Source organism: Nyctibius grandis, chromosome 13 (assembly GCF_013368605.1).
Source record: "Nyctibius grandis isolate bNycGra1 chromosome 13, bNycGra1.pri, whole genome shotgun sequence".
NCBI classification, from domain to species: domain Eukaryota; kingdom Metazoa; phylum Chordata; class Aves; order Nyctibiiformes; family Nyctibiidae; genus Nyctibius; species Nyctibius grandis.
In genome coordinates, this window is record NC_090670.1 from 10931411 (window position 1) to 10992358 (window position 60948).

Consider the following 60948-nt stretch of genomic DNA (forward strand, 5'->3'; position numbering starts at 1 on the left):
CCAGGCAGATGCTCAGCAAGTAGGCCTAACCAAAGATAATCGTATTGTGTGAGGCTATCAGTGAGAACTCAGAACCAAACCCCCCAAAAAACTGGTTTGGCTGGAGGCAGGGCTGAAAAGCAGCCGAAACTGCATTAACACAGCAGAAAATCTGGCTACAAATCAACCACTTTACGCTATAAATACCTATAGCCATCAGGGTCCATTGAGCTCTCCCTCCACAGCAGCTGGCTGTGTGGCAGCGATCTCCCCTTGAGTAGGGATGCCTCTCAAGGTTACCCCTCGAGGCTGAGAGATCCCTTACCTGCCACTAGACATCAATGGGTTGGTAAGTAATATATTTTGCATGCACGTAACATTTAAGATACATACAGTAAGCTTAAGCGATAACCTTTGTATCCCATACTAACTTTAAGTGTAGTGGAGTATTGACGGCCAGTCCATCTGTACCTATTAAATATTTTACATACCTAAATTTACTGATTAGAACTCAATTAACTACTAGCTCAGATGTGTCTGAGTGATCTCTGACTCTTCTCCTTCGATACTGTGGTTGGCATTCATTGAGTTGAAGATGCACTGTGGGACTTTAAGTCACCTTTTCTTCTGTTCTGCTCTGTTTTTTCCCTTGCTGGGAAATCATGCATCCTCTGTTGATTCAGCTCACAAGGAGCTTTCCAGCTTGCCATGAGTGGGATGGGGTGGATTTGTGTTCTGGGGTCAGTGTTAGCTCCCTAGTCCCATCCCAGCTGAGAGGGGACACTAAGAGGTTTCCAACACTAAACCAGTGCAGGAGCTGGCATAACACTTATTCTACCTGGTGTCTTCAAGGGCTGGAATAATAATAGGAGGTATGGGCTGTGAGATGGAGAGCCACTTACAGATGTAAGGTGATGGAGGTAGAGATGCTGTGGTTGCTGTGGCTTGCAGCTGGGTTAGGACATGTGCTGGTGGTGCAGAGCACAAAAAAGAGCCCAAATCCACCTGGGTGTCCCATCCCCACCCAGGGGTGGCCCAGGCAGACTGGGCCTGCTGCAGGAGGTCAGCGGTGCTTTAGTGCTGCTGCATCTATAACGTGGCTGTATCTGAACTTGTAAGAACTCTTTACAGAAGAACAAACCTGATCTCATTAAAATGAATAGGCTTTGATTCCCTTAATCCTTTTGGTGGCTTTGAAGACTTCTGCCTGTATGGTCAGTTCAAAGAAGTGCTGCTATACTGGGACTTGAAAGTGGCATCTAAGGGGCGGTCATGAAGTCTCTAGGGAGAAAGCTAGACTTCAAATAGCTGCAAAGATAACCAAGGGCTGGGAGCCGAGCCATGTTACCTCTACGTGTAGATCAGCATTGAATTAGACAGAGGCCTGGCTGTTTGCATAGAGCTGATCATACTAGCTGAATACTTGGCCCACTGCATCATCTCTTCCAGAATGGAGAAAAATAGCTGAACAAATGGAGATGTGCAGGGGATCTGCAGTTCAGGGATTTGTTTTCTGTCTTGTGGTTTTTGGCATTTTTTTGTTTTATTTTTTACTGCTGAACTCTGAAGGGATTTGAATGGTTGACTCTCCCCAACCTGCTGGCCTTGGCAAGAAGGCTTTAACTTCTCAGCCCTAAATAAGATAACTGTGCGAGTGTGAGTGTTTCAGCCAGCTTGGATGTAGAGCTGATTTATTACTCAATAGAGCCACTGAGGAGCTGGAAATTGGATGTGATTTGTACTCAGGGCCAGCGCTGGCTTGCTGGGATGAATTCTGTTCAAGGCGACACCTGTGACTGCAGCCTTCCCTCCCCTTCGCTTCCAGAGCCATAATACCCAAGGGTTTTACAGTGACCTCCCCCTCCCCATGGCGGGCCCAGCCAGATTCCCACTGCTGCCCCTCCATTTTCTTCTCCCTGCCCACACAGGATTAACCAGCCCAGATATAATCTCTTCATCCCTACTGAACTGCTGAGAGATCCTGCGCTGGCTGCTTTTGGGCAAAAAAAGCTCCTTGCTAATTCACAAAAATGAGAGGGGGTTTAATAAAAAAAAAAAAAAAAAAAAAAAGAAACTAGGGAGAATAATTGGCCAATTCCCAGCATCCTCGATGGCTGCTCTTAAGCAATTACGGGGACTCAGCAACACCCATATCACAGCACGTTCTCGGAGATTAACCGTCTGCTCAGCTGGCAATAAGAGCTGGTTAAATGGGAAGCTGCCACTTAGCTTTGTCTTTGTAGCGGCTGTTTTCACTTCTCCAAGTCAGGCTCCAGGCACTGAAGGGAGGGGTGTGAATATCTGTGGGGAGGATTAAGTGTGAGCTGCCTTTCCTGTGCTGGGAGAGAGACTTGTGGACAGGGTGGCTGGAAGGGAATTAAAGATATGCTCTCTTTTCTTTGTTAGTTCCCCCCTGCTTTTTCTGTCAACTTGGAAAGCACAGGCTGCTCCCTGGTCCCATGTTTCCTCCTGCTCTAACTTTCCCTCCTTCTTTGTTTGTGACCTTGGAAAATGACTTTGCTTGCTGATGCCATCTGTGAAAACACCAGTGCTGTGTGTCTATGTGCCGGCCTCATTTGCACAGGAAAAGTGCTGAGCTGAGAGACGCAGGTTCATCTCTCTGCCCAGGCCACGGACCTCCTGTGAGATCCTGTTCAGGTCAGTATGGTGCACTTCAGGGTTTCTTTGCTACCAAAGAGGCTTACGACTTTCCTGCCTCTTGCACTGCGGTGTGTCAGAGGACATAAATGATAAAAAATCCTTTAGCCTCAATTGCTTCAGTGACCGCTGCTGTATTGCTTCAGTGCTTCATGTAGACCCACTGGCCCAGCTGAGAAGGTGTCAAGCCCTCATCTCTGGCCTCCCCAGAGCTCTACGGGGTTTAGTACTGCACTAAGGCAGTACTAAGACTCTTGCCCAGGTCTTGTGGTGGAGTTGAGGGTCTCAGAGAATGCCAAGGAAAGGACTGTAGCACGGAGGCCAAGAGAAGTCCCTCCTGGTCCACTTCAGTCCTGTTTGCGTCCCACAGGCATGCAGAGGCTTGCTATGGCCTGGGTTGGTGAGCCTGTGCTGCAAGCATGGTGCACTGCAGATGGAACAGCTGCTCCTGTCCTGCAGAGCAGGTCCCCTGCTTGTGGGGAAAGCCGTGCAGCCACTTGCTTTTCCTTGGCTATAAACCATGCTGACGTGAAGGGCTCTGGCAGCTGCCCACTGCGGTACGCTTGGTGGCAAGGAGCTGGTGCTATGTGATGCCTCTCTCCTGTGGGCTCAGCAGGAACCTCACACTTTGGAATTAGCTTCAGTTTTTTTCTTGCCGATTTATCTCTTGAGTTTTCTAGGCCAGCTGTCCTCCTTTATTATCCTCATGCTACCTATTTATCTCATCTGCCCCCTCTTCTTCCCGCTTTCCTCCCTCTGGTTGCCTGTCCATTGCTGAGCTCTTGCCCGCCAGCAAAAACAAGCCACAGCAGCAGAGTGTGACGGACCCTGCTGAAGACACATCAGGCCCGACAGCCGAGGCCGAGTCAGCAAAGCCCGTCCCCACTCACTGTCCCCCAACATCCAGCCTGCACATGGGAGGAAACCCCTCAGGTGCCCCACCACCACGAGCACCTCAAACACATCTGCCATCCTGCCTGTGCTGTTTCTGATCTGCGAGGACAAGCGAGGTGCCCGAAAGATGCAGGTAGGAAGGCAGTTGCCATCTCCTCTACCTACATGGCATGCTCAGGCCAGCTCCTTCCCTACTCCCTCCTCTCGCCCATGCTCCCCCCGACAGCCCCAGGCTGACAGATTGAGGGGCAGATCCAGGGTGGCGCAAAGGAGGACTGTGGAATTAGATGTAGTAAACCCTACCCCAAAATATCCTGCGTTTAATTTTGCTCCCTCTTATCCCACATGCCAGCTCTATCCTGCAGCAGAGCTCTCATCTGAAATCAGAGATGCTGATCAGAAGTAGTCTGGTGCTTCAGAGATGTGCTTTCAGAGCCTGGAGAGGAAACCAACCCTTCATTGCCCACAGCTGTAGGATACAGATGTGCTGAGGCCTGGCCCTTCTCAGAGACACATTGTGCCTGTGTTAGAGCTGTGCTTTTGGTAAGCTTCAGGCTTGCATGTGTATTGACTGATGAGAGAAACCTCAGTGCATGCAGCATCCCAGAGGAGGGCCCAAGGGCTGACTCAGGTGAGACCTTGTAGTACAGCTGACTTACAAGCTCCAGCCCTCTGGGGCAAGGCTGTGCAAACCTGCAACTATGCCTCTAGATGTGCAGAACATCATCAACCCCTCTGGTAAGGGGAGCAGGAATGAAATTGAGATTGAACTTAACTTTCCCAGTCACACTCCCTCCTTCTTCATCTTTCTGGCACTATCAAACTTTGTCAAGAACTGCCTGACAAGGATTTGGGGTAAAGGCAAGAAAAAGCAAGTAGGCAAAATCCTTTTAACTTCTGGAAGAAACAGGAAGGCAGCAGAGCCTTCAATGTCTTGTTCAGCTCAGCAACCACAGCAGTTCCACATGGCTCTGACTCAGCACAGCTGGAGCCACATCTGTGGTGCTCAGTGTACCCCTTGATGGAAAGCACAAAGGGGTGTGTGCAGTGTCTCACCTGCCTGGAGTTTTACAGAAGCAGATGAGGCTTAATCAGCATGAATCCCATTGGAAAAAAAAAAAAAAGAACAAAAGCCGTGTGGCAAAGATCCTACCTGATGGTTTGAAAATGTATGTGCCTGCCTTGGATGGGCAGGGAGGGTGGGGAGAACTCTTGAAGCATGTGGAGATATGAATTGTCCATCAGGAAAAGGACAGACCAAGCCAAAAAGATCTGGAGGGGAAGCAGACATCATTCTGCTGTACTTAAATTTGCAGGGCTGCTAAAGGTAGAGAACATGGTAACTGTCTTCCTGCCTCCCAAACTCGACTTAAATTTGGGATCTGGAGGTTCCCCTGGGGAAGATTAGGGCTTGGGAAGGAGGATTTCCTGGCCCGTGTAGGCTGAGATCCACACCCCAAATCCAGCAGCCCTTGCTGTTCCAACACTGACCTCTTCTCAGGGGATCTTCTTTCCAGTGGTAGTGGTCAAACGTAGTTTTGTCAAAGTCATGATCAGCAAGTCCTTAGGTAAAACGGTGCAACCGCAGCATACTGTTCCACTGGGCAAACTATCTGGTGCTCTCGTGGGATCTGCTTTTATCCGGGATGCTAAACAGGACAGGCAAAACCTCAGGGGAAGAAAGTCAGTAAAAGGTGTCTTATGCAATACACAGGCAGGAGCCGGATCCTTTTGTTGATGGATGTAATGCCCCCATCTCTGTCCTCAGCGCCTAGTTCCATCACCAGAAAGTAAGCTGGGTGTGACAATGCAGACATCATTTTGCAGGCCACTTGCACATGATGGGCTGGAATATTTAAGTGTTACTTTTAAGACAGCCAAACGTTTGCAGAGAGAGAGGGCAGATTTTATTTTAGCAAGGGACTGCAGAAGCTGTGGGTAACTGCACTGCTTGATGCTGTTGTGCTGGGCTCGGAGTTAAAAGGGGCTAGTAACCTCTAGCAGGATTAGAGAGAACATGCAAAGGAGAACCCTGAGTTTGGATTAAAGATGTTTAAAAGTCTCTTGTATCAGCAAGCTCTTTTCTCTGGGAGAGATTAGGAGTGCGGCTTCTCTCGGCTGCTTTGTTAATCTGGTCTCCATGGAAACAGGATGATGTTAGTGGTGACGCGCTTCCCTACACGGCTGCTCAGCAGCTGCGTTGGAGGGGGGAGACTGCCTTTAGTTTGTCACCCAAATCTGGTTAGCTTGTCCCCTGTCAGTCCCTGACAGCTGCTGCTGGGGGAATTCTTGCTGCTCATTTTGTGCTGGTGGAACCTGCACCAGTCCCCCCATGCTGCAGATATTTTGCTGGAGAGTCCACAGACTCTTCACACCTCACTCAGCCAGCCCAGAAAAACCCACAGATGTCTACACAGTCATGATTTTACTGGTGCTCCTGAACAGGACAGGCTATGGCTCTCTTGCAAATGTGACAGAGCTCTATATATCTCCCACCATCCTTGCTGTCCGGCGTGACAGAGGTACCTCCTTATCATGAGACCATATTCAGGAGGTCTCCTGGGTCTGCTGCAGTGACCACTCTTGGATATTGCAATGCAGCCTATGGACAAGGCATTGAGCAAGAAGTCAGGAAACTTGCCTTGTCTTAAAGCAGATCCAGCCTTGCAACGTCCAGCTAACAGTGATCACTGATGCAGACCTTGTGCGGCTTTGCTCTGTGCCTGTCTGTGCTGGGGACAGGAGAAATGCCTGTTGCAGGGATTCATCCCAAATGACGGGCAGTCTGGCCTCTAAATGCAAACTGGAGATGCTAATGTGGCCATCCAAGCTCAGGGTGAAATGGTGGGTGGCTTGTAAATGTTCCCTGCATCTTTCTGAATCTCTTTTCATCCTGAGTCACATGCGGAAGGAGTGTGGGTGAGTGCGAGTAGGCAGAGAGAGAGGGATGGTAGGGCTGCATGAATTTGGATATGCACATCAGTTATCAAACATAGTGCAAAATTGCTGTGAAAGCAAGGAAAAAAGATAAATTTCATGACACAGTCTTCAGATGATGAGCTACTGCTGTTACTGTTTTCTGTGTTAGTGGAGTTAAAGTGAGAACTGTTTGTTGAGATGACCAAGGGGTCTTCTGCACCTTGTGTCTCCTCTTCCTAACTCTTTCCTCTTTTTTTCTCTCCACTGCTCCACAGTTGCATTTCCCAGTGGATCTCAGCCAGGTGTGTGGGACTGCTACTGCCTCCAGTCCTTTCAGATCAGCCAAGGGTTTGGCTAAAGAAAGTTGAAACAAAGCAGACAAAACATAGATGACCTGTCTGCCTATGTGACTCCAGCTCCTGCTTCAATAACATTTTATGCCATTAGCTAATTCCACCTAAATCTGGAACTGTATGCTTTCTTCTCCCAGGTAACAAGTGATAGGATGAGAGGAAACAGCCTCAAGTTGTGCCAGGGGAGGTTTAGATTGGGTATCAGGAAAAATTTCTTCACTGAAAGGGTTGTCAAGCATTGGAACAGGCTGCCCAGGGAAGTGGTGGAGTCACCATCCCTGGAGGTGTTTAAAAGACGTGTAGATGTGGTGCTGAGGGACATGGTTTACTGGTGGACTTGGCAGTGCTGGGTTAACAGTTGGACTCGATGATCTTAAAGGTCCTTTTCAACCAAAACGATTCTATGATTCTATCATGAAACTGAAGAGTCAGGGGAAAGACTTTATCAGTAGTCGTATCACCCTCACTATGAGCTCAGCCTTAAATCAGACCTTAAAGATTTTCAACCGGAGACAACTCCACAGGGTTCCAAGCTTCCCTCACAGAGCAGCTCACTGGCTTCCTGGGTCCCTCTGGAATTGCACTGGAACAAGTCCATGGGTGTTTCCTGTAAAACCCATTGCTTTTTCAGCCCATGTGAAAGTTTTCACAGAAAACGTGTTCAGTCCAAACAACCACTTCAGATTTCATACATGAGTGGTGACTTGAATAAAAAAACAGCTACAGCAGCACAGTGTCAGCCAACACCAGGAAGCCTATTAAGGAGAGGCCCAGCCCTGGTCTGCTGTGAGTGAGAGAGCGAGGTCTGCACATTCTGCCTGGGTGGCCCTTTCCCAGCTAGCGAGCCCCATAGAGGGGTCCTGCAGCCTCATGTATCATTTAAAGAGTCATTCTGCTCTGCAAAGCAGGCAGCAGCTCCCATGTGTGCTATACCGCAGCAATTGTAATTCATCCCAGTTTATAAACAAGATGTTTTTCCTTGACTGTCAGGTCCCAGAGACATCTACAAGGCAAGCTGCGATCTCTACGGCCTGTGAATCATCACTGATAATGGTGATCCTGCCGTCTGAGTCCTACTTTTGCCAGCTGTACAGCACCAGATTTTGTGGATGTACCCAGAGAGAGCTCTCTGGCACTACGGCGAGGGAGATGGCCTCTTCCTTCTGGAGCACAGCCCAGACGGAGATCACCTGGGAGGGATGCTCTTATGGACAGAAGGGTGGTACAGCTCACCTTTGCTGTCCCTGGAAGGTATTCCTTCCTCCCTGACGCAGTCTGGGGAAGGTTTGGCGTCTCCATTCCCCTCCCTTCATGTTCATGCCTTCTGCTAGCACCAAGGCCAGATTAAGTCTGAATTTTCTCCTCTCTTGCCCACTGAACTGGCCCACATGCAATAGTCTCCAGCAAGCAGGGGAAAACTTTGGCTCTTCTTTGGGTCTCAATATTTCCTCCCACTCCTCCCTCTGGAGCATCAGCATCTTGGCCTCCATCCCTGGGATGTTTCCCTGCTCAGTTCAGAACACAGGTAAGTCCTCTGCTTGCTCTGTGTGTCAGTGTCCTCTTTTCTGTGGTCATAAGAGCATTGTCCTTTGTTAGAATGAAGATAGCATCAAAAACTGTGGGGCTTAGTAATGCACACCAGCTACATCTTGTAGAGTGAGAGACTGGAACCTGTGCATTTGCTGGGAACAATGCTCAGCCGATGCTGGAGGTACTGGCTGGTTGGTGAAGTGTCTTGGGTTCTCTGCCTTCCTCCACTACATCTGTCTGGTGCAGCTGACGGTGTGTTAGTTGCTCTGCATCTCCCTTACAACCAGGATAACGATACCTTGTGGAGGCGAGGGTAGATGTTCATTGGCATTTGTCATCGGCTAGTCTGCGAGCACCCTGGGGAGGCCTATAAATAAGTGAGGGGCTGTGATTCAGCAGCCACTGGAGAAGCAGCAGCTGCCACTGTGTCCATTTCATGATCACTTCAAAAGCCTAAACTCTCTTTTTGATTTGAGTTTTTGCATTAAATTTGCAAAAGCCCTCTCCACAAGTGGAGCAGGGGAAGGCAATCTGCTGTGCCTCCAGGGAGGACAGTGTGGAAGTAACCACTGTGGTAATGATGCAGCCCATGAGATTGATCGCAAGCTCCACCACAGCACCCTCATTCCTTATTGATGTGCACCTGCTTTCATGTTTCTTTCTTCTTCTGTTTGCTAGGGTGGGTTTTCCTGATGCCTGTTATCGCTGGGCGGAGAGGTGCACTAAAAGAAATTGTTTAGGTCAGGCTTGTGGAGAAGCAATCAGGTATCTGGATGTGCTATTAAGGTAGCAGCGCTTTTGCATCTGCAAAGTCAGTGAAGGGACTAATATGAGACTGAGTGATCTGAGCAAAAAGCACAACTGTGTACACCTCGAGGCTCTGAGCAGCAAAATTGCAGCTTGGATTTAGGTTCAGATCACCAAGTTCAGCTTTGCTCATTTAATTCACCAGTCCTTCGGGACATTATTGATGGTCATGCTTTTGTAAGGTTGTGTGGGCCTGCATCTGCTAGGACATGCTGAAGTAAAGGTCCTTTTCTGTGTGCACATTGGGGAAAAAGTGTCTCTGTGTGTATGAACTTCTGTCAGCTACAGCATCGAAGCAGCTCTGCTCTTTGTGGCATTTTTATGGTCTGTCCTCTGCTAAGATAATCTTAGTAAAGGCCTTGGCTTTCTCTTCATTTGGGAGGGAGGATATATATCTGTCCCTTGTGTCAGGGTGTAAATGCCCCCCACAGTTTGATGGGGTAAAGCTTGCTGAGCAGAGTTTTGTCCATTTCCCCTCTGACGAAAGTGGGAAGATGTTTTGTGGGCACTGGGAAGGGGAATCAGTTGTGGCAGAGGAAGGTGAACAGTAACCATGGAACCACGTGTGAGACCTGCGATGCCCTAGGAGATCCTAGTGACTCCATGTGGACCCAACAGCAGCAGCACTGAGCTCCACTGCTGGCTCAAAACCGCCTGGACATCAGTCCCATGATGTGTTTGCAGCTTGGTGAATGAAGACACACTTTATGCCCTAGATGAGAACATGAGGAAACAGCCACAAAGGCATGACACAAGCTTCTTGGTGAAGGACAGCCAGAGGGAAGGGAAGATCTCTTGGCCAGGTCATCCTGCAGCTCTCACCCTTTCTAATGAAGCCTTGTTCCTGGTGGCCACTCAGCCCTTCTGCTTTCAAGTCAACGAATTACAAAAAAGGTAAAAAGCAAAGAGGAGGAGAAAAAGACAGAATGATATATTTTTGTGCACTCTCTCCCTCTCCCTTTTCATTTCTTTGAGCCATTTTTAACCCAAGCTAATTCAGCTGGAAATATTAATAGCCCTATAAGGACTCCACCTCCTTGTAATGAAGTGTAAAGGTCACTTCTGCTCAAATCACACAACTCTTTCATTTTGTTCTCTGCAAGGAACAGCTCCTCTCTTTAATTATTCAGTTTGCTTTTATACTGCAGTCGCTGCTCTCTTGTCTCTAATCTCTGACACTTGCCCATTACGCAAGCCCCCGGGAGGCTGGGCGATGTGGCCTGCTGGGTGGCACCGAGGACCGCGGATGCTGTGAGCAGCAGTCAGGGCTTGCCTGGAGGAGGAGGAGGGAGAGGCTGGATGTGGAGAAGGAGAGCTGATTCTTGGTTTTCAGAGTTATTTCTTTGATGGTGTGGGTCCGTCAGTGTTTCTTCAGGATGTGGGCATTGTAAAATATGTTAAGTTTTGATTGAGTTAAATCCTTTTGCATGAGGTGCCACTTCACGTGATAGGAAGGAGAGGGGCTGGAGGGAAGCTGGGGCATTCCTGTCCTCTGGGCTTACGTGATGGCTGGATGGAGGTGGGAGGCTGTGGGATGGGAAGCGATCTCTGGCTGTTGGCTGCTCACTGAGGAATGTAGCTGCTTATGAGGCCCTGAGATGAAGCAAAACCTCTGGTATCAGTGCAATGTCCTCAGTCCTCAGGTGTCTCTTAGCCCATGATGCCCACGGCCAGGGACAAAAGAGGGAGAAATCAGAGCAGCATGCTGCAAACGTAAGCACTCCTGTGACAGACCATGGGAGTCACCAGCACAAAAATGGGTGATGGATTTGGGGAAAGCCATTCTCTGGGGATGAATTTGGGGTCACATGCAAGTTGTTCTTGGACAGGTACCCAAGAGAGGGCTGGGGAACAGGGCCAGCAGGACCACGCCATAGGTCCCCATTGCCCCCAGAGAGGCTTTGGTTTAGCAGACCCTCAGTGTCCTTCCCCATTCCATGCTGGCACCCAGCGAGTCTTCCTAGGAAAGCCGCAGCATCCAAACTATGTGCTCCCTCCTACCCTCCCATGTGGGCACAGCTCCCATTGCCCTCAACCCCAGGCCCTTGTTCATGTATCCAGAGGGTGGTGAGGCCCTGGCTGGGATGGTCCTTTCTCCCTGCTGTGGGGCCACCAGCCTTTGCTTTCCCAAGGGTGTGGTAGGGAGTCTAAGACCACAGGCATCAAGGCAAGAGACTGCATGGGGATCTGTGAGGTCCTGTAAGATCTTCAGGGGCTGGAAGGGGCTATTTCAGTGGCGGAGATTATTATTGCACTAATTATTACTGTAGCAACCTAAATAATTAATAACCATAATTAATTGTATGGTCCCAAGAGAGGCAGAAACAACTTTTGTGGTGGCTGTAACCCCTCCCTCCCTTGAACATTGCTCCCTCCAGAACTTCTCTTCAGTGTTTTGTCTCCCTGAACGTTTAAATGACTCGAGCAATGTGGGGTTTCCTCCATTTCCCCATGGGACTCCTCATTCTCTGCTCTAATTATAACACCGCAGCAGCTATTAATGCTCACAAACAAACACAGGTCCTTGGTAGCTGGGATGGGTTAAGGTTTATATAATCATGTGAAGATTTGACAGCTGAAAAGCATTTCATTGTGCACTGCATTAATCATTTAAAAGGAGCCTGACTGATGGTTTTTGCATGTGTGTGGTGTTGTTTTCTTTTTTCCTCACTCCCCATGGAGTCCAGCTGTTGTTGGCTATACTTGGTGTGCTCAGCACCAGCCAAGGCGTTGCTAAAGCCAAAATGATTTCTGAGGACTCATGGTCCTCTTCCAAGCCGTGCTAGTACCAGGGGTTTGCCCTCTCATTGCCCCTTTTGGACATGCCGCAGGAGCAGTAGCATCATGGTTAAGTCAAACTACAATTTAAACTTCGAAGTTATTTTCTCTGATGTTGCCTGAACACTGGGCTTCAACAGCAGCCATCCTTGACACAACCAGCTGCAGAAGATAACTTGTCCATAGCATGAGTTGTGTACCAGCATCATCCCTCACTCCCTTCCTTCTATGATTGCTCCAGCAGACCATTAACAGCAGTGTAATATGCAGTAGCACCGACCAAATTGGGGCACAGTTTGCTCTGTGTGGAGCTACAAATGTAGGCTGATTCCAGCTGACAGGCTTATATGACCATATCTCTATAAAACCTGATCTTAAACATGCACCACTTGTTCATTCAAAACCTCACATGAACATAAAATCCAGAGTTCAAAAGCTGTAACTTTCCAGAGACAGGGGAGGTTAAAAATAGCTGTGAATTTTTAGGTGAAAATCCAGAAACATTTGACTGTAGTTTTGCAGATGTGATTTCTACGCTGCATTCAGGATGAACTTTGGAGGATACTGTGTGAGGTTCGACACCTCTGCTGCCACCATCCTCCTTCTAAACGCCTAAGCATGGCTCACGGTAATGAGATTTAAGGATATCAAAAAGTCCTAAAAGAGTAATCACTAAGGCAAATCCAGTCTTCTGGCTGAAGATGTGAACTATTTTAATAATGGAGACACTGCGATTAGAAAGAGAAGCTGAGAAAAAACGGGTCTTGCTCAGGCCTACAGGTAGTAATGCTCTGGGTAATTCATGTCCTAAACCTGTTTGTCTGAAAGCACTTCTGCTGAAATTGATACGGCAGGTAACCGTATGTTTTGATGCCTTCTGACCCCAGCCAAAGGCATTGCAATTAAGGAAACAAATGTCAGCTTTTTCTCCTGGTCTTGTTTAATACCCCAGATGTCTGCTGCGGTACTGTCTTACTCTTTGGTGGATGGTCTGTGTTGCACAGTGACAGCCCTCACCTGGGTGCAAAGGCTAAGCTCTGGCATGCAGGGGCTGGTGTAGCTGTCTGTAACTCGGGGGAACAGATGGCACTGCCTGACTAATGCAGACTGTCCCCCCTCGCCCTTCCCTGCTCCTTTCTGCTGCAAATTGAGGCCTTAAAAAGGATTGATGGGGCTAACAACAACCTCATCTAGGATGGCTCTTTGGGGGATTAATGACTAGTCGCTGGGGAAAGGTTTAATGGTCCAAAGAGATCAGCAGTCTCAAGCCAGTTTATTAATCAGCTGGGGCTAAGGCCATTATAGCTTAACAGCTCAGCTCGGGTGGGGTCAGAGGAGGCAAGGGGCAGCAGCGATCCATCTCTGCACAGAAACAAACCAAACAAAGCAAAGAGATCCCTGGAATCCAGTACAAAACCACACTGATTGTCAGGGACTAAGATTTAGCAAGGAAATACAAAGAGAAAAGGGAGTGACGGGCTTGTTTCATTTACGCCTGGTACACTGCAACTCACCTCACTCCTTCCCCGCTGCATCAGCTCCTGAACAAGCCCATGGGCTTCCAGCCAGCTTTGTCTCTAGCGATGGCTACTGGACACCACTAAACCTTGTGCTGTGGCCTGGACAGTTGGGGACTACTATTGGGAGAGGAAATTTCTTTCTAACACCTTGTTCAGAGATCAGAATTCTGCCCTGGAGTGTGAAAACTGAGGTTTTTACTATTTTTATCACAGCAAGTCAAAGCGCAGAAGCGATTCTTATTCATATAAATGTCTAATCCTACTCTGATTCCTCCTGAGCTGTTGCATTTGCTTTGATTACTTTTTCCAGTTATAGCTAAAATAAATTTTGCAGTGTAATAATCTGCCTTTACAATGCAGCAGTCCCCTGAGATGAGGAGAGGAGGCACTGAGCAGGTCCTGCTATGGACCCTGTCCCATCTCGGGGCTAGGGAAGGCTTGGCTGTGTCCTGGCTGCCCCAGAGAAGTTAGATGCCATTCGTATGGAGTAGGGGGCTAGTGTTATTCCTGGACTACCTAATGCAGTGTCTCAATGACTGAATCTAATCATTTATTTGCTCTCCAATTTAGACCCTTTGGGGGTAATCTATAGCAGGATGTCTGAATACAGCACAGGGATAAAAGTCCTTTCTGACGGGGTACAGTGTGGGCGAGCCGTAGGATCGCTGGGGAAGGAGACCTGCTCCCAGGTACCAGAGGTCTCTAGAGCAATTTTCAACTCCCTCCATGCAGTGGGACTGGGTAGGAGCCACTGACTTATTCCAGACAGCCTGGGGTCTGGGAAATATTACAGTATGCTGGTATGGGTGGCTTGGAGTCAGCAGGCTCTTGCTTGAAAGTGAGGCCTCTGGGCTTCATCCTCAGAGTCTGTTTTAAGCAGCCTGTTTTAAGCAGTCTGATCTTCTGAGGAGAGCTCTGGCTTTGTTCTAGAATCTGATCACAGTGAGAAATTGGTTTCCATTCTGATACATTTTTAGGTGGCCGAAATTTTATATTATTTTTGGAATTAATTTTTTTTTTTTGGCTGTGCTGGCCTCTTCCGAAGTCATGAACTACATGTGAGAGCAGGTGCCTTATATGCATTCATCAGCTGTCTTTTTGGATAAAACTTCTTCTAAACTCATATTCTGCTCTTCCTCTTTCTTCCTGTAAATGCATGTATCAGCCATGTGTGTTTCTGCTCCCTTGAGACCCTTGCTGATTGACTCTTTCTTCCCTCTGTAGAGCTTCTGGAGAGCCTGGACCTCTGGCTGACCTAAGATGGTGAAACCCAGCATGCCCCATACACTCCAGTGCCCCATCCTGAACAAGCATCATGTACAGCACTACAGGCCTCTCCTGACTTGGTGTTTTCAAGAGTCACTGAGACAACCTCTTCCCTGGAGAGGAGCCTGGACAATCAGCAGGTGAAAGCTGTTTCTGCAAGAGAGAGTTGTTGGCAAAAGGTGTGTATGGCTTATGGAACAAATAGGGTGAGCAAGCTCCTGTGTCTTTGGATGGTTTCTGCACATCACTCAATAAAGATTTCCAGTTTGCAAGGGCAGGAGCCTAAATTTAATGAATCACAGAGCAGAAAGAAGGTGGCAGGCACCAGGGACAAGCTGAATTCATGGAGTTCCCTTTCTGGAATGCTGTGCCTGGGCCTCACTGCTTTTTATCCACCTTTTCACCAGTGGGATGGCATATGCGGTCTCAATTTTCTATACTTTTGGATCCCAAGAGTTCCAAACTAGATGTTTCTATTGCTTTAGCTAATGAAGGATGGGGATCAATGTGTAGCGTGCTGTGAGCTGTGGTTCTATAAGATCAATCAAAACTTGGCTATGAGACTTTGTGTCATGTGACAGAACTTTATGCCACTAGATCAGCTTCAGAAGTGACAGTTCTTGGTGGTCTTGCTTTTTATGGCTATAGAGACTCATGCTGTTGAGTTTGATAATGATGTTGGCAAGCCAACACATGGACCTATCGCTGAAGTTAATCCAATATAAAATCTGCTGGGTTCTGATTCCTGAAGACTGAGGGCTGTAATAACTGTGGGAGCTGTAGGAGCCAAGAAGTAACTCCTTTACATGAGTCTGAAGTCTCTATGCACCAAGTGGAAGTGGAAGAGTAGAGCTTCCTCAGATGAGGTATGCTGGCCCTGCTTGGACCTCCCGTTAGACCAAATTCTGAGGTTCCCTGGGAGATGAAGAACGCATTGAGGAAACCACATTAGAAATATGCTGAACTATGTTTCAACCTGCCAAGTTTTCCCCTAATACAAATATATGTACTGGGGCTAAATTTAAATTCATGTCCTAAACACTGTAGAAATGTTGGCTACCTATAGTCCACATGGAATAGTGACCCTGTAACCCCTAAAGCTATCAACATGTATAAATGGCTTATCTAAAGTCTCTGTAGCAAACATTTCAGTCTCTTCAGCCAGGGAGAAGTGGGTTGCCTTGTGAATATCAATACAGATCAAATAAAACTTATCTCAAGGACAAATGTATTTGTTCTGAAAATTTGGCCAAAGAAATCAGAAATGGTTCTTTAAAATGTATCAGCCTGGAGCAAGTTTTTAATCTTCCTTTTTGAGCAGTGAAAGTTGATGATCAAGACATAATTTGAAATATGTGGTAGGATACAGTGAAATCAATGCCATTGAAAATGCCTTGCAGTTTGGACACATGGATCTGAAGATTTAACAAAACTATGTTCTTTGTTCTACAGACATTAGGCTGTTCTCCTTTCATTTGACTTCATATATAGGTAGCCACCATGGATTGTTTTGCACTGATCACAACTGCTTTAACGTTCTCTTTGATAAATCCACTTATTTGGTTTATTTTGTTTGTTTGGTTTGGGTTTTTTTTGGTGGTGGTGAAGTTTGATTTGTTTTTTTTTTTGGGGGGGGGTCATATTGGACATGATGGCTCGTGTTTTGGGAAGGGGTAGTTATTTTATTCCATGCATTTGGCATAACTAGGCCATCAGTCTCCGAAGAGCACGTACAAGGTGCCTAAGTAGAGAGATACAAAGATGCAATTGCTGTTTTCTTCCTTTACTTATGTAAAATGGAAGTAAAAGTCTTGCTGTGTTTAAAAATCCTCTTTTCTCCTCTGGAGTTAAGTAGTTTATGCCTGCAGCAGGAATATGTACCTTCTGGTTGCAGGCTGCATAGAAAAATCCTGGGGCTATCAGCAATGTTGGAAAGGGAGAAGGAAAGTAGGGAAGATGATGGCTCACAAGAAGTTTCCCTGTCTGTTATGATTTTGCTTTGTCGCTTTGTGCTCTCTGGATGGCTTAGGGAGAGATGCTTTTCCCTCATCTATAATTTGCTGCCAGATGAATATATTGCAAAGCAGAATATTGAGAAATCTTGGTAAACTAATGAGAAATGCCTGAATGAGCTTGAGCTTGACATGTTTCTCCACTCAGCTGTTAGGCTTTCATATCCCAGTGGTGTTGGGCAGAGGGGGCATGCAGGGACTTTGAGATGGTTCCACAAGAGTTGTGTGGTTCCTTTTGCTTTCTGGTTTAGTACCAAAATAGGAGAAGAGGTGATGGTTTTCAACTAAAATAGGGTAGATAGATTCAGACTAGATATAAGGAAGAAATTTTTTACGATGAGGGTGGTGAAACACTGGAACAGGTTGCCCAGGGAGGTGATAGATGCCCCATCTCTGGAAACATTCAAGGTCAGGTTGGACAGGGCTCTGAGCAACCTGATCTAGTTGAAGATGTCCCTGCTTAATGCAGGGGGGTTGAACTAGATGATCTTTAAAGGTCCCTTCCAACCCAACCTAATCTATGATTCTATGATTCTACCTGCTTGGCCAAAGCACCAACATATGGTGTTACTCACAGATTTAGTCACCTAGCATTGTACATATTCTTTTGAGGTGTGATAGTTCTAGCTTACTAAATTCTTCTGCAGCTTTTTCTTCTTACATGTTGTCTTGACTTTTTTTTCTGAGCTGTTGATCTCTGCTGGACACTGCTAGGGTCTGGCTGAAGCTCTGTGATAGAAAGGGTGGTTGGTGAAGGACATTTCCTGGAGAGAAGCAATAGAAGATCTCCATTATGGCAAGGACCACAGCAGTTACCTACTATTTTCAAGATGCTGCCTGTAAACTCTTGGGTAGGGATTTCTGTTTTTCTGGCCTGGTGAGTCTCTGCTGCCATACATATTCTTTGAGCCTACTGGGAGGTTCTGTGGCTAAAATGGGAGAAGAGTGTAGGCCCAGTCCTTCCTTCAAATTGATTTCAGATCTTTCTGAACGCGGTCCAGCTGTCAATATGGTACAAGACTTTTCCCTTTATGATGGACACAGCTGAAAGCATGGCTACCAGGAGCCCTGAACTGCGTGATCTTGAAAAACAGATTGCAATGTGAATGCCTGAATTGCTGCCACGGGTATTTCTTTGACCAGACCTAATGTATTTTTCCAGGAAGAGTGACGTATGCAAGGAAGCTAGCACTCCACTCCCAGATGGGAAGTTTTGCCTTCAGCTCGGCTCTGATTCAGGTAGTGTTTTACCCTGAGAAGATGAAAACATTGAGAGAAGCAGAATAATATGAGGGAGACATTTGTGTTTCACCTTGCATTTGGAAAGGGAAGGTGTCAGAAAAGATTGCCTTATGAAGTTTGTCAGGGTCAGTAACATGAGAGATGCAAATCAACCCAATGGCAGTCTGGCAATGGCTCAACTTTTCCCTACAGCCTGTTTTGCTCATGTGTGTGACAGAAGCTATTGCAAAGCCGGCTTTCTGTGTTACTGCTACACATGAGGCACTTACCACCTTCCTTGGGCCTTTCATTCTGCAGACTGATGAAGGGCAAGAAGTTTATGGCAATAGAATAAAAGTCATATCCTAGCAGCTGTGAAACACAAGTCACTACCTTATTTTTCCATGGAGTCTGTGGCTGGCCTTGAAAGAGCATGCTGACACCCATGGGTGCCATCTCTTGTCCACACTGGTTGCTTTCTCTTGGAGCCCTACAGACCTGTTATGGCATATGTATCATCCGGAAACCTCACCCAGGGGCACCCACCATATGCCCTGTGGATTTCACACCACATGCAACTTGTACTGATAAGATGGGTTTCTGCCTTCTCTCCTGCTCCTGTACAGCTGACTGGTGCATCTTGGACCTGCCAGCCATTCGAGTTCTGCAAAGGGCGATCTGATTGCAGGAGAGGTGCTGCAGTGCCATTCAGCAGCTGGGGTAGGAATCTTCTCTCACAGATGACCGGGTGTCTCTGCCTTCTGATTTCACACTTGTCTTCCTTGAAATGTGGTGTCCTGTGCCTTGGTTCAGAAGGCAGTCAAGAGGCCTGAGTTCTCTCAGATAAATGGCTCAGCTTGGAGCACTGTGGCTTGATGTTCCTGACGCTGCTAATCCTCATTAACAGCTTTTCTGAGTCCATTTTATACCACTCTAGCAGCCCAAGTGGGCTTTAAAGTGAATGGAAATGACCCCATGGAGAGCTCTCTCTGGAGATGTTGCTATGCCGACCTGCTTACAGCAACTATTCAGGCTTCAGTTGCTCTCTTCCATCCTGTGGTGCTGTTACTGCCATACGGGCTCAGATGGTGCCAGAAGTGTGGCTGGGATGGATGAGGCCTGGACTTGATTAGTTACTTTTTTGGAAGAGGTCAGGAGAAGGGGAAAAAACAAGGAGAGAGGGGTAAAATAATGCCAGGCAGCAATATAAAGAGTCAGCAACAGCAACAACAAAAAAAAAAACAACCTCAAAAACCTGAGATTCCTCTGGCAGAAAATTGAGTCAATTTTCTCTTGCATAATCCTTAAAAAAACACAAATCCAATTTTTTCCCAAACACACTTCTTTATTGAAGGTCTGCAGGCAATAGGGCATTTCCCCTGGGTACCTGCGTTTCCTCACCCAGTCCGATGGGAACACCGGGAGTCTAGCCATGTTATACCCCAACACTTCACTGCGGGTTCCTCCTGCCATTAATGGGCTGTCACAAGTTGTGCTGTGCTGCCAGGGTGATTGATGCCGTTTCTCCAAGAGGAGACAGACAACGAACAGGTGCAGTGTAGCAGTCACCCTGACACAGGCCTGGGGTGGCAGCTCCCATCCCAGCCACGCTGGGGTTGCGCAGGCAGAAGTGTTTATGTCTCCCCTCTTGCCCTGCGGTGCACAGCTTGAAACATTTTTGGCCATGCTTATTCTCCTTAAATTCAATCTTCCCAAAGCCTATAAATCTGAGGCATCAAGAGAAAGACAAATTATAATGAATGTATTTTAGGAATATAAAAAGTAACGACTTAATATAACTTTCTCTTCTCCCCCCGCCCCTCCCCTTCACCACCTCCTGTTTTTAACATCTTGGGAACTGTCAAAGCTTGAAGGAATATAATGTGTGCCAGAGAGAGGGAGGAGGTTTTCCCTTTCCAGGATGGTGTGAAGTGTGCCTGCAGGGAGCTCCTCCCCTGAGCCAAGGGGTGCTCTGCCCCAGGGCACACAGGCACCCTGGCCTTCCTCAGAAACCAGCACCCTCCCTCACTGAGCTTCAAATAAAAATAACAGCACCCAAAAGTGAGGGAAGAAAGGGAGGAAAAAAATCATGTTAGAAATATGATGAATTTTATAGTTCAAGCACCGGCGGCAGCACCGCGGCCTAATGGTTTCCATAGCTTCCAGGAGAAGCTGCCCCAGGCTGGGCATCGATTGGCGACATGTGCCTTAGTGTGTTGGGAAAACCCCGGGCAGCCCGGGACAGGGTGGGAGGTAGGACAAAACCCAGAAAGCAAGGCCCCAAAGAAAGATTAAGGAGAGGAAATAACATAAGGGAGCAGGAGGTGGCGTAGGCTGCAGCCTCTTGGAGATGGCTCAGCCCCGCTCCATGGGTGAGGTGAGACAATGGCGGGGGCACATCCCCCTACAAGTTAATGAAGCACATATGGGTTCTAGAGGAGAGGTGGAGGAGTCTTTCAGGACAGCAGGTCATCCTCAGGCCTCATGCACTGCTTTGCATGTTAGGATGATCTTGTGTTTGTAATGGTTGGGAGGGGGCTTTTTCAGTAGCATCAGTGCTCCCTTTCCTTCCTCCCTCTGTAAATTGGATGTTTAGGGGAGATTTTAGGGGAGTTTCAAGGCAGAGGGACTGGCGGCAGCATGGGAGGGCCACACAGGATTCGGGGAGGGAGACAGTGCTGAAGAAGGGAGAGAGCATTTGGCTGGGGGGATAGCGAGAGGCCAATTAATTTCTCTAGTGCATCAGGCATGACTAATGAATGCTTCTCCAAAGGAGCAAAGGGTAAGGTTTCATGTGTGTGGCTGAGTGGCCCTAGGGCTGGATTCAGCAGCCGCGCAGGCTCTGCTGGATCTTTGCTCCTCTGCATGGTTCAGGGACAGGAGGCTGGGTGGCTCTTGAGGGAGGCCTTGTTCGGAGCTGTGGTTGTCCTTTTCATTCTGATCACCCCAAAAGTCATCAGCATTATGATGGGGCGCAGAAAGGCCAAAATAAAGTCCACAAAATATTAATGCCAACCTCCCCCCACTAAAAATCCACTTGGGGAAACATTGGTATATTCTTTACAATGGCAACAGACTGAGGAGACCAAGCAAGGGTTTCTCTTGCATTAGAAACAATGATTTTAAATGGTAGAGACTGCTTCTGAGCAGTGTTGATTTGAAGCAACTTCTGTCTTCCTTAAAAAAAAAAATATCAGGAAAACCCCCTACCCACTCCAAAAATATCAGACCAACATTTTTCCCCGTTTTCCAAAAGGATATTTTTCTCTGAGGAAATAAGAACATTAACCAGCTCCAGTAACCCCATCAGAAGGGGAACAGGGGACAATTTTTAGCCTTCTTGCAAGGTGTGGCTAGACAGTAGTGTTGAAGATGGGTAGTCCATAGTGTTGTTTATTATCTATAATAAGTAGAATCCAGAAATCTCAGTTAAGGATCAAGCCGTAGTGTGCTAGTCCTTGTACAAACACACAATAAGAGAGTCCCTGCCCTGAAGAGCATACAGTCTAAAAATGGTCCCTTACACAGCATGATTTGGAGGGGAAGGATAGGAATTGGAGACAGAGAAATGAGAAATCAACCTTTTTTCTGACTTCCTTTAATCTTCCAAATAAAAGCCATAAAACATAAATGCTGAGATCATAATTTCCAGTCCCCATCATTAGCCAGATGTTAGAATCATAGAACCATAGACTCATTTAGATTGGAAAAGACACTTAAGATCATCAAGTCCAATCATAAACCTGACACTGCCAAGTCCACTGCTAAACCATGTCCCTAAAGGGGCCCTAAAAGGCAACAGTTGTCCTGGGCTGAGACTCTGATACCATAACCCACTCTAACATGATGGCAGAAACTACAGCATGCAGGGAAGGGCAGGTGGTTTATGCCGGTCTAGGAGGGGACCAGTGCTGCTCAGCTTCCACTGCCTTGCTGAGCAGGGCTACACACGGCGACTGGATGTCTCTGTGCCCTGGATTCCCTGCTGATAGCACAGAAACCTTTTTTCAGGAAACTGGTGCTTTGCAAAGTAATTCCAAAAACCAGCAGATTTTTCTTTTTGTCTTTTCTTAGCTTTCCTTTTTTGAGATACTGTAGAAACTTAAAAACATGATTGAATTCATGCATGCCTTTATTTATTGAGCTATTTATCATGGGCACAGATTTCCCTAAGCCAAAAAGCCCCCCTCCCTCCTCCTTCCCCAGCCTTAGTAATCAGCTTCCTTGAGCTCCAGCCCACGCTAGGCTATTTTCCTCTGTCAAATCCTCCATCATTGGTTAAATTACCTAGGTGTGTGTTGGCTTTATCTTTTTTTTGGTGAAATCTTACAATCTTTCAGGAGTACTTTGCCCAAGTCCCTGTCATCCTCTTAGGTCTCCTGTGCACCTTGCTTTTCTCCTGGCTGATTCTGTAAAAGGTCTAATTTCAACAAGCTGCTGCTCTCAGGGCTGAAGTCTGTATTCCGGTGCCCGTGACGATCATCTGTGTCCATCAAGGCTCCCAAATGCTTCGAAGCTGCAGTGAATTGCAGATGTTTGGACTCCTTTGCACATGGATGTTAATTTTTCCCTTCCACCATCCCTTTCTCAGATGTTCCCTTTCCACATTTTGCTACCCATGTTTGCTGCAGCCTACATTGCCTGCACACCTCCTATGCCACCGTTCTCTTAATGAGCATATTTGGCACAGGCCCTGGCTTGCCACCATGGTGCCCCCTCCCACGCACACGCCAGCAGCTGCCTTCTGATATGTGAAGACATGCTTCACTCAAAGTCTGTCGTGTGAGCCAGTTTTAATACAGGATGCTCTTTCCTTTTGGCTCCCCACAGAGATCACAGGACAGCTGTTTAATCCAGCTCCCTGTTGGTGTACGGTTGAGTCATAGGAGGTTTTTCTGTTGCTACATCTAATAGCGCTTTGCTATCAGGAGTAGAACATCAACCTGCTTGGCTGGGAGTCGGCACTGTCACCCAGCAGCTCTCCTTGTCTGGAAGTTGTTTTGATTCTTTTCTTAGACTTCTCCCTCTCTGTGTCTTTCTCTCAAAAACATTAATTTCCTCTAATTAGAGCCTCCTTAATAATTCTTTTACCCCCTCTCCTCAGTTAATTTCCTCTAATTAGAAGCTCCTTAATAATTCTTTTGCTAAATCAATTTCCTCAGTTAGAACCACCCGCCATAATTTCTTTCCATCCTTTCAAAAGCTGTCGGAGTAGCTAAGCAAATTATGCTTCTGGGTAACCTTTATCTCTTACTTGGTATTTTAAAAGAAGAACTACAACAGGTTAGACAGGCACAATTTCCCCTTCCAGAGCTATGCTGGTCTGACCCCATTAGGTTATACTTAGCTGAGTGTTGTACTATTGTATACTTAATTAGGCGCTCTAGCTGTTCCTCTGGAACCAAGGTAAGGCTGTATTTATGAATGAATTAAACATGACACTTCATTATTCAAATCAGATTTAACAGTGTCAAAATCTGTCTTTAAACCAGATAAAATGGCTCTCTAAGAATACGTAAAACCTCCTGCCCCTGTTAGCTGTCCTGTGAGCCAGCCGTTCCTAACTTTTTCTCTGCAGCCATGCCAGCTTTCTTCTCATGACAAGCCTTTAAGTACTAATTGTTTCTAAAACATGCTGTTTTTAAAAATATTTTTTTGTTGATTGTAATTACACAGGTAAGTGACTATTAATGGCACATTGCTTTTCACAATCATGCTGTGGGCCACATCAGCAGTTGGTACAAATAGGGAGGCAGCTGATTTACACATTAGGGACCTTGGGCCTGAGTTTCCTCTTCTACATTATGCAGTTTCTTCCCAGTTGATACTGTATTATGCATTTCTCTAGGCCTTTAAGATGGACCATAAGGAACCATCTCACTATGTCTGACTTTCCTGAAATCTACCAAGAACAACTCGCTCAATTTCCTGATTTTGGGAAGAAAAGCGCCAAGTATTGGTGATAACGGTGAGGAACCATACAGTTTTAGTGAAGTCTGTTTTTTTAATGTAATTATTTAAAAAAAGAAGGAAGGAAAACACATTTGAGCTGCAGGAATGCTCTCTCCCCACCACTGCTAGGTGCAGCCACTGGTAGCTGATCGTGTTCACTTTTCTAGCACCCCTTTCTCAGGTTAGCACCTACTACCAAGCACAGATCTGATAGTTTCAACAAGTGTCGTTATGAAGGAGAGCACTGCCCTGCTATGATGCATGGTACAATAGGGCCCAGCCCACATGAGACAGGCCAAAGAAAGCTACCTCACAACTGGCTCATGAGACTGCTTCTGGTCTTCGTAACATAAGGACTTTCTCCATCTTTTGTCTATGCCCAACGTAAGCTGCATAGCCTGATCACAAAGCAGAACGTCACTGTGGGCCCTGAAGAGTCTGTTCCAGTAAGGCAGATGGGCCCTTCAAACTTGTGAAGTGCTTTTTACTACCATCTGATGAGAATCAGCAATGCCTCAGTGGGTGGATGCCTTGGGTGCTACTTGGTACAACAAGTGGAGTGATCCATGAGGAATGCTCCACAAACATTATACGGGGAGCTGGTAGAGGCTTGCAGCTACTCCATCCTTGTCAGTGCCACTGTCAGCTTTCTGGGTAGGTTCAAAAGATGTTAGCCAAGGCCAGCTACTGTTGGAAAGCTGTATTGCTACCCTCTTTCACACTTTTTTCCTCCTGACCTCTTCAAGCCTCCAGCATTCCACAAAGTCTGTTTTGGTGGAAGTGGTGCAGAAGTTGTAAGATCTACTTTATTTCCTTTGCAGTCTTAATAACTATTCAGAAAACTCCATTTGCCATCAATTCCCATGGAATTTTGGAGTAGGATAGGATGGAAAAATGAAATGCATTAAGGTTTCTGTTTTTGACAAAATCCCTAATGTTTGAGATGGGAATAGGATGTTTTTGAGCAATCTTACAAGAAGTAAAATGCTGGTGGTGCTGGGGAGGGGGTTGTTTGGGAAGGGTAGATTCTCTAAAAAGATATGTTAGAAGGCTAAAAAAAACCTGTCGGTTCTTCTCAGAAGAGATGAGAGAGCAGGAAGAGGGAATCAGTTGGATTGTTCAGATCAACAATTGACTACAATGGAAGAGATGCTGTTCTCTATGCTCCTTGACGAGCCCATCTTGCTGGTCTCCAGTCCAGCTGAGGACAAAGAACAACTAGAGATAGAGATAGGCAATCCAGTAGACAATGTTGAAGAGCAGGAAGGCGGTGGGGAAGAAGACACGAGAGTAGGAGTCCAGACGGGAGATATGAATGCGGACCCTCCCCTCCCGCCACATTCCTGTCTGACAGTCCTCAATGCAGCAGAAGAACCTCTCACATTCCTTTCCTTCCAGGCATGGGGAGCCAGGGTCTTCATCTTCATCCTCCTCTATCTCTGGGGGCCAGTGCATGATGTTGTTGATGTTGATGGTGGTAAAGGATGGCATCACCTGTGCACCTGCAGGCGGCTGTAACGAGGAGGGTAGGTGGATTAAAGGGAAGGAAATGGCAAGAAAACACGTTCTAGACTCCAAACCTCATCCAATTTGCAATAGATCCGTTCATACCATAGGTGCAGTTCAATGGAGAGGGATGACTGATCATCCCCCATCTCTGCACCTGGTTGTAAATCACCACCTTGGCGTACTGTGGGGACTGGCAGCTCCCTGCATGACTGTGAGTTTCCTCCCTGGCACCCTAGGGCATAGCCTTAGTCAGCAAAGATTTAATTCCCCTGATTCCCCATGTCTGCCACTAATAGTCAGTGCAGAAACAGGACCTGTTTGGTTTCAGCTGTGCTAGCCTCTTCCCTCATTCCCCTGAGCTCAGCTATCTCTGAAGACACAGCACACTTGTCCAGATGTGTCTTCTGGTTGCTGTCAGTTGCTAGAGAAAATCTGGGGAAAGGCTGTGTGTGACTCATAACCTCTTGGCCCAGAAGGGGCACATCATCAGCCTCATGAAAGAGCTCTCTCCACTCGTGCTGGGAAATGAGGCTGGCACAGAAGAGATCTGTCTTCTTTGGCTTCAGTTCTGTCTCAGTTCAGAGGCCTGTTTCAGCTGATGTGTCAGAAGTACCTGTCATGAGCTTGGGCGGATCTCAAGAGGATGATTTACCACTCTGGGCTTCACTATCCCCACACTCAGGAGGTCTTCTGATGGACAGACCACAAAAGAAAGTTGGTTTCTGCATCTCTGTGACCTAAGATACCTCTGTAATCCACAGAGATCAAATTGGTACAGGTGAAAGAACCTGGGTGTGGATCACCCTGTCTTAAAGTGGACATTTCCATTTGGTCATGTGAGTCATCCTAAACTGCACTGATAAGCTCTCCAGCAATTCTGAAGAGAGCACAGGGTCCCTGGCTCTGACAGAGACCTCCTGGTTTTAGGGGAGCCTCAGCTGCTTTTTCTGGTTGTGTCTCACATTTCAGGTGCTCAGACCCAGCACAGAGAGTGGTCTGAGGACTTTAGGAACACAGTATGGGTCAGGCACTAAACCACACCAGAAGTTTCCAATACAGGCTCAGGAGGGATATTTCTAAATAGCTTGGGGTTCTAACACCATCCACCTCTGCTGGCCCCTTTGACCTACCAGCCTGGCTTTCCTGTTGTTGTGCTCAAGTGGTTTCTTGTTTCCCACCAAGTAGTTGAGTGTAGCATACTCCATGAGAGCTGCAAAGACGAAGATGAAACACACAGAGACAAAGAGGTCCATGGCTGTGATATAGGAGACACGGGGAAGGTGCTTGCGGGAGATGGTACTCAGGGTGGTCATTGTTAGCACAGTTGTGATACCTAAGAGAGAAAAGAGCTGGTTTCAGTAATGAAGAGGAGCACTTCTGTCTTCTACATGCATCCAGCCCCCAAAACATCCTTGTTTCCCCTCTCCTGTGGGACAGAAATTCCTCTGGTTGTTGGGTCCCAGTTTTGCTCTGCTCAGTGAGACTCTGGTCTTGAGGAGTGGGTAACTTGGACTCTGCTTAAGGCTGTACACAGGAACAACTGCTTGGATGATGGGAGGAGAGTCCAAAGGAAGGACGTGCTAAGAGGCAATAACACTGGATGGATGGCTTTGGGCAGGCAATGGGTGAGTTGGGATTCAGTGAGTGACGTCTGGTTGAGTCAGCAATAAGCATGGCAATGTCTCAGATGGCACAGGACTGCTGTTTCTCTCTGATGTGAAGCAGAGCTGGAAGGCAAAGGCCTCTGTTCTTGTTCTCCCTTTGCCTTTGAGCATTTGCTCCCAGGATGAATTCAGCCCAATGCAAAGCTCATCGTAGAATCACAGAATATTTTGGGTTGGAAGGGACCTTTAAAGGTCATCTAGTCCAACCGCCCCTGCAAAAGCAGGGACATCTTCAACTAGATCAGGTTGCTCAGAGCCCCGTCCAACCTGACCTTGAAAGTTTCCAGGGATTGGGCATCTACCACCTCTCTTGGCAACCTGTTCCAGTGTTTCACGACCCTCATCATAAAAAAATTCTTCCTTGTATCTAGTCTGCATCTACCCTCTCTAGTTCAAAACCATCACCCCTTGTTCTATTGCTACAGGCTCTACTAAAAAGTTTGTCCCCATCTTTCTTATAAGCCTCTTTAAGTATTGAAATGCTGCAATAAAATATCCCCAGAGCCTTCTCTTCTCCAGGCTGAACAGCCCCAACTCTCTCAGCCTGTCCTCATAGGAGAGGTACTCCAGCCCTCTGATAATTTTTGTGGCCCTCCTCTGGACCTGCTCCAACAGGTCCATGTCTTTCCTGTACTGAGGTCTCCAGAGATGAATGCAGTACTCCAGGTGGAGTCTCACCAGAGTGGAGTTAGAGAGGCAGAATCACCTTCTTTGACCTGCTGGCCATGCTTCTCTTTATGCAGCCCAGGATATAGCTGGCTTTCTGGGCTGTGAGTGCCCATTACTGGCTCATGTCCAGCTTTTCATCCATCAGTACCCCCAAATTCCTCTCTGCAGGGCTGCTCTCAATCCCTTCATCCCTCAGCCTGTATTGACATCAGGAGTTGCCCTGACCCAGGTGCAGGACCTTGTACTTAGCCTTGTTGAACCCCATGAGGTTCACATGGGCCCAGTTCTCGAACTTGTCCAGGTTCCTCTGGATGGCATCCCATCCCTCAGGCATGTCAACCACACCACTCAGCTGGGCGTCATAGAATCACAGAATCACAGAATGGTTGGGGTTGGAAGGGACCTCTGGAGATCGTCTAGTCTCACTCCCTGCCAAAGCAGGTTCCCCTAGAGCATGTTGCACAGGGTCATGTCCAGGCGGGTTTTGAATATCTCCAGAGAAAGAGACTCCACAACCTCCCTGGGCAGCCTGTGCCAGTGCTCTGTCACCCTCAAAGTAAAGAAGTTTTTTTCTCATATTTAGATGGAACTTCCCATGTTTCAGTTTGTGCCTGTTGCCCCTTGTCCTGTCACTGGGTACCACTGAGAAGAGTCTGGCCCCATCCTCTTGACACTTGCCCCTAAGGTATTTGAAAGTATTGATAAGATCCGCCCTCAGTCTTCTCTTCTCCAGGCTAAACAGACCCAGCTCCCTCAGCCTCTCCTTGTAAGAGAGTCTCCTGGATTGCCTACAGCTTGCCATGCTACTTTTGCAGCAGATGTCGGGGTGGCTGAAGTCCCCCAGCAGGATGAGAGCCTGAGAGTGCGATGCCTCCTGTAGCTGGAGCAAGAAAGCTTTGTCAATAGGCGAAGTGGCCTGATTGGGTGGCCTGTAGTAGACACCAACCACAAGGTTCCCTTTGTTGCCTCGGTTTCTAATTCTTAAGCTTCAACCTGCTTGTGGCTATTCTTCAGAGACAGCTCTTCACAATCTATCAATTTCTTGATGTAGAGGGCAAGTGGGTAGGAGATGATAGAGAATCTCTTTTGACTTGAATGGGGCTTGGACTTGTTTTTGCAGCAGCAGTAATGCTCACAGACCTGTTTCCAGAGAGAAAGTATCAGGAGCCAACAAATGGTCAGCTGCAAGAGTTGGTATTGTGATCTCATCCACTGCTTTTTAGGATGTGGAGAAGAAGCAGGAACTCCACCTGTTCCTCCTTCTCTAGCATTCATCTAAATCCATCTGCCACCCTTTCCTGGGATCACCGCAGTGGCTCTGAGTGGGAGCATGGCAAGAGATTTTAATGTTTTCTTGCTGTATTTGCATTAGCAGATGTGATGTGGCTTCCCATATATTTGAAATGCCAATGGTTCTGGTCCAGTTTACATCTCCCTAATGTAGGCTGACGGGCTTGAAATTACTGGGGATCATTTGTATTAAGTAAACAGGGACTGTGGAGAGAATACATTACTCTAGATGTGCTGAGGTCCCTTCCCACAGAGAAGGGCCCCCCTCCTGGGGAAACTTGCCTTTGTTTTTTGAGACAGCCACCATAGTGGTGTCAGCTGTGCAGAACATTCTGCCTCTTGCTGTTCATTCCTTTCCCAGCCATGGACTATGGTGTACCCACACCTCCACTGGAAATGACACCCCACTCCCCCTCCTGCTCTCTCCATGGACACCAAATAAATTGATTTTGATAGGGAGGTGGAGAGAGATGGTCAGAATGGATGGGCTCTGAATAGTCCTGCCTGCTGCTGATGGCCCCTCACCTCTCCTCTCTCTCCCCCCAGAGGCCTGCAGGCAGGGCTGGGAATGCTACCTCCAATTAAAGGGAAAGCCAGCAGGGCTAATGCGAAGGACAGCGCTGGGAAGCAGAACTTGCTGCAAAATGCAGATACGGCCAAAGTCCATTAAAGATTTGTAAAGACCACTCTAGCACCTATGGGAGCAGGACTCAATCAACATAAGCTTTTTCCTGCCTCAAAGAGCAACTGCAGGTTGCTGAGAAAATCAGCAGAGCTGTTGCCATGTCCTTAACTCCCACTGTGGTGTGACTGACAGAGAAAGGCTGTACCTACACGGCTGCCACATCCTGCCAGAGCTTGGGACTCTGTGGATACAGCCAAGCAACTTTGCTCATTACCCTAAAACCTTCATGTCACCGGTCCTACACTGAGCCCTTGAAAAGTCATGAGGAAATGCAGAATACATGCATGTGACAGGAGCCCTTTGGCCAGCATTGCAATGCCACAGCTCACCCCTTCCCTCTCCCTTTTGGCGTATGAGAATACCACATTTTCAACTCAGAAAAGGCTGTGTTCAGGTCCCAGATCAAGATATGAGAGCGTTGTGCTACCCTGAAATAATCCAGCAGTCCAAGCCAGCACAGCTGGAGATTCGGTTGAGCTTGAGGATAGTGTTACAAACAGAAGGATGGAGGAGTGGACTATCTTCCAGTAAGCTGATTAATGCCAGAAAATGGCAAAGTGCTTTACGAGATTTTGTACTCCAACACAGCCAGTTTGCTAGCCTTGCAGAGTTTGACAAGCATCAAACATGCAACAACCTGTCTTACCCAGAGACGTCCTGGCTGGTGTAGAGTCTCTCTTGATCCAGAAGGAAACCCAAGAAAGAACAACAGTCAGGATGCAGGGAATGTAGGTCTGAATGGCAAAATAACCCATACGTCTACTTAGGTCAAAAGAAACTGTCATCACCATGTACTCCCCTAGGAAAAAGCAAGAGAGACATTGGAATCATAACATGTGGCTTCCTAAAACACAAAAATCAGCAAAGTTCCAGAATTTGGAGTGTTTCTGATGAGGTTTTCTTGTTGTTTTAAGTGCCTGGCCATCTGGTCTTGTGGCTGGCTTTGTGGCTGCCCAGATCATCTTCATGGACAGCTGTGTGGCTGGCTCAATAGGTTTAGTGACTCACTGGCATTGTGGCTGGTTTGCTGGTTTTGTGGCTAGTGGACTCTGTGACCACCTGGCTGGCTCTCTAGCTGTCTAACTTTATGTATTTGTGACTAATCTGAGAGCTGACTTCGTGGTTGCCCAACTGGCTATCTGCCTGGCTGGCTATGTGGCCACTAGGCTGCATTTTTACTGGCCTGCTGTGTGTCCAAGCACACTGAAAAGCACAATATCTGGAAAAGTATCAGGGAAGAAACTACAGAGAGTATTCATCTTCAGCTGATTGCTGCAAGGGTTTCTTTTCTATAGAAGCTACTTTGCTGTAACAGGCTACATGGCCTGGCTTGCCAACTAACTACCTGAGCTGTGACAAAGGAGGTGTCCTTCAAACACTTTCATTGTGACTCTGGTTCTGCCCCTGGAAAAGGCATGTGGTACTGTACACCCTAATTGCTCATTTGGCAACTTACAGCTGAGGTTCTTCCTCTTTTTCAGAGGCTCCTAGTGAGTATTGGAAGAAAGCCACCCGACGGCTCCAGGGTTAAGATGGAGCTTGCAAGCAATTACCAAAAAAGAGAATCAGAAACATCAGACAGCCACTGGTGCATTCAAGACACTTTCACGGCACCACTTGTCCCAGTTTGTGCTGCCTTTCTACCCAGTTAGAGGCTGGCTGCCGGTGTTGGCAACAGCAGCTTTCTGCAGAGTGGGAGAAGCACCACCTGAACTTGCTGCTTCAGAGGGCTTAAAAATAAGAGCTCACCTCACCTGCAGGAATCCAAAGAGGCTTCCCTCAGTTTTTTGTGGGAAGGAATGGGGATGTAAGCTATTATGAGGAGGAGGAGCTGAAGGGTCTCCGTTCTCTCGTTTCTTCACACATGCAGCCTTGTTCCTTGTTCTCTCAAAGCATAATTTAGGTGTTCATCAGCCCCACACAATTTTACAGAAGGATAGACTGAGACCTGCAAGTTCTGATTTCTCCACCCCTGTTCCAATTATAAGCATCAGCCAGGGATCACATAGCATGCACATACTGCAGCAAGAGGGGATCTGAGCTCCATCTCCTCTCCCTCCTGACCCTTCAATTAGGGATAGCTTCATTCACATCAGCATTGTCACCCCACAGTTCACAGATGTCAGTGGTTCTGGCCTACCCCTGCTTCGTCTTCCCCTCACCCTTCATCTCCATCACTTCCGCCCCTCTAGCAAAGATCCATCCCTTCATTCTTATGTTTCTCTAACTGTGCTGTTGTGTCCTTTCTTCCCCACCATCGTGGAGCTATCTGATGACTCCTTTGCCTCCCATAAGGTCTCCAACACACTAGTGTTTCTGTGGGCTGTCTCCCTTTGCCTCACCTGCTCCAGTCCTGAGAACTTCTGACGTGTTCCTCAGCCCCGTGAAGTCAAACTGGTAGAGCCTCCAGGTGCGCTGGTCAGAGACTTCAATGGAGTAGCGCCTCCAGCGATAGACAATCTCCTCGCGTGGGTAGCCATCTGGGAAAATGGGCAAGGACACCAATGAAAGAGTATGTCATGTGCCTCCATCTCATTCCCCACCCTGACTGCAAAAGCATTGGCATCTCACTCTAGCTGTTTTATAAACATGAAGCTTTCAGGCAGGTGTTTCTGATGCATTTTGTTTAGATTCCCTTAGGCATCCCCACATGCAATGGGAGTAGGGACAGCATCTCCCCTTGTGGGAGCTTCAAATCCTAGGGATGGGAAAAGCAATACTACAAACAGAGCCTTTCTAAGGACTGCGCTGGTGGCAATGCGACTTGGGCTGGTGTAAGAGGACTCCACCAGCCTGAAATCTTTAAGGGTTTTAGCTCCTTGGGGCAGCATGGGGCCTTCACCACTACTTATGACAGCCTTCCCTTGCCTGCCATGAGTACCTCAGGAATACAAAGCTGCCAACATGGGAGGTAGCATGGCTGTGGCTGCTCTGACTATCTCTGTACCCCGGGAGCTTATCTGTGTATGGAAAAGAAGGGGTGCATTCTCCATGGAGAAGACCTGGCTCCTGCAGGCTGGAGCATGGCTTCTCCTGGCTCTGGCTTTCTTGACAAAGAAACAAGCCTACTGTGAAGCAGGGACCTCGACGCCTACGGGAGTTCCTCAGAGAAGGGAAGGAGCAAGAGTTTGGCAGCTAACTAAAAGTGTGTTTCTAATTATCAAGCATGTATGGCACGTGCTGTTAATTAGCAAAGAATGAGGGATGGTAGGAGATGAGGGTATGGTATCTCCTCAGCACGATGCCTCCCTCTGAAGCACCTCAGAGCCACGTGAGCTGCATCTCTTCAGTAGCAGGGAAAGCGGAAGAGGCAAACCCGAGTTAAGATGACTAAATCAGATTTCCAGCCAAAGCATGAGGGCAGGAATCTTGGTGAAGAAAGGCTCCCTGCAAAATTACCAGTGGAGATGTGTCAACATCAGCAGCCCTGTCTGCTTATGAGAATGGACAAGTGGGGACTGAGAGGGGAGGTCTGAGTACTCCTCCTTTGCGATGGCCTTGGGTGCAGAAAGCGGGCCTGTCTCTGGGCTGAGGTCTGGAAAGCCAAGCTGTCCCCTCAGAGAGTGTGAGAAAAGGGAAGGTGCAAGGCAGGATGGGTGCCGTTTGTCTGCCAGTTGAAGGGATATATTCTGTCTAGTAGGTCAGAGTGACCAGAAGGTCAGTGAAATAATGACCTCCAACCATCCACTCAAATTAAGGAGAAACTCACAGGTGCTGTAAATCTGTCCCTGAAGATCTCTGCTAACCCAGGAGTGGGAGGATGCTTCAGGGCATGACAGGTAACAGCCCAGGAAAAGTGTCATGGAGATTAGGTGAAAAATGTAGCTAAAAGGGAGGATGGTCTCCCCAGAAGAATTTTACTCTACTGTGGTTTCTCTACTTGCCTTCTGAAACTATTTAAAAAATGTGTACTCACAACTGGAAAACACCAAAGGGCAGGAGTGAGTGTCCATTGGGAAATTCTGCAGCTGAAGCAGACATTCAGCCTCGATCGTCAGCCTGAGAGAGGAAGAGAGAAAGAGGGAGACTGAGATTTTGTGTTGGTGAAGGTGGTTTGATTCCAGCACCACAATGTGACAGAGGGATTCTCGCTTCCTTGAGAGAGGAACACTAATTTGTTGAAGATCAGTCTGTTTTCAGGAACATTTCAAAACAGCAGCAAAACAAAACATATGTTCGGATGTTTCCAAAGTGAGAAAAACATCTAATTTTCACATTCAAAAAGCCTTTTTGTTTAGTGAGCTTTTCACATTCATTTATGGGAGTGAGAATCTGTGGGAACAAAAGCCAAATTCTTATTACGAGAATGAAATAGCTGGACTGACTGCCATAAACTTTTAAAGGATTTTGGTTTAGGAAACCATTTATAGTTTTGGCTTCTTTCTAGGTATGATATGGAAAAACAGTTTGATTTTTTGGAAGCCTTCACCCTGGGAAGAGGAAGCCCATTCTGCAACTAGTATTGCATGTGTACTCCCATCAGCACTGGGAGACATTTCCACTACTCTGTCCCAGGGCACCTGGAAACCTCCTGGAAAACCTCCAACCAGCTCCTTGTTCCCTCACCTCAGCAGCCAGCTACAGTGCCTGCTGGATGTACCTGAGTGTGTAGAGCACTTTTCCGTCATTCCAGATGCGGAGGAGCTGATTAGGAGTGGTTATCCAGTGTGAGTCAGCACGCTTGGAGTTCCTAAAAAAGGTATCTGGGATCCAGATGCGGCTCACCATGTTGGTGTTCAATGTGAGGGCCTTCAAGGTGCTGTTGAAACGAAGACGCCGGTCATACCACGTCTGAGCAAAGAAGATGTCAATGGTGTATTCCTGTGAAAGAGAAGGAAGAACATGTCTTTCTGAGAGGGATTCAGGCAAAGCAGAGCCCTGTCCTCTGGTCTGTAGGCCACCATTTTGGAGTCACAGCCAGAACATTTGCTTTTTAAGTCTGGGAGCAGGTGCGGTGACCACTGACACCTTTCCAGGCTCATCTTTAGCTCGAGGTCAGGACATCCATAGCACACTTAGGAAGAGCCAAAGACTGTCTTGACTGGTGGGCTGAGCTGTAGTATGTTCGGCCTGACCTATGCCTAGAAAGCTAAAACCATATGAACAAGGGGTTGGGCTTCCTCCTGACGGACAACTCAAGACAACACTCCTTCTAAGCACAGGCATGAAGGGGCAGTGTGGATGTTGGCTGAATCCAGTCCTAAGTTCAGCTACACCTTTTGAACATGGGCAAAGAAAGCTGCTCATCAGCTTACCAGAGAAGGCAAGCAGACAGCTCTTTCTGTTATTTATTAGGGTACAGCCCAGCAGTGCTACACACACCTAATTTGTACACGAAGCAATAGTAGTGTTGTGCACAAACCTAGTGAGAATCCATTCCTTGCTGCAGGACTTATACTGTAAATGATTTATATGAAAAAACATGGCACTAGGGTTCCTGGGCAGATACCCCTTGCTGAAGATTATAAAAGGAAGCTGGGGCAGGGGCTGCTACGGACCCAGCTCTTGGTGCAACCAGTTCAAAATCTTGAGTCTTTTGCAGACAGAAAACAGAGCTCCCACCATAATGATGACCTTTGATTTTGGTGAGAGACAGGGTGTCCTAGCTCACCCATAGCTAGCACTTCTGGGAGGCAGCACCTGTCTGTATTGGACTGGCAGTAGTCCACATCATTAGCCCACTGGTCTGCTGCTTGCTGCTGCAAGACAATTTGCTCCTTACTCTCTTTTTCAACCTGCCTGAAAAGGTGCTAATTAGTGCCATGCAGGAGCATGGCTGGCACTCAGTGGCTGTCTGAGCCAGACCCCCAAATCCAGTTCCACCAGCTCATACTAAAGGCTGTCACCTGCTCCCGACAGCTCCTCTCTGACTTGGACTTTGCTCCGTTTCACTCCTGTTAAACTCCCATGACCACGGAGGCATCGTCTCCCTCTCTCCTGTGGGCAGAGACGAACAACATTCAACTTTTCCATCTCTCCCTCCCATTCTCCTCCTCCCTCTACTGATTTATCTTGGTGGAATTTTTATGACTGCAGCACATCCTCCCTCCGCTGCCCTCGCTGCTGGTTCGGAGCTGACTTCTTCAAACCATACTGTTAAAATAGATGTGGTGCTCTTAGTGCGCTTCCCTGGACAGCATATCCTGCGTGGGGAGGCAGAGCAGGGCAGCACACAACTCCCCTCTTCTTTTTCCTCACCCTCGCTCCACTGTCAGCCAACCGATGATAAGTCATTGGTACCAAAAACATCCCTTGCATAGGAATGAGATCATGAGAAAAGAGCATTTGCCATCAGGCGGTCGAATCACTCTCTGGGCTGATCCTTCACCCTGGTTAGACACAGGGATGAGCAAAGGTGACAGGGATGAGCTCCTAACATATCTCTAAATGGGGACAGATTCAGCATGTTCAAAGCGATGGTGTTGCCTCTACAGTTCATTCAAAACAGACGTGAGGAGACACAGAGCTAGGACAGCAGCAGCCCTCAAAGCCAAGCCCACAAGCATGGCCACTGCTTGAAAATGGGAGGTGGGGAGAGCCCATTCCATCATCTGAATGCTCTGAATCGCACTGGTTGGACATAGGGTATGTGGTGATGAAGGCACAGATAAGGTTGTGAAACAGTGAAATAGAGCCCACAGGCAAAGAAGCATTGGCACAGCAGGAACAAGACGGGGTAATGGCAGCCCAAGAAAATTACGTGTACGGAGAGGGCTGACTTTATTCTGCTCGGTGCCATTTTCTTTTCCTTGCCAGCTGTTAGGGCAAAAATAACGTAATATTTTACATATTCTCCCCAACCCTTGCAAATCCTGTTTGACCCAGCATGAGCTTACCTTGCTCCTCCTCAGCAATATCTCTGGTGTAGGAGAAAGCAACTAAAAATGCAATGATAAATCCATGTTAGACACCGCTACCAGTTTCTAACTCCTAACTGAAGTCACTTGTGGGATTTCATTTCTGGCTGGATGCTCAGGTCAGATGTCCTGCTGTAAAGTTCAGCATTCGGGTCTGGGATAACCAATGCTAACGTTTCTGGAGAGTGGAGGGTCAGCTATCCCAGGGGTTTAGTATTTGCTATTAAGCTCAGATTTTCAGAAGGGATCAGCATTAAAGAACTCCTATTGTGCCATTCATAGCCAGGCTTTGCAAAAGGTGTAGTGCACAAGTCATTCAGCTCTTCTGAAAAAACTGAGCTGTTATTGTCACTGTCCTGTGGTTTGATCTAATTTCAGTGGCTATTATAAGCACAGCTGTTCATGACGAAGAACTGACTAGCTGAGCTGGCTCTCTTGCCTCTAGGTGGGGAACCTATTGGGAAACGTTGGCATTTACAAATGTATTTTCATTCAGAATTATCTGAGGCAAGATTTATACAAAAATGCTCCAGCCTTTGGGAGCACTTTTACCCTTCCGATTCTCTCCCCCCATCCTGCTGTGGGGGAGTGAGCAGGTGGCTGTGTGGTGCTTAGTTGCCAGCTGGCGTTAAACCACAACAGTTCCTGAAGACTTTAGGACCTGTTCCCATCAGGTGTGGTTTGCATTGATGCTGGGGAACCTTGCACGACTGCAGCTCTGCACTGATCAGCTGTGGGACAGTGCTCAGACCTTTCTCTGAGCATTAATGAGATCCCATTTAGCTGTAGGCATCTGACTAAGGTGATTAAAATAGGAGGTGTTTGACCATGGGTTCCGTACAGTCATTGGAGAGGGGTAGGCACTTCTGGAGGGAGATCCCAATATGAAGTAGTCCAAGTTGTCTTCTGGAAATGCCTCACACTCTTACTGACCTTAGAAGAGTCCGGGCTGATCAAGGCTGAATAGCTGAAGCTTGGCAGGATGAGCTCAGCCCCTAAAACTTACGGCAATGCTGTTTCTTGAACTGCACCCCTGTAGTTTCTCTCTGCCCCTGATTCATTCTCAAGCATCAGAAAGAGACTTCTCAATACCTCAATTTCCTCATGTGGAAAAAGGGTACTGTAAAATATGTCTCCAACATTACTGTACCATCTGCTATGCAGCACATGGGGGTTGTTAACTTCTTGGTAAAAGCATGGGCTCTTTTAGTGTTTTCAACAGAAGGAGCTAGCGAAGTAGAATCACTCTAAGGTGGCATATTTGGATCACACGTCGGGTAGCACACACATGCTGGCATGTATGCAATATTACATCAAATCAGTCATAAAATAACAAATCAAACTACTTGTAAGGCAAACACTGAATACTGCCTACCCTAAATACTATCACGTGAGTTTATCCAATGCTGAGGAATGCGTTGCCACTGCTAATTGTGTGGGCTCATGTCCAACTCAGCCTTTCAGCGTGTCCCTGCTGGCCCTGGGTCCCTGTCATCACCTGGCACTGCCACACATCACTGATCAGCCCTCATTTTCCTCATGTGGTCAGCAGAGATACTGGTGGAAACACAATTCCAGAAAATGATAAAATCTGAAAATATTTAACAGAAAACAAACCTGTCCTGTAGAAGAGCATTTATGGGAAATAAGGGGATGTGGAGATGACAAGAATATTTCATCTTGGAAGAAAAAAATAAAACAACAACAAAAAGATTTTACTGCACTCTCAAACCCTTTCATTTTAAGAACATAGTTCAAGTGAAAAGCTATGGAATTTCCATGTGAAAAGTCATCTCAAAGAAAATCCCAAATTTTTCAATCCAAAAGAAGATGAACAGGTTCAGAAATCAGCCTGTCCCCAGCACAAGGGAGTAGGGAGCTGGCCACTCTTCTCATTGTGTGCTACCTTAAGCTCTGTTCCTTGGGTCATCCCAGCCCCAGCTGCTCTGCCCTAACCTTCATGGCCCTGGAGCACTTCCCTGCTCCCCATCCTGATCTCCTGATACAGCAAGGACACCCAGCCTGGCCCCAGTTAGCTCCTCCCTGTGCCTCCTCTCTCATCTCTGTGTGTATGTGCACACACATGGTGAATCAGCCTGGATTTCCAGTTGGATTTGGCCCCAGGAACTCTACTCTAGACTAAGTTCCACCCGGGGTTCAGAGCACATATGAGTTAGGGCCACCCAATTTCAGACTAACAGCTTAAACTCACAGGGTTAGCATGACACAACTTGAAATCAGCAGTTTGTGTTTTCAGGTTACCTTATACACCAAATAAACACAACTGTGCACTGCCAGAAGATCCCTTCCAAATAGCTCAAAGCAAGTTTGTAGGTACAGTTCAGCTGACCCCTCTCAAGGGTGCAATTAGTGGGATACAGAGGAGCTGGTACCCCATGGTTCCTCTGTATCCATCTAGGAGCTGCTTTCTCTGTGTTCTTTAAGAGCTCAACTTACTGACAAATACCAAAGAGAGGAGCAAAGCCATGAGATGAAGATGTCTTACATGTCTTCCTAAATTAGGATAGGATTAAGGATTTAAAGGTGTTTTTTTCAACTTCATTTGTATTCAACAGCAACAAGAAAACCTCCAAATAGCAGAGACAGAGACCTGGAAACAGGTTCCTCCATTTTCCTCTGCTGGAGAGATAGCTTGGAATCCTAAATAACAGTGGGGCTGAGAGATTAATATCGTAGCCAGTCTCATTCTAGCTTTTATTGTTCTGATATTTGTCTTTATTTGTAGAGCCCCCATCCCTCTGCACCTCCAAGCAAATCCCTTGCTGTAGTACGATAAAGCAGGCTGCTTTCCTGGGAAGCGTGGCCAGCATTTCAGGTGGGTTGATGTGAATCTGATAGGTCCATGCTGTCAATCACAGAGCTAAGCAAAGCAAGTATTACAGGCAAATTCTTTGGGGTGCTGCAATTCAGGAAAATCTCAGGAGTTATTGGAGGAGACCCAGGAATGGGGTGTATTTCTTTCAAGAGCTGCTACATTGTTCTGTGCAGCTCAAGGCAAGCCAGGAAGCCTCTCCTCCGGTCTCCCTCTTCTGCAAAACAGGGGTCAGCCCAAGCATCCCCCCTTCAGACAGAACTGTGTTCAGCAACTCCACATCCCCACAGCTCTGCACAGGAGAGCATTTTCCTCTCCACGACATCCCACGCATCCCTCCCAGCCTGCAAACATCTCTGACAAACCCTGGGCTGCTCCCAGTAGCCGGCTCCATGTCCCAGGGAACACACTCAGTAATAGCAAAAAGTCTGGAGACACTCTCCACAGTCAGATAATTAAATAAAATAACCTTATTTTAGAATAATCTTCAAATCTGATGCACAACTTCTTGTCCCCAGTGCTTGCAGGCAGGAACGTGCTTCTAGCATGACATGTGCAAGCACCCTCCAAAGGCAGCAAGCGGAGAGGACATGTACTAACAGCATATGCTAATGCCTGATGCTGACCACCTCAGTGAGTGGCTGGGCAGCGTCAGGCTTCTCTCAGTTCTCCCATTAGTAGTGTGAGACTCCTCGCTTGTGGATGCCTCCGTGTCCCTGCTCCAGGTGAGTTTTGTCTCCCCAACACAAAGAGCAAAAGAATGAGACTGTAAGTTTCATTATGTTTCCAAGGTCCTCTCTCCAGATTAGACTCCAGAGAGCTTTCTGGACATGATGCTGGAGTGACTAGGGGAGCTTGCAAGGACAAAAGGAGCAGAGCTCTGATGATCTGCGTTTTCAAGGTGACACACTGAACTCCCCATCTGTTTCACTTCTGCAGCAACACCGGCAGCGCTGTCCTTGTCTGAATGTCTTTTGCCTCTGCCCGGGGAATCTCAGTTGAGACAGCGTTCTTTTTATAATACAAACTCACTGTTAAAAACCATCACCACGTCCTGTGCTCATGCCAGGAGCCTTCAAACAAGACATGCTGTACATGCTGCTCTGTCAATAGCAAACTCCCCAATCATGGCTTGCTCACCCTTAGAGTCTCTGCAGACGGGAGCTGGACAGGGCTTTCGAAACCAAGTGCTGGCTTCTGAGATCTCTATCTGCCCGTTCCCACACACCTCTGCTCGTGCCTGCTCCCATACATATGCAAGCAGGGACATCTAAATAGCAGGCTTTTATACTCATGACAGCCAACCACACCAGAGTGTTTCTTTCCCCTCAAACCCTTTCTTCTGAGCTGCTCCCTCGTACCACCACTTCCTGTCCTTCAGTGATGTTATCTCCTCACATGCAACCCCAAGATGGCTGCTGATTGCCATGGTGCCCATTCTTCTTCTCATGGGAATGTAGCCTGGCACACAGTCTCTCCCTGTGAGCCCCAGGGGCATGTGACCTAGACTTGTGTGTTTTAGCATCTGATTAACAGTCATTACCTAAAAGATCAGGGAAAGTCCTTGAGTCGAGACATGACATCAGCCAGACTCTGGTTTATAGAAGCACGGTCTGTCTGCACTGTCCCTGACGAGGTTATTACTGAAAAGGCAGAGGCGTGGACACAGGATGCTATATGTAGATGGGGCAGAATTAATTAAAGGGGAAGATACTGAACGTGTCAATGAGGTATTATGCAAAGCACCACAGGGAAGGAGTCGCCTCCTTTTAATTTGTTTTTTCACCACTCTAAGGACAGGACATGGCCTGGGTGGAAAGGCACATGTAAGCACCTTCTGATGCAAACAAGGATGCAGCCCAGTTACCATGATCTCTAGAAAATGCCTGGACTGCTTGCAAAGCAAAGCCACACTTGACCAAAGTCTTGTTGGCGTGTCAAACCTTACTGCTAAATGCTTAAATGCTTCCCACGATGTTAGGCTTGAAGTAACTTTGTGCCGGAAGAAGAAAGCACGTGGGGGAAGAGAAGAGGTGAGGACAGATGCACATAGGATAACTGGAATAGAATACTTCGCACTTCAGGCAGGTGCTCTTGTTTATCTGTCCTTTAAGCTCATGGGGTGTTTGACGAGACAAAAAGAAATTTCCTTTGAAAGGGCTAGAAGACAAACCTTCTCACTGCATACAATTAACTCCCCAAGATTGCTCCTCCAGGACAGCTTGGCAAGACTCCGATGAGAAGCAGGAATTTCTTTAATTGCACTTCCCATTCCCATGCCACCCACTGTGATTAAAATGAAATACTGGGATGGGCAGCCTAATACTGCCCAGGACTGGGAAAGCAGCTGCTGCAGCTCCCCTGTACCAGGCAAAGGAAGGTAGGAGGTCCCACAAATCCCCCAAAGTGTCCAGTCCTAAGCACTCCTGGGGAGGGGTGTCTGGGATGGTCAGCTTGTCCCAATGGAGACATCTGCAAGTCTATCGTTGCCTGGGAACATGATCTGTTCCTCCAGCTCTTGCCCCATCTCTCTGTCCTTTCAAAACTCACTGTCCTGGGCTGCTGGATTCCCATGAGGCTGCCTGCAGGCTCCTGCTCAGTTCAGGAGCTGGACACTGCAGCCTCACTTCAGCAGAGACCAGAACCGGCGCTGAAGAAGCAATGCTCACCACCAGCCACGGGAGCTGCGCTGCGCCTGGGAGATGAATCACAGGCTGTGGTGGGCTAACGGGCTGCCCCACACAAGGAACCACAGCACAGCACAAAGTGTCATGAGGAAACTGTCCCTGGGTAGGTGGTATGGTTCAGCTCTCCAAGAATCGGTGAGCCAGGGTGGCACCTAAGAGAGAGGCCCACCTCTCAAACCCTGATGCTACTCTGTCCTCCTCCCACCAAAACGTCTGAGAAATCACAGGGCACCCACGTCCCTGGGATGCCATCCATTGTATGGAAATGCCTGTGCTGGTCAGGAGGAAAACCACTGTTTGCCTGTACAAATCCCTTTCTTATCCTCATCCTCAAGGAAAAAAAGCATGTTCAAAAAATCTGAGAAAGTTCTGCTTTCACAAAAGTGGAGGGTTTTGTGCCCTCAGCAGAAATCCTCACTCCTGACACTGTTCTCTCCTGGCCCCAGATTAAGAAGGAATTGGGGATGGTATACTCTGCCTCTCTGACTCTTTCAAGGAAACCTGTTTCACGTTGTCTCTCATGCCACCTTGCTGTGCTTGCCACCTTTCTCTTCCTGCCCTGCCAGTTCCTTGATTTAGCTCCTTCTTGCTGTTTCGTTTTGTTTTTCCATTTGTAGTTCTTCTTTTCAAGCCACCACAAAATCACAGCCCAGCCCTAATGAGATTTCGAGGGAGCACCAGGTTGAGGAAAGCAGCCGGGAGAAATGAATCAGGTTACAGAGAAAGAACAATTTCTTTCTGTCTCCCCTGTTGGGTATTCAAAGGGCAAAGCAAGCTGGACTGTAGTTACAGAAGGGACACCAGGCCAGCTGATTCTCCTTTCCAGGCATACATCCACACTTGAGGCCAAGTGTGGCTGTCATTTGGAAGCCAGGACACCAGCCACCGGGCAAGCAGGACCTGCAGAGCTCTGGTGCTCTCTGTTCCCATGGCACCTGGTGGCTGCGAAAGACTCTCCTCAGCTTTTCTTTTCAAGGAGCAAATGAAGAGAAGATCAGCCAGTTACCATCTTAACTTCACCCTTCTACCTCACTGTGGCTGTAGGAGCAACCAACTTAACTCCCACAAATTTTTCCCACTTCTCTACCCTGCTGCTCCACCTCCCCTCCTTATTCTCACTACAGTACTAAGGTGGCTTTGGGTGTCTTGTGGAGGAGAATGACAGACCAAGGGACACAGGTCTGGTGTGGGAGGTGTAACAGGTACACTGGCAAAGCTGGAGGGACAGAGAAGCAGATCAGGGGGGAACTGTCAGAAACAAGGCTTACATTTGCGAAGTCCCTGCTCTGACCTTCCCTGCTCCCCAGCCACATGGAGATAAGTTGTTCCCTCACCCACACTCCTAAGTGTTTTGGTTCACACATCCCATGTGTATCTGCCTGTGGGTGAGCCATTATCGCTGCCCGCAACTCTACTGTTGAGCAAAGCTGATCAGATGGTTAGAGTCATTCCCAGCTAACTGCAGGTCAGAGAACAACCACAGAAATCCTCACAGCAAAGCCCTCTGGATACGAAGATGGACAAGCAAGGCTTATACCAGGGTCCTCGGGTACCATCAGCTCCATGCTACCAGCACACACCAAGCCCAGAACACAGCAAGCCCAAGACCCCTGACCAGACTTATTCCCCCACCCCCAGTGCCCCATGCAGCCAGCATGATTTCCCTGGGGCTTTGAGGAGCTGTTGCATGGGGAATTGGTCAGGCCAGTCTCAGCAGTGCTGGTGTGAAATGGCTGCAGCATCAGCAAACCCGCAGCGGGGAAAGATGGGCTGCTGCCGACCAGCGTGAGGCATCGCGGTAGATGACTATGAAGATCTACTTGCCCAACCACTTGCTGACCCTAACACGCATCTCCTACCAGCACAAAAGACACAAAGCTGAAGACACCGAGGCAGTGCCTGGAGGTGGGGAGATGCGAGGGGTTGCAGGGAGGATAAGCAAAATGCTGCCTCAGCCCAGCCACCCCGGTGCCACTGGGAGGCTCAGGCTGGCAGCACCGCTCCACTGCTGCTCGCTTGCAATTTGTGTCATGGGCAATTAAACCCTTCCTGTGCACGGAGATACGATGTAATAGTGTGAATATTCAGCCTTTAACATCGAGGCATGAAGAGGTCCTTGAAGCATATTGCCTCTGGTCACCCACAACCACTGAATTCTGAGAAATGGTCTCCATTTCATAACACACTTAGAGCAGGCAGATTTCACTGCCTGAAACAGGCAGATTTCATCAGCCTTTTAGGGGAGATGGTAGAACTGCTTCATCTGGGGATGCAGGAAATAAATAGAACGGATTTCTATGGAAAAAAATGAAGTTTTGTTGAAAATAAATTAAAATTATCAAAATCTAACATGAATTACCTCAACCTCATAATTTCATTCAGAAACTTTTTCGTCTTCAGTAAGCTAACAAAATATTTTGCTTTACCCTTATCTATTTGATTAATTTCATTTTGACTTTTATTTTCAAATACTCATTTTCATGCTTTATTTATAGGACAGAATTTATGAATTGTATGAAAAGCAAATCAAAACAATCTTATTATACTAAATTTGATTGTTCCTAAACCCATTTTCCCCCAGAAATGCTTAAGAATTTTGGCTGTTTGTCCCAAGTGGGAGGGGAGAGCGAGACCCCCCTCCCCTACAATGCTGGCTGTTCACCCTAAACCAGAAACGCTGGCCTCTGACCACATCTTTGACTTGGCTGTCATGCACCTGAAATATCCAGACCTCTCCTGTGGAGAGATCTATAGCCTTCAGTTCCAATAAATCAACCCTGCCTTAAAATAATTCAGCCCATCAAGTGACAACTATTGGTACAGCTCGGAGCCTGTATCTTTCAAATTTGACACAATAGTGCTTTCCCTTCGACTTGGAAGAATCAGTTTAATGAGGTTCAGAGCACAGATCAGTACCCAAATCAAACACATGCTTCCTGGCCTGTCCACACACGTCTCCATACGGAGAAGTGGGGCCATTGGGGAACTGCAGAGCAATTCCATTAGCTAACGTGCTCGTGATGGAGATGGCTGCATCCACGCTTTTCTTCGCAAGACGCAGCTGCACGCGGCAGCTCTGAGCCTGGGCCCACATCTCCCAGGCACATCCCTACCAGTGTGTGATGGGCAAGGTTGCATTCCCACTGCCCAGCGACTGCAGCCATGTCCACGCCTGTGCATCACGGCAAAGCCTCTTTTAATGCCTGCCAGAGGGCAAAGCTCCTACCAAACCGAGAGAGAGCTGCTAGCTGCCAGGGTTGCCCAGGCAGGGGACATCCCTCCAGCCTGGTCCAGGCCCCAGTAAGGAGACTCTGCTGGTCGCTGGAAAACTGTCATAGATCATAGAATGGTTTGGGTCGGAAGGGACCTTAAAGACCACCTAGTTCCAACCCCCCTGCCACAGGTAGGGACACCTTCCACTAGACCACGTTGCTCAAAGCCTCATCATGGTCTATTAACAAGCAGAAACCCAGTTGCTGGCAGGGAGACCAGGAGCAGCTGCTGCGGTCGGGAGCTGCATTAGAAAGGTTTTCTGTGAGTAAGAGTGAGGAATTACGAGTTACAACGCTCTCAGGTTGTGCATGGCGAGCACATCGGCTACTCGGGAAGCGCCTACAGTAAGCATCCTTCCCGGGCTGCCTGCAGGGGTTCAGGGCAAAAAAACCCTTTGCATTTAGCCTGGTTGAAGAAATGTGAGTTTTCTCCAGAGGCTGGCACGAGATGAATGTGGGATTGAGCCATTCCTGCCAGCAGAAGGCCAGAAACTGGATTTGTGAAGGAATTTACAAGAGCCGCTTACTTAATTATGAATGTTGATTTATCCCGTGTTGCCTGAGGGCCAGAGGCTGGCCGAGCTGTGGGCTGTGCTGAGGCACCTGTGTGCCAGGACTGACGCCGCAGTTTAAGCAACCTGACAGAGTACAGCCACATTCCCCGTTTAGAGACTGGGGAGCACAGATGTTAATTAACTTTAGGGCTTTGCTCTCCAGAAATGCCTCTGAAGAAAAGCACTTTTCCCCCCAGGAGGCCGCTGTCCAGATTTTCATATGACTTGGATGAGGGAATAGAGTGCACTGTCAGCAAGTTCGCTGATGACACAAAACTGGGAGGAGTGGCTGACACAATGGAAGGCTGCGCAGCCATTCAGAGAGACCTGGACAGGCTGGAGAGTTGGGCGGGGAGAAATTTAATGAAATATAACAAGGGCAAGTGTAGAGTCCTGCATCTGGGCAAGAACAACCCCATGTACCAGTACAAGTTGGGGACAGAGCTGTTGGAGACCAGCGTAGGGGAAAGGGACCTGGGGGTCCTAGTGGACAGCAGGATGACCATGAGCCAGCAGTGTGCCCTTGTGGCCAAGAAGGCCAATGGCATCCTGGGGTGTATTAGAAGGGGTGTGGTTAGCAGGTCAAGAGAGGTTCTCTCCCCCTCTACTCTGCCCTGGTGAGGCCGCATCTGGAATATTGTGTCCAGTTCTGGGCCCCTCAGTTCAAGAAGGACAGGGAACTGCTAGAGAGAGTCCAGCGCAGAGCCACGAAGATGATTAAGGGAGTGGAACATCTCCCTTATGAGGAGAGGCTGAGGGAGCTGGGTCTCTTTAGCTTAGAGAAGAGGAAACTGAGGGGTGACCTCATTAATGTTTATAAATATGTAAAGGGCAAGTGTCATGAGGATGGAGCCAGGCTCTTCTCAGTGACATCCCTTGACAGGACAAGGGGTGCAAGCTGGAACACAGGAGGTTCCACATAAATATGAGGAAAAACTTCTTTACGGTGAGGGTGACTGAACACTGGAACAGGCTGCCCAGAGAGGTTGTGGAGTCTCCTTCTCTGGAGACATTCAAAACCCGCCTGGACGCGTTCCTGTGTGATATGGTCTAGGCAATCCTGCTCCGGCAGGGGGATTGGACTAGATGATCTTTCGAGGTCCCTTCCAATCCCTAACATTCTGTGATTCTGTGATTTAGCTCCAGATTTGAGAGGCAACCTCCCTGCTTTTTGTCCATTTTCCCTGATAACAGACTCCTTGTGTTTTCTGTACAATAAACATCCTATAAATAAAATACCAACACGGGTGTCACACAGAAAATATCTAGAGGGGATTAGTGTACGTTCTGGATAATAAAAGGAGCTGGTTGAATTATTTATAAATAAATCAGCCCTTTCCTGGTTTGGGAGCTGGCCCTGAAACTTGCAGAAGCTCTTGGGATACGTTCAGGATGGGAGTAACTAATTTATTTCACTAGACCTTCTGATGCGGTTTGTGATTTGTCCTGCAAGTCACACGCGATTGCTGCTATTCCTCAGTGGCCTCGTGATTTTTTTTTTAAGGCAATGACAAACGATTGCTACAGGACGGCCGCTGCCCTTCTCCGTGTACCCGACCTCCCCGCCACGCGAACGTGAACAGCTACGTGAGGAACAGTGACTCTCCTAGCACTTGGGCACACAGGAATGGGCTCAGGTGACTGTTCCTGAGCATCAAGGAATCAAGAGATACAAGCACTCTCAAAGCAAGCGAGTATTTGTGAAGACATTACAAATGCACCACCAGCTCTGCTGGCACGGAGCCATCGCTCAGGCGTGGAGACTAACGGCCAGCAAAAGTGCTGGGGCCCTTAGTGAGCAATACCCATTTCCCAACATTTTAAATTTCTACAATATGCATCTTTTTCAGGGACCAAACCTGACCTAGCTCGTTACACAAGCATGTGTCCTGTGCTGCTGCCTGACTTGCTGCGCTCCGGGCAGGCCAAGAGCACGCAGTCCTTGGCAGAGCGCTGCGGCACGCTCCAGGCATTGCGATTCACCCCAGAAGCGGGTGCATCTGAGCTATTGCCTCCTAGACAGATGATTTGGGAAGCATTTTTAAGTCCTTTGAGTTGAGAAGTGCTGTGCAGCCGCTGGAGTCTATTACTATCAGGGAAGAAGGGGGGAGGTAACAAATTTCCTTTACCTATAGGCTTATCTTGTGCTCCAGAGCAACACATTCAAGCATCTTAAAAAGGGTGCCATTTTCATTTCATTTCCTCCCTACTTATTCCAAAGCAGCCAAAGCTAAGTATTATCAAGACTTAAGTGTTCCTCAGAGCCAGACAATTATTACCAGTCTCGGTTTCCCCATCTATTAAGAAGAAATGAAGACATTAACCCAAGCCTTGCAGCAGGACACCACGGCTGTAACCCCAGGCTTCCCACGGCGGCTCCCACACTAACTGCCTTCCAACCAAGCATAGCCACCCTTCCTCGGGATGTGGCTCTGCTTCCGTGCAGAGATGCCTCAAACCCTAAGGGCTTTCCGCAAGGGTGGCTTAGCCTCGTATGGCTTTGCAGAGCCTAGCTCCTCTCTTGGGCATCTTCGCCCCTGCTGCTGGGATAGCTCAGTCGCTCACGAGCAGCTGCCAGCTTGCTGCACACTCTGATAACGTGGCATCGATGGGGATTTTACTCAAAGAGCCGTGGTTCAGCAGCTCGGCCGCCCACAGCTCTGAGCAGGGAGGGAGCAATCCTGAGACGAGGGTTGTGCAGACAGCCGCTGCCTCCCTGCCCCACTAAGCCATCCCTGCACGGAAAGCTCCCAGGAGCAAAGGCAAAGTGCCCCAGGTCCCCAAGCTGGCTTTGTCACAGCAGCCCCTTCCTCACCACTACTCCTTGTCAGCTTTCACTTTTGAAAGCCAAACCTCCCTCCCTGGCTCCTTGGGATTTACATGAAAGCTGTCAGTGGGGAGTTCTCTTCATTCATGCTGGGCTTATGCTTCTAAATTATAAAGTGTGTCAAATGAGGATTTAATTTATATTTAACAAGACAACGTTTGTAAATTAATTATTCATCAGCTGATAACGAATAAACATTTCCCCCTTCCCTGCCCTCCCTTTTTCACAGTGTTTTCACAAATGCACCATACATGCAAATCTATTAAATCTGTTCTGCAGTACTCCAGACGTGGGAAAATATGTTCTTCATCCTCAGTTTTGTTAGTGTGTTGCATGGTAACTAATGCAGCCAGGCACAGCACTATGAATTTAATAATGCACAGCATCTCCTTCCTGAAGAGAGAAGGAGGGGATATTCAACACATGTATTTGGACATATCACCCTCTTCAGGTTCCAGTCCCCCACTCAGAGGCAGAGCTAAGAAAATGATATGCTGTAATAATGAAGGCAGGAGCTTAGCCCTACCCCCTGGAAACCACAGGCACTTCAGAGGCAGCAGAATCTGGCCCCTGGCGAATGACAGAGGCCAGTTCTGCTCTTTCCATCTTTATTATCATTAAGTAATGAGATTGAGGTGGTGCACAATCCCAGCAGAAGAGCTGTCATCAAGTTTTGCTACAGAATTTGGCACACAAGGCCATCTCCTCGCACATGCCAAATGAGAGGAGTCTCCATCATCTAAACTAGCCCTGGCTGCACCACCTCTGATCCCAGGCAACCTGAAGTAGGTAACCCAAAGCAGGTCCCTGGATGAGTGGCATGTTCCATTCACTTCGGCCAGAAGGCTACCACAGTTTGGGCTATACTCTCTGTGTTCAACTCCTTGAGCCTCACGCTTGGTTTGTGCGCAAGAAAGGAAGAAAAGGCCATTCAGCTCTGACCTCTGAGAGGAATCTGACAAGCTCTGGGCAGGATCGTGCTGCATCCCCAAGCTCGGAACAGAAGCACTTTTTTCCACTCCCACCCATGCTGGTTCTCACGGACACTTCACGGACATCCTCAGGACTGAAAGACACTCAGCCCCAATAGCTGGCAACTGCTTTACTTCTACAGCATCATTTCCTGAGAGTTAAGCATCCCTAAAGGAAGGTGATCCAGAACTCCGGGCTGCCCTTGACACCAGTTATTTAAAGCCATAATCTATAGCAATAAAGCCATTACAAAACAAAACCAGGAGCAAATCCCTCCAGCAAACAACCAGTCAGCAAAAATTTGAACCCAAAGTCTCCTCCATCGGTCCTTGCTGCCACAGCCCTCCCCTGGCACTCCTCCTGCAAACATGCTTGGAGAACCAAGGTGTGTCTTTTGCACCAGGCTCAGCTTAGCATTAAGCCAAGAACACCTGAACATTGCCTGTGTTAATGGGAATCTAATTGGGCATCCAGATCCGTGCCACAGCTTGGAAATGCCTGCAGCGCTGTGGGTGATAATCCTTTGGCTTGAGGTGCTGCTGGCTGGCACCCAGTGGCAGCAGGTGGCTCTGGAAGGGTTTATGACCGAGCACATTCTTTCCCTGATGGTGTAAACGCAACTTCCCACCACCCTGAGAAGCGTCAAGTGCCCCAATCCCACCCAAAGACAACAGCTTCATGGGGAGAGGGAGGAAACCCCAGTCTGTGCAGCGATTGGAGCAGACAGCTCCTGATGGTCCCACTTTTCTGCACCCTTTTCCCTCTCAGCCCATCCATTTTCAACCCAGCCCCATCCCACTTCCTATCATTTAACCATCTCCTAGCTTTGTTTCTGGTCACTGCTACATTTTGGCTGGCAGAGCACAGAGGGTCCTTTCCCCAGGGAGGAGAGAATGTAATTGCTCAACTACCTAAATGGGAAAGCAGCCTGACATTCTGGCCTGCAAAAGATACCAGGAAATCACTTTACATTTCTTCCCCCTCCAAACCTGCCCGCCTTCTGCTGACTCCTGAATGTTAATGTTATTTATGACAAGTGATTGATGAGGGGGATGAAGAATTCACACCCAGCACAGGGCATTTTCAAATCACCTATTCATTTTTAAGGACCGGAATCAGGTTTGTATCCTGACATGATTTATCATTTGGAGGTTCAGCAGCAGCTATGCACAGCCAGCTTCCAAGCCCTGACAGGGCATCACCAGGCTGAAGGCAGCGGTGAGTAGTTAACCCTTTGAGGGGTGAGCAGAAGATCACAGGACACCAGGATTCAAACTAAATTGCTTAAGTTGGAGCCTTCTATTCCACCAGCATGTCAAGGCATCCTGTAGCCTTCAGCTTCAGATGCACAGACCACGCTGGTCCAAGCTAATAGCCATAGTAATGCTGCTATATTTCCTAAAAGCAGAACTAGATTTTTATCTTCTACATAGCCTGGCTATGTGAAAGAGAAATATTTATGTAAGACGCTGTCATCGCAATGCACCTAAAAGAGATCAATGGGACATTTCCCCTCCAGTGGACCTTCCAGCCTACATGAGACTCTGTGTCTGCAGCAGAGAGAAATCTAACCATGGGCTCAGAAGAGATCTAGCTCTGAGTCAAATTCTGCCTCCCTTTCCTCGGAAATGTGCATTTCCTCAGGTTGCATATGGGAAAAGGGAAAGATCAGGCATGTGGGACAGGCCTGACAGCTGGGAGAAGGCAGAGCTTCTCAGGTTGGGAGAAGCTATATAAAAAGGGACAAAGTGGGAATGACATGTCCCCAGCAAAGACAATCTGTATCATACGTTTGATGCCAGCCTGCCAGTGGCTGGCACGACCCACAGAATGACTTAATTCATTGCACCAGCATGGAAAAGCAAACAAACACAAAACAAGTGGGTGAAGCAGCCAAGTCCAGAGGTGACACTGTGGCAGCTTTGCCACAGCCCTTTCCTCTTGCTTCAGGAGACACTATAGCAGGATGCAGCCTCTCATGAGAGGGGCATGTATTCAGAGTACAGATGGCAGAAAGCTGCCATCCAAGGCTATGAGACCTGGGTCTAGATGTCCTCAGTACCTTTAATATCAGCTGTGCATCTCAAGGAGAAAGATCTCAAGGGCATCACAGATTCAAGCTGAGGAAGTTACCTAAGGGGATGGGGAAGGGGAGATGTCTGTAGAGAGTCTACTTGGGGAGTCATACAGAGGTGTCTTCAGATCACTGGTGACTGTTGGGACCCAGCAGGGACGCCTGGACTTGGAGCATCTGGGAACTTTGGAGAGACAGTGCAGCTAGTTGTGACTGATGCCACAAAATCCCTCAACTGTCTCTGCACCAAGTGGTTTCCTCCCCTGCCTGAGCAGCTCCTTGCCATGACATTCCCACAAATGGCAATACCTTCCTCAAGTGGGAAGGCTGCAGATGGGTAGATTAGCCCCGTGGCAGCACCTTCCCAGCAGAGCCCTGCATATGTAGGCAATTCCAAGTGCCAGTCTGGCTTTCTCACTCCTGGCTTGCATTAAGTGCACTGGGATGCCCTGGAATCCTGTACAGTTGTGGAGCCCCACTTCATGAAGCGTAAAAGCTTCTGCTGACTCTTAGAAAGAGCTAAACACATGGGTTGAGCTGCTCTAGGAACGGTCAGGGCTGTCTTCAGCAGCACTCTCCCATATGATTCTCTGGTGTCTAGTAAGGGTTGAGTTTACAGTTCTTCCCCTTGGTGGGGAGGCTGTTGTCACTGCCTTGCATCCTGTTTTCACAAACATACTGGAGATGCTGGATATGCCTGAAGCTCTTATATCTGCAGCCATATATAGAATCATAGAATCATTTTGGTTGGAAAGGACCTTTAAGATCATCAAGTCCAACCGTTAACCCAGCACTGCCAAGTCCACCACTAAACCATGTCCCTAAGCACCACATCTACACGGCTTTTAAATACCTCCAGGGATGGTGACTCCACCACTTCCCTGGGCAGCCTGTTCCAATGCTTGACAACCCTTTCAGTGAAGAAATTTTTCCTGATATCCAATCTAAACCTCCCCTCGCACAACTTGAGGCCATTTCCTCTCATCCTATCACTTCTTACTTGAGAGAAGAGACCAGCACCCACCTGGCTACAACCTCCTTTCAGGTAGTTGTAGACAGCAATAAGGTCTCCCCTCAGCCTCCTTTTCTCCAGGCTAAACCACCCCAGTTCCCTCAGCCGCTCCTCATAAGAGTTGTGCTCTAGACCCTTCACCAGCTTCGTTGCCGTTCTTTGGACTCTCTCCAGCACCTCAATATCTTTCTTGTAGTGAGGGGCCTGAAACTATGGTTGGTATTAGCCCAGTGGATCTCAAATACTGAAGGACTGGGATGGATGTACTTATGTTCTCACATACCCATCACCATGGCATAAGCTGTGTTTCTTAGGAAACCAGACTAGCAGCAGTGCCTGGTATCTCTGTTTAGAAGAGATGAACTCTGGATGTGAGACTGGATTTTATAAGCCACTCTCTACTGTTACCACCTGCATGGCTATGCAGTGCTCCTGTGACAGGGAGGAGAGCAGAGCTTCCAACAGGGGCAGAAAGGGGTAAAGTAAATGGATGAGAGGGAAAGAGAAGGAATGAGGATGTGCACTGTGGTTTTGCGTGGTTTTCTTGGCATATCCTTTCGCAGTGCAAAGCAGAGGGGACAGCCACCTATAACATGACTCTTATGCTCTACCTCCAGGCACAGCAGTGGTTGGGGAGGTGAGTACACCCAGCCCCTGCACCCTTCCCCCTGCACTGCTGCTCTTACATCTCTGTGGCTTCATGTCCACACCCCAACACGGACAGAGGAGCTTGAGGTATCTGCTGGCAGCCAGGGATGACATCCACATGGCTTGGGCTGTGGTTCTCCTCCCAGAAACCAGGCCCACAGAAACAACAAAAGGAAACTTTTTGCCTCAAGGCCATCCTTGCTGGGCTTCCTGATGTTACCCTCACAGTGCAAGTGAGCGCCCAGCCAGGTGCCCATCTGGTGGCTCGTGGGCAGGCACTGCTTGGAGGCACATGCTCGGCAGTGGCCAGTCAGAAGGGCTGCTTCAAAATGCTTTTTTGAGTGAAAGTGGTACTACAACTACAATGCCATTCCTCCATCCCCAGAGGGGTTTGTTCAGTGGAAATTTTCTACTTGGGAAACTTAAATAACATGCCCATCCTGAGAACTTTTTTTTTTTTTGATTTAAGTGGGCTGGTTTTGTTTCTGCTCCGTTTTGCATTGAGAGAGACAATAAAAACCCAGTTGTCCTGGCTGTACCTCTCCTTTGTCCTCTCCACCCCACTGCCCAGTGAACCAAAGAAGTCTGTCAAAAGACTTTCTAGAAAAGAGGAAAAAATTACTTCACAGAGAAAATAATAATGGAAGTTTCCTGTGAAAAATAAATAATCAACAGTTGCTCTCCAGTGCATGGCCTAGAGGCTCTTCAGACCAAAGAGCATCTCTGTTCAGTGTTTCAGCAGCTCCTGGTACAGTGGGGTCCTGATCCATTAGCAGAAACTGTCACAGTTCTGGTGGCATCAGCCTAAGGTGTTATGTACTGAAGAAGGGCTGTCAGACCCTAGGCACCCTGCCTGCCCCTCCCCAGCGCCGCAGGCCAGGCCTGGCCTCACAAGTTTCGCACCATCAGACCATTGCCTTGGAAACCATCTCCAGGTACCTATTTCAGTCTCCTGAGAAGTGTGCTGCTCCCCCTCCCAGCCACCACCACACTGGCTCAACCAGGGTGGTGCAACTTGCCCAGAGCATCCTGGAGCCTGCACGCTTCCCAGGCAGGAGAGGGCAAAGCCACCAGGGAGAGGTGTCTGTCCACACATTGCCAGTGGAGACCAAAGAGCATCATCATCCTTCTCCCTGAGCTCATGAGCATGGTAGAGTTGCTGAGCTCACCAAGGGCACTTGAGGACCTTGATCCTAACCAGGGATGGCTGTCAAGCCTGTCTAGCTCCAGCTATCAGCAGGTCAGAGCACCTCTTCCCAAGGGAAGGGAAACAAATCCACCTCTTCTCATGACAACATCACCTTCACACCATGTCTAGCCAGCATGACACAACCTGCCAGCAGCACTGGGCCAGCTACCTCCCATGTTCTCAGTTGTGGTGATACCACGACCATGCAGCAACGACACCACTCACCATCTGGATGACAGACACCGGCCCAATGCTGTTCACGTAGATATCCACATCAATAAACGTGGGCTTGACTGTAAAGAAAATAAAATAGGTATAAATGAGCTGGGGCCAGGATAATTTGTGAAGGGCTGAGGACCAGAGGAGCATCAGGGATCAGCGTGGCTCCATCTCACCAAGAATCCCAACTACAGCAGCCACAGAAGCATGGAAAACACAAGACACAGCCGGGTCAGGTCACCACCCATGGCCACAGGGAGCTTCAGAGGACACTTACTGCCAATGTCCGGCCTCAGCTTGTTGTCATAGTTCTTCAGCAGCGAGTTGAGGATCTGCGTGGCATCGGTCTCCTGTGCCTTGGGGGTGAGGACCCAGGTTTTATTGATGCTGAGGTAATCGTAATCATATTCCTCTGTGCTCTCGCACCTGGAGCGGAGAGACAAAAGGAGAGAGACATCGCTGTGGCATCTCTTTGGTGCTCTGTGGGACTAGGGGCACAGGTGGGTTTCAGAGATACCGAAGGAGGAGGATGCAGTGCTGCTAAGAGGCACAACATAAGGAGCTCAGGGATGTCCTCTCAGCTACACTGCTAAGAAGACACAACTCACCTGGCACCTTTGCTCACTTCAGGGTCCCCAGACATGCAGGGGCCTTGCCACCAGCAGTCAGGACTAGCAGGCATGGGGTGCTCCACATCCTCCCCAGCTCCACTTGGAGACATACTACTCATCCCCTAAGCGTGGGAGCTGGTCCCTGTCCTCTCCTGCCATGTTCCTGCCCATCCCACTCCTGGCCCTCCTCTGCTGCCAGAAGCTCCTGCTCCTGGAGCTGCCTGTTAACCCCAAATACCTCAGCTGCTCTGCCTGCCGCTTGCACCTGAAGCAGGCTTCCTCTGAGGAAGAAGACAGTGACCAAACAGCATTTTGGGGGAGCAAGGCATTTACAAAAAAAGCATTTCAGAGACAAGAGGTCCTAAAACTGCCAAGCAGGCAGCATGCACATCTGGCTTGCCAGGAACCCAGCCATCTGCCCCGAACAGATCCTGGGAAATTAAAGCCTTATGCAAACTCCTCTGCCCTCAGGCCGAGATCTGCCACAACCTGTTCCCTGTACTCACCAACCCTTCCTCCTCAGCCTTTGGCATGAGTTCCCATTTAAAGATGCTCCATCTTCCTCATCTTCTAGTTCCAAGCCAGGCAAGAAAAGCTTGCATCCTCCTTCAGGCATGATCGACTAAGCAACAGCTTCTCCCACTTTCAGTTCTGCCCTCTTTAAACCTTTTGCACCCCTCCCTTTTCGTAAAGGAGTTTTCCTAAACCCTCTAATTAAATTAGGTCCACATGGTCACCTGGGAAATTCTAATCACCTGCTGCTGCTCTGGGCAGCTCATACACAAGATTGTCCCTGGAACGACACAGCCATATGCGGGAAAGGATGCTGAGCAATCCCACAGCCGACACACCCCCCTCGACGTCTGTCATGTCAGCGTGTCACCTGCTCCAGCATCACAAAGGGTCTCACAGCAGGAGCTGCCACCATGTTGACACTTCCCAGCTGGAGCCTCGAAGCTCGGAGGTGCAATCAGGCACCACCGACACACATCTCCCTTCAGCGCCTGGGGAGGCAGAGCCTGGCAAAGGTACTTGAAGGGGGAAAAAAGCATTAAATTGATGTGTTGCAGTCAATTTATCAGATGCTTCTCTTTTAAAACCCCAGATAAAAGTTGCTTTCACAATCGCTTTAAAACTTTGCATCTCCCCAGCCTTCAGGCGCTGGGATGGGTCCCCCGACAAGGGCCGCGCTGCGTGCAGCTGGCTGCCTGCGCCGCACGCTGGGTATCGGCACATCAGTTCCTCGTCTCCTGTCTGACTGCGCTGCGCTTTCTAACGGCGCTTAAGGAGTGTTAAGCAACGCTGTCAGAATGCGCTTCCCCATCGCCTGGCTGCTGTCCGCGGCGTGCCTTCAAAAACGCAGCCGAGCAGACAGCTCCTCGCGCACCCATCGGCTGCAAGGAGGCACCCGGGACCACTGCTGCGCCCACCCGAAAGCTGGCCAGAGCCAAAACCTGGGGCCAGCCCTGCTCCTGCAAGGCACAAAGAGGGACACGTATTCTCCTGCCCGCAGCCCAGATCAGGGCAGGGTGAAAGCAATCCTAACGGCGTTCCCTTGTTGCCAAGTGTTTTGGGTGATGCAGGCTGCCTCTAGCAGAGGGGGAACAGCTACACCAAACCTTACCTCAGTGTTCCCTTGACCCTACTTGAAGTCAGCCCAAGACAGGTCACCTGCCAGCACCAAGATCTGTGTCCCACTGCCCTGCCAAAATCCAGCTCCTGCGAGCCGTAAGGCCACAGTAGAGTCCAAAACATCCCTTCAGGGCCCAAAAAAACCCAGGCTGGTTACTCTGACCTCAGCCTTCTGGCTTTCCCCTGTTTAGTGTCACTGATTAATACCCTAAGGCTGGGGTAGCATTTCCAGGGAGTTACATCCCTATTACTGATGCAGTGACACTACCAAAAATACGCTTTTTGCTAATGCAGCTAATCCTGGACTACTAAACCACACTAAGCCATCTTAGCATAAGCAAGCCAGCTTTGGCTGGAGAAAATATGCTTTTGCTGGGTGTCTGCACACACAGACATGCATCAGCTCCTGCTGGTCAGGAGTGAGACCCTCAGGCCACCCTATGCAAGCCCCTGCCTCCTTCCCAGTGGTCCCACTTCAAATCAAGAAGGGAAGAGTCCAAGAGCTATTGCAGAGAAGAGGCATTAAGGTGACATGTGCATGTCCCCCCCACAGCTGCTAATGGAAATGTCACACTGCAAACTTGCAGCGGTCCCCAACGTGCTGTGAACACTTGCCGACCCGCCGGCTCTGTCTCCTCCTCACGCAAAGCGACTGGCTCAATGACAGGGGACAGCCAGTTCTCATATGTCTCCGTGCAGCCATCAGGAAAGGCACAGCCACGTTTCCTCACCTCCACTTGTTGAAATATCAAAACACCCACATCATAGCACTCCTGCACTTGGCCACAGGGCTGGGACGCAGCCGCAAGCGTGGGCAGGAGGGATAATGGCAGGGCAGAGCTGGGGACATTGCAAGGAAACCCCTGGTCTCACAGATGCGGTCGGGGCCGTGGCAGCTCCCACTGGTGCCCAGAGCAGGAAGCCTGTACAGCAGGGAGGTTCTTTCGCATGCACTCACATATATGGATGTGGCTGGACAACCTTCCTTGGGCAACCCTTGGCATTACAGCAGGACAGTGCTCTGCCTTGCCCCCCCTAATTCTGTTTTACTCAAGCAGACGCCTGTTTTGCTGAGGTTTCCAAGCACACTGATGGTCAAAGTAAAAGCCATCTAAAGAGCTGGTGGCTGGCTCCCTCCCCCTGTGCCCAAGCTGTCTGACAAGGTTTCCCTTGGCAGAAGGAGGGGAAGAGCAACATGTGCCTCGAGCCCTCAAAGACGCTTCTGCTCCTTGACTGGTGGGACAGCCGATGGTGTTTGACCAGGACGCATACCCACTCCTATTTGCAGCCTGGTGTGTTACCAAGTCTAAGACCAGTAGAATTTTGTACTGAGACCTGCACCCACTGGGGAGGTGACACACACCCTCTTAGTCACCCCTATCCCTGAGGCAGAAATGTCCCGGAGCAGATGCAGATAGAGGCTGTGATTGTCCAGCCCCTCTGCAAACGCAGCTCAAAGCCTCCCCTGCTCCTGAGGAACAGCAATAAAATGCAAGAACAACATTTTCCTTGGTTGAAAAGCACTGTGGTCAATCCTAATCACCACATGCTAATATGTCCTTCTAGCCACCCATCCCAATGCCTCCAAGGGTTGTAGGCACCGGGATGTTCAGGCAAATTAAACTAGAAGGAGGTAGAGGATCTAAGGACAGGGGGCTCACTAAACTGTACCGTACCTGTTTCACATGTCTTTGTACCACGCTTTGTAACGTGGTCCATGAAGCCCCAATGGCCAAGTCTGCACAGTTTCAACCATCTGCCAAGCCCAGCTTTCTGGTGGTGCGATGCTGTGCAGGGATCCTGCCTTCAGGGCTCAGAGTTGGGTGCCTTGGTCCCAGCCGAGGCAGCACCCTGGGAAATGCTGGTGTATTAGGCAGTGGGGGGACAGTCTGGGGAGTGCTGAGTCACCCGGCACAAAGCATCCAGCCCACTCCAGTGCCAGTGAACGGGTCTTGCAGCTTGTGCTGGGAGAAGAGCTCGCACACATGCAGCACCTGAACCAGGCTCCTCACCCCAGCACCCACCATCAAGTGCAGGGAGGCGAGATTCACCCCCTGCAAGCTGCAGCCAGGGAAAATGCAGTGAATGCAGAGTAAGACCCTGATATAACTTGCTCCTTTTCTCCTTCTCCCACAGGCTTCCTCTCCTGCTCCCCCACAACATGCACAGACACTCGTCCTGGCAAAGCAGGGTGCAGGGAAGAAGCAGACATGAGGGACTGGGCAGAAGGGTAGCTGGGCCAGCTACGGGGTAAATCTTCCCGCTCAAGGGCATGTGAATACATGACTTAACTGCTCCTCCATGTGATTCTGCAGCTTACGACTCACCCTCTCAAAATGCAGTGCTCGTGGCAGTGCGCTTCAGGGACGGTAGGACATGGGAACCAGGACCACCATGGACTCCGCTCTTGGCCCTCAAATGCCCCCGGGGAACCAGCACGCTGGCGAGAGGCTGGGTGTCAGGGCACGAGCCGTGGGGCAGCTCTCGCTGTCTCCACCCCAGGAAGGCCAAGCCCCGGAGGACCGCAGGAGGGACGGACTTTCTGCCCACACCTGAGGTCGGGAAGCCTTGGCAGAGCCAACCACTAGTAGCAGGATTCATGCTCCCTGTCCCTGACTGCATTTGTAATAGCATTTGATCGGCTTTAAGGTGGCTTATTCTGCCAATTAGCTTCAACCAGTAAAATCCCTCTTCCCCCAAGCCCTGGGGGCATCAATCTGCTGACAACGTGTTCTTTCCCCAATCTAGCCATTAAACTCACCAGCAGGGCTAGGAATTGTTAAAAAAAAAAAGGGAAAAAGAAACTTGAAAACCCCTTGTGCGTGGGGCCTTTCATCGCTGTTTACAGAAAAGCGCTACGAACCGCCGGCCCTGGGAGAGAATCGTGATCTGCCGGTGCCAGCCCCACGCCTCCGCTCGCCTCCTCGCCCAGCGCCCCAGTGGCATCGGGCTGGCATCGGGCTCCCAGCCAGCACCCAGAGCTGGGACCTGGGGCCAACCTGTAGAGCAAGGCAGGAGCCCGCGCTGCCCTCCTCCTGCCAGGCTGCAAGCCCTGCAGGGGCTTTCGGGATGTCAGGGGATGGAGCGCAGGGAAGGGGACACAAGCTCCTTCCCACCCAGCCCGACTCGGCGTGGAAATGCCCCGGTGATGGATGGAGCCCCCAGGAGGTGCTGAGCTCCCTCTGGTCCTGCTCTGGGCACCCCCAGAAAAGGCTCAGCCCCCGGCAGGATTCAGCCAGCGAGGTGATGGCGGGGTGGAAAAGGGAATGTCCTCTCGATTGCCGGCATGCGAAGGGGGGACCCGGGGTGCAAAGGACGTGCAGGCAGTAGGTGCTGCCGCGACCAGACCTGATCCTGCCTCGGGGCCGGCTGGAAGGAATCGCTGGGGGCACAGAGGTGCCCCAAACCCCCCGCTGAAAACCGGCGTGGGGGAGGCGTGGGGGAGACATGCTGCGACTCCAGCCCCCTCACCTCCCATTGCCCTGACAGGTAAACTGAGGCGGGGGGGGGGGCCGTCCCGGGCCGGCGCAGGGGGGCTCACCCTGGCGCGCAGGACCGGCCCGAGGGCCAGGCAGAGCAGCAGCACCGTCCCGGGCATCTCGGCGAGGCGAGGACCGGCCCCGGGGGGGGCGGCGGCGGCGGTGCAACCCTCCCCGGCGGGCTCCAGCGCGGGGCCGGGGCGGCGGCGTGGGCCCCCCGCTGCCCGATGCGCCCGCGCTCCAGCCCCGCCGCCGCCCGCTCGGCTCCGCGCTCCGCGCCCCGCTTCCGCGCCGCCGGGGAGGAAGGGGAAAGTTGGGCATCTCTTGTGCGAGTCCGCGGCGGGGAGGGGCCCGCGCAGGGTCCGACCGCCCCGCG

General features: G+C 48.9%; 1 protein-coding gene across 1 annotated transcript; it reads right to left on the reverse strand.

Annotated features, from left to right (window-relative positions):
- Positions 1 to 25107: 25107 nt before the first annotated feature.
- Positions 25108 to 60691, reverse strand: LOC137669579 (gamma-aminobutyric acid receptor subunit gamma-4). Its single transcript, XM_068411718.1, has 9 exons — positions 60639 to 60691; positions 55128 to 55282; positions 54857 to 54924; positions 34307 to 34527; positions 33623 to 33705; positions 32049 to 32186; positions 30353 to 30505; positions 26529 to 26731; positions 25108 to 25401 (listed from the first exon to the last, which is right to left on the reverse strand). Exons 1-9 carry the CDS (start codon positions 60689 to 60691, stop codon positions 25108 to 25110), a joined length of 1368 nt encoding a protein of 455 aa, XP_068267819.1.
- Between the last annotated feature and the right edge of the window lie 257 nt (positions 60692 to 60948).

What these genes read in the sequence shown, in the direction of transcription:
- LOC137669579 (XM_068411718.1), bottom strand. Translation starts at nt 60,691, where the DNA reads ATGCCCGGGACGGTGCTGCTGCTCTGCCTGGCCCTCGGGCCGGTCCTG. An exon ending in ACCAGCCAGGACGTCTCTGG is followed by an intron (nt 26,732 to 30,352) that starts GTAAGACAGGTT and finishes TTTCTCTCTTAG; the next exon opens with GTATCACAACTGTGCTAACA. An exon ending in ACAACAGGAAAGCCAGGCTG is followed by an intron (nt 25,402 to 26,528) that starts GTAGGTCAAAGG and finishes TCCTCGTTACAG; the next exon opens with CCGCCTGCAGGTGCACAGGT.